A 72,089-nucleotide genomic window follows, 5' to 3' on the forward strand; every position below is an offset into this window, starting at 1 on the left:
CTCTCTCCTTTCTTTCTCTTTCTCTTCTTCTTTCTCATTCTTTCTCCTTTCTCTTTCACTCTCATGTAAGCTCCCTCCCTCATCCATATATATATAAACCTTTATGCATGTGCTATTTGATTTTTCAAGTCATAATTGCCTTCATTAATTAAGAGATAATGTTTATCTCTTCTTATCTTTTTTTTTTCTTCTTTCTTATCTTTTCTTCTTATCTTCTTATCCCTACTTCTCCTTTTACTTTTTTTTTCTATATATTTTTATCTCTTTTAGAAAATTCATATATATATATATATATATATATATATATATATATATATATATTTTACACACACCTATTTAATTAAAATATTTTTACCTAATATATATATATATATATATATAATATTTGTTTTGTTTTATTCTTATTGTTATTTTCAATAAGTAAAATTACATCATGATAAAATATATTTTTAATGTTTAAAATGCATTTAGATAAAATATGAAACATTAGTAAAAATATAAGATTTTCTAATTGCTTTATTTAAAATAAATAATATAGTTTATTAAAAATAGGGATGTAACATACTCTCCCCTGCAGCCATATTTATTGGGGTTTCTAAAGTTGTTTCAAACATCCCAAACCACACCCTCATGCTTGTTGGGGTTGTGAATCTTTGTTGCGAGCTTCCCCCATGATCTCAGCCCATGTTTGAGGTGGAGATTCGGGGTTCGTTGATCAAATATTTGGGATTTGGAGTCTATTTCGAAGATGGGAAACTTGTTTTCCGTGGAAGTAGTTGGAAAGTTAAAGAAAGTAGAGAAAAAATGGTCAATTGTTAATTCTCCTTAACCTTACCCAACTTTATAACCTCTGCCAGGATCGTCTCTATCACCACTAGAAAGAGATCAGTTGTAGTGAGGAGAGAGAGTTACAAGGAAGAGACGAAGAATCTAACACAATTAGTTGTGGTTGACGATGACGCTTTACATTTTTGTTTTTATAAAGTTGAAGGACGAAACGAAATGCAATTTCAATAAATAGTTTGAGGACGAAAAAAATATATTTTTAATTAAAACATATTAACTTTATTTTCATCAAACAAATTATTCATTTTTTAAATGTTTTAAAATTAAATTATGTTCAGATTTATATTTTAAGATGGTATTAATATTTATTTCAATATTTTTTTTATTTTAAAATTGTGATAGTACTTGGCTATTTTTTTTTTTTGCTTCTTCTGAAATGAAGAAATTGTACTAAACATCTATGGACTCAACACTTAGAAAATTACATAGCATAGTATTATAAAAGAAAAAAAAAGGAAATGAGATTATTAAAAGCTAAAACATCAATCCTTCTTGGATATATATATATATATATATATATATATATATATATATATATATATATATATATATATATATATATATATATATATATATATATACATTTTATTCCCATTTATTTTGACCTATCATGACTACTTACTACACCTATTAGCAATTAAGACTACTAACACAATAAAACATCCTTTTGTTAAAATAATAACCGATAAATCTTGGGGCATTTCCTACACTTTGTCTTCATATATCCAAATCAAATGAATACTAGCTATAACCAAATAATTCACATGAATTTGACTAAAACAATATTGTGTTCAGAGATGTGGAGTAATGCTAATCAGAGATTATGAATTGAATTGAGTTGGAAAGAAAAATAAAGAAGTGTTTAAAGTAAAAAAAAAAATACATATATATTTGAAATTCACTTCCAACTCAAGCTCTTTGTCCATTTCGTTTCTTCCTTGTGTTCCCAACTAGAGGTTATTCTAGTGAACTCGTTTTGAACTTGTGTCACTGCTTTTCAACTCTCGAAGCTGCTTTTTGAGCTACTGTTCTTCACGGTTCGAGTGTCGAAGCCTTAGCTAACACTTTCCAAGTAAGGGAAGCTAGGGCTTATTATTGTATTTCGTTTTCCTGTCGGTTCTACTATTGTTCTGTGATTTTTTATGGCTGATATGTTATTGTGAAAGCATGAAATGTCTTGGTATGTTGTGTGGATTCGTGGGTGTGACTGTTGCAGGGAAACAGTGACGAGAAGCGCGTGTTCTCGTCCAAGCGGGCCTGTCTCGCCCAGGCGAGACTTGCAGAAATAGGCCAGATTCACACTCGAGCTCTCGCTCAGGCGGAGAGCTCTCGTTTAGCGAGGAGACAACTCGCTCAGGCGAGAGGGGCTCGCCTAAGCGAGAATGCGTGAGGACTTTGGCTCGTCATTACAGTTTTCAGCCCAGGCGAGGGACTTTGCCTTTGGGCGAGGGGTGGCCTCGCTCAGGCGAGGAGGGGCTCGCCTAAGCGAGAATTCGCATTACAGCAACCTTCATTGTTGGCAGTCTCGCCTAAGCGAGGGCCTGTCGCTTAAGCGAAAGAACCCTTTCGCACGAGTGAGGCTGACACATGGGTTAGTGTGATGTTTGTTGTATCTCATGTATTGACTGGCGATCTACTGTATAATTTCATTATCTTGTTAAAAGCATGAATGAGTTAAGTGTGCAAGAACTGTGTGACCTTTGGATTGAAATTGATAGGTTTGGTATGATTTTGGTTGTGATATAATTGAGATGGTTGGTATCAAAGTGGCATGGTATTGGTATGAGATGAAGTTCTATATTCATGGTTTGAGAATAACGGGTTGGTATGAATTCACTAGGAATATGAAAGAGGTGGATTATGAGGAGCTGGTATGTGATATATATATATATATATATATATATATATATATATATATATATATATATATATATATATATATATATATATATATGCATGTCAAAATCTTTATTGATTGATTGAGTATGATTGGTCTGTATTAGTGTGTAATTCCTTGGAATCTCTAGGTGAGATTTTAAGGGTCGCGCTTTAGTGGTCGGGACGTAATTCCATGACCCTTGTTAGTGGGTGTGCATGGTGGTGCCCCATCTGTATAATTTAGTAAGTATTCAAGGTAAGGTTGCATCCTGACACTCTAAGGAGTCAATTAGTCTCACTTAGAGCAGACTGACTCTTGTGGTGAGAGTAGCAGGAGGCCTGAAACTCATTAGGGCTAACCTTGTGTGTGGGGGGATTGGAAACATCATAACACTTGTAACACATAGCTCGGGGGTGAGTGATAATGTTAATTTTTTTCATTATCCAAGCTATATTTCATTAGCAAAATCATCTCTTCCCAAGCTTTTAACCTACTTAATCCTCAATTTTACCTTACTTTTGTAAATAAATACATTTTGGGTTACATTGATCTAAATATACCACTAATCCCCATTTTTTGTGTCTTTTTTGTAGATGGGAAGCTTTGTTCCAAAAATCCAAACTAATGAATGGCCCGAAATAGCAAGGAGAAGAAGAAAAATGTCAACAGGAAGCGCCTGGCGACACAAAGCCACTGCCAGGTGAAACAGACCACCAGCCAAGCGCAAGCCAAGCGTCAACCAAGTGCCACTGTTACTCACCGCTTGGCGGGACCTGGACACTGCTGGGCGGTAGCTGGTAATTTTGCCCACTGTTTGTTCGCTAGCGCCTAGCGGTGAGACCATTCTGCCAGCCGCCAGTTTTCGTTGATGTGGCAAGTTGGCTCTTTTTCTTCTATTTTCGAGAGGGGAAACACATCTTGGACATTTTGGAGTTCGAGCAACACGTTTTGGAGCACTTGGAGGTCTGCTAGGGCTAGTGAGAACTACTCTTTCTTCCTCTTTGTAACTCTTCCCTCTTCCATTTCCATTTTGTAAGCTTGAGCTCTCCATGACAATGGAGAGCTAAACCCATTTTTGTTGGGGTTAGATGTAGCCACTGAACTTTCATGTATTTTTGAATGGTTTGAATATATATATATATATATATATATATATATATATATATATATATATATATATATATATATATATATATATATATATATATATATGCTTCTTCCATTGATTGCTAGTATCTTCGTTTATTTGCTTAAAGCTTGCTTTGTTTTAACCATTCACTACATGATTTGGGTCATTAGATATTGGAAGATATCTCTTGAAACCTAGAATTGGATCAAGATGCCTAATGGAACTTGTATCTAGGAATGGAACTTGACCTATTAGTTGTCTTAAACCCTAATTTGTAAAGCGGGTTTGTTTATTTAGGGATTCAAGGAATTGACTCTAAATAAGGAAACCTAGGCTCATTCAACTAAGGGATTAGAGTTTGAGTAGACTTGTGGGTTGACATTAGTAATTAATGGAGAAGAGTTTTATTATTTAATATACATGAGAGTGAAGTAGGTGAAGTCTAACTCCAACAATATCAATCCATTGCATTTCTAGTCTTTACCATTTTCTAGAGTATTCAAATATCCAAGTTCAATTTTACTTGTTTATGAAATATTTACTTTCTTGCATAAAAAACCCAAATTATGAATTAATTCATTAGTTTAAATTAGTCACTAATTACACAATTATTTAGTATACACGAGTCTCTTAGGAAACGATATCCCGATCTTTATTGTTACTACTTGCGCGACTTGGTTCACTTGCCAAGTCTTAACAGTGAGCAGCTCGGGGGTGAGCAGAGATATCCACCACAAGTGCAAACATCTACTAAATCTGACCAGATTATATGTATCTGGATGAGTCGAGTCGAGTCGTAGTGTATTGATTGGAAGTTCATAACATGCTTGAATGATGTATGAGTAGTTGACTGTAAAAATATACCTAATTACATGATAAAATCATTTTTGGCTCTAGCTTACCCTTTTGTGGTTTGTTGTGTGTTTTGTATGTGTGGTTCTCTCTTTTGCGATGATCATCAACTTGTTGATGTGAGCAGATGCGAGGAACACCCGTGGTCAATAGGGAGGTGATGGTTCCACTACTTAGCCATCTAGGCTGGATTTTACTACTTTGGGCTTTCTTTTTTTGGGGCTATGACCCATGTACTAGCTTACCTTTTTATTTCCTATTTTGTTTCTGTTACACTTTGTATCGGTCCAGTTTTGACATCGTGGTGTGTCTTGAAATATCGTAAGGAGTTAAGTTTAAACTTCGAGACTGCGTTGTTATATTATATTAGTGTGACGCTTCCGTTAATTATGCTTATTAATTAAATGGGGTGTTACATGTAATATTATAATGCCAATTGTATTTTATATCAAAATTTCAAAATAATAAACTTAATTATTGCCTAGAATCATAGAAAATAAGATTATTTTTCAACATGCTGCAATATATAAAATTAAAATTTCTATATGAGAAATATGGTAAATAAGCATGAAAATGTTCAAATCTCTTATAATATATCGCAGTAAATAAAAAATATATAATATACTCGGTAACAATTTTAGGATAAAAATAATATATACATAAAATTTATATATTTCATTATTGTAACTAAATTCAATAAAAAAAATATAATTTAATATTGAAATCTTCTTGATGTTTTTTTTTTTTTCTAAACAATTAAAAATTTTGAAATTGTGTTTGATATGAATTTCATCTTCACATTTCACTCTTGGATCATATGTGAGAACCTTTTAGACTCCATTCCAAATAATTAATTTGAAACTTTTCACCTATTAATTTTTGAATGTGAGAAAAAGAGAACTCTTCTAATTGAATATTAATATCATATTTCAAAATAGATAAAGAAATTAAATTTGTATTATTTTCATATACACATATAAAAATGTTGTATTATAAAAGTAATATTTTACTATCAAATCAGATAAATTTTATTTGGGTTAAATATGTTTTTGGTCCCTTAACTTTCGGTGAATTTTGAAATTAGTCCATTTTGAAACTTTGGACTAATTTAGTCCTTCATCTTTCAGAATACATGGATTTAGTCCTTTTAATCAAATTTTGTTAGGTTTATTTGATATTTCGTACGCATTTTAGGATTGTATTTGAGTTGTTTATATTGTTTGACACATTTTTGCTTTAATGTTAAGTCAAATACTATTGTGAAACGCGCTTGAAATGTCAAATAAATTTAACAAAATTTGATTAAAAGAACTAAATCCACGTATTTCAAAAGATGAAGGACTAAATTGGTTCAAAGTTTCAAAGTGGACTAATTCCAAAATTTACTGAAAGTTAAGGGACCAAAAACATATTTAACCCATTTTATTTTTTAAAAAATGTACCATAACAAATGAGAAAATAAAAAATGAAAGCAGAATAATAAATTTGTATTTGGTTTCTTTTCTTTTTTTAGAATAAAATGAGAAGATATGAGAGGTTGAAAAAGAAAACCGATCCTAAGTAACTTAAAAGACAAAAAAGTGAGAATATAAAAAAAATATCTTAATAATTTCATTCTTTATTATATTTAATTTTAATTTTACTATTTATTAACATTAAACCATATTCATTATAAATATAAAAGTTCACCTAATTTAATTCTCAGAAATTTGCATTATACTATAGAGAATTTGAAAGGTCTGGGATCTCAAGATCCGCCCCAGAGTATACTCAACGTCAAATACTGGACCAAAATCACCCATTTGAATTCAATGAATTAAAAATTGCTTTCATCTCAATTCAATATAATGAACATGACAAAATTACGGGTGATATCCCTTAATTAATTACTTTTACTGAAAAGCACGCTTCTAATTAGGAAAACGCGTTAGAACTTATCAATTTCTGGTTGTTTCTCGTAAACGTAAAAGTGGACTACCTTCATGCGCTGCTATGAAAATAGAGCCAATAAACGGGACTGTAGGAATCATTTTATGAAAGGCACTCCTTTTTTTTTTCATCCCAAAATTCAAATAATGGCCAACAACATTTTTAACCTACAGTATAAAAATTAGATACTTGGCCAAGGATTTTAATTAAAAAAATCAATAAAATATACATTTTATTGAAAATTGAATGATATTGCATCAGAAATCACAATGGGATATATTTTAGTAATTTGTTTTTCATTTCTTAATCATTGTGCCACAAGGTCACATTTTCCTAAGAATACTTCTCTCCATGTGTTTAGAAAAATATTTATTCTTTTTATAAAATTATTTTATTATTGTTATTTTTAGAATGGTCTCAATTAATCATAAATTTTACAATAAAAAACAATAAATGCTGGAAACTAAAAGGATTTTCATAGTTATTAAGAATAGAGAAGATAAATACTGAAAACGTTAGATAGAAACACTAGACGATCATCCCACCTTTTCCTGGTACAAGTTTGTGTTCTTCTTTTTGCTGATTGGTATCTATAGACTCCATGGCTGGAACTCAAACTGACGAGCATGTGTCACTGAAACTTGTAGTGAACGCAGAGACAAACAAAGTGTATTTCGCTGAAGCTGGAAAGGACTTCGTGGATGTCCTATTTAGCTTCATGACACTGCCTTTAGGAACCATTGCTAGACTCATAGACAAAGACTCCAAAATGGGACCAATCACACTTGGTTCTCTGAACTCACTCTATCATAGCGTGGCACATCTTGACACACAATACAAAGAAATGTTATTGCAACCAAGTAACTCCGCCGAGGATTTTTGCAACACTCTTAAGCTTAACATTGATGACACCGGACCCAAAAAGTACTTCATGTGTACTCACTGCTGCAGTATTTTGCTCTCTTTCACTACTCTTAGAAAGTGTCGCTGTGCGAATAATTTGACCCAGGAAGTTTTCTTGAAGCATTTCTGCAATGGATTTGTCAAAGATGGAGTTTTTATCATCACCGATGATCTCATTGTCATGCCCAACTCCGTGGACTATGCAACCTTTTCCTTATTCCAGAATTTGGGAATAAGAAATCCAAGTTCAGTGAAGGAAATGACTATAAATGTCACTAAGGAAAAGGTTTATATTTGCTGTTTTGTTCCATAAATGATTCCTTAAGGTTTATCACTTGCTTTTCATATACAACTTTTAATTCGCTTGATCAGTTCGTCTTTTCTACAGGTACTGGATTTGCTGAAGTGTTCACTTCTTTCCAAATCATGTTTGACAGATTTGCTTTTAGAAAAGAAACCAACCTTTCAAAGTTCAACGTTTTTATCATCCCGTATTGAAAACGATAGTGGCATCAAATTTAAATTGAAGCTTGTTATAAGAAAATCAAATGGAAAAATTTTGTATGCTCAGGGGGAAAAAGATTTTGCAGACATGCTTCTAAGTTTTCTGACCTTTCCTATGGGAGGAGTTGTTCGTAAGTTAGGAGGAAACAGTTCAGTTGGCAGCATTGATGGATTATACAAGAGCATAGCTGATATCAATGAAAACGTATACTTCATGTCAAAACCAGCGAAGAACAGGCTTGTTGATCCCTGCTTGCTCCCGCACTTCAAATTAAGCATTCAGATATTGCCAATTCCCCGTCCAAGTATTTTCCGATATTATCGCTATAATGAATTCATTAACGGCACATGTACTATTCGAGTTATGATTTTCAAAGATGGTGAACGTGAGAATAGTGATGGAAAATTACCAGAAATGAAACTATTGAATCCCGAAACACCTATAGCAAATGCAGAAGGTTTTGTCAAAGGCCCCGCAATGTACGTGGCTACGGATAATTTGGTTGTAGCACCTTTTTCTCCAATTTCAGCTTTAAATTTTCTCAACCGTTTGAGTATTCCTTTCAACGATCTGAAGGAAAAGGATGTTACCATTGGTCTCAAGGAGGTAAGAATGAATATTTATATGTAGATTGGTTTTTGCATGAATTTTATCTTGCAGTTTCTGATTTTACGTTGTTATATTGATGCAGTGTCTCAACATACTGAAGGCATCTCTGACAACAACATCAGCGTTGACTAATGGTCTTCGTCACTTGTTAACTGAAGTTAAGGAGGAGAAATGATGGGTGCTAACATTTTGTTGTGTAAAGAAACACAAACGTTACAACATCAGGGTTTTTTTTTTGTTACACTTTCATGTTAACTACTTGCTTTATATTTGCTGAATATAAAATTGTTAGTTGTGACTATTTCTGCATGTATTCATGTTGAACTTGGTGATATTTTTCTCGTGCTCGTGTTTTTGTTCATGATTTTGCCATATGGATGTGGCCTAAATTTATTTATGGCTTTGTACGTTCTTCTGGATAAAATTCTTGATAAAAGTATAAATTCAGATACGATAATGTATACGTTTGAACTGATCTCAGCAAAAGTATGTCATGCAATATTGGTCATGTTAACCTGTAGAACTATAAATTTTAGCTCACTTGTACATAAAAAAGAAAAAAAAATAAATGAAATGTATTTTTGCCTTATTTATAAAAAATATATAGTCACTCTTAATTGTTTGTTATTTTTTATTTTTTAATTTATTATCAATTTAATAATGAAATAACTTTTGGATTTTTATAAAAAATGAATGTTTTATTATTGTGCCTTTTATAAAAACGTTGTTTTTTTTATTCTCAAGATAAGGTTGTTTATTGCTTTTTAGTTATATCTTACTTTTAATCTAACTAGTTTGAATAAATATAATTATGCTCAAATATTATATTAAATTATTCAATATAATTTGCATTGAAAATTAATATATTAATTATTATATTCAAATAAATAATTTATTCATATAATTATGTTTTAATATTATAAATATATACAGTTATAAATATAATATTTAAATAAAAATTTGATAATATAAAAAAAATAATTAATTCATTTTATTTTAACATATATTAAAAGATTTACTAATAAATAGACCTGTGCATACTAAAATTTATAATAATAATTAAATTGATGTATGTTCATAAAGTTATATAGTATTTTTTTGTAATGTTGAAATAAATGGTTAAATATAATAAGTATTTTTTTAATTAGAAATAATATGTTATCGCACTACAAGAAAATCCTCAATTAGAAATCAATTTTATAAATAAAGAATAGTTAGTCACTGTAATGATCAATTTAGATACTAATTTACAAATTACAAATTATTAGTTACCAAAATAGTCAATATCATAAATAAAAAATTATAATTGGTCATTAAATATTGGTTACTAATTAATTAGATAGTAATTTAGAAGCTAATTCATTTTGGTAGCCAAGATCTAGGTAGCTAATTTGTAATGACAAATTTTATTTGGTAGCTAAAACATGGTACATAATTTTAAAGATCAACCTAATGATCAATTATAATTTTTTATTTATAATAGTGACTATTTTAATAACTAATAACTTTTAGTTTAGTAATTTAAATTGATCACTATAGTTACTAATAATTATCAATCACTAAAATTTGTCACTATTTAAAAGTTTTATTGTAGTGTTGAGATTTGGTAGTTATTATATATGTTGAGTGTAATATTTTTTGGTATGATGGTTATATGATTAAAATTTGCAATTAAAATTTAGTTATATATTATATTAAAATAAAATGTATATATGTAGTTGTTGTTAAAGTAAAAGGTAAACATAAATAATGGATTATAGAAAGTACAACTAATAATATAAATAATATTGATTTTTCATTTTACTAATATGCACATATCAATTCAAAAGTCATCACAAGCTTTTGTTCTCATCTTCACTTCTTTTTTTATCAATTTTAAAAAATAAATTTATTCTTTAATTTTTTTTATCAATATACATGTCTATAAAACAAGTTTAAGACTAAAAAAATAATTTATTATAATTAATCAAAAATTGAAAGACATAATTACTAAAAATAACTATGATAATGAAGTTACACTTAAAAAATCCTCTATAAAAAATCACATAATACATTATTTGCTCTTCTCTTTTCATAAAAAAATGAATATACAAAAGGGTAATGATATAAAAAAAAATAGGGCTAAATATTAAACAAGTATTGCACTACCAAGTGAGACAATAGAAATTTTTTTTCCTTTAAGAATAAGAGAATATATGAAAAAGATGAGGACAAAAATGATAAGTTTCTGTTTAACTTTTTTTTTTAGTAACAAAAGAAATTAGGTAAGAATAAGAAATGAGTATAACACGTGAAAAAACACAAAAAACAATATGAAAAAAATGAAAATTATCTTAACAATTTTTTTTATTATATTTAATTTTATATTGTACTATTTATTAAAATTAAATGATGTACTTTATAAAAAAACCTAATTTGTTTTTTATTAATTTTTAATATATTACTATCTAATTTAAAATGATACAAATAATTTAAAACATTTAAAAACATATAATTTAAAAATTTTTAAATACATAAAACTTAAAAAAAAATTTGGGGGGCCCATGGCCCCCGCCCGCTCCTACGTGGCTCCGCCACTGATACTAATAATAATAAGAGGAAGCATATAAATATTAATAATAATAACAACTATTATAATTAAAAAAATACAAATAATAATAATAATATGATTAAAAAATAATATTTAGATATGAATTTGCTTGTTTAAAATTATAAAATTGACATAATAATTGATCAATGGTGTGTAGTAAAAGAATATTGTTATATCATTAAAATTTACAATTAAAATTTTTAGTTATATATTATATTAAAATTAAATATGTATGTACGAGTTATTGTTAAAGTAAAATATAGGTACACTATGAAATAGTATCTCATTCAAAATAAAAGCACGAAATTTGATGCTAAAATTTGTAGATAGAGACACAAACATATATAGACAACCATAGATATATTGAAATATATTAGCATATGGTATCATATATTATTATTTTTTTAATGGTAATATTAAGATTAAAAAATCACACTTGGATATTAATTTATTTGTGTTAAATTATAAAATTAACATAATTAATATGATTAGTGATGTGTTGTGATATGACTAAAATTTTGAATAAATTTATGATATAAAAATAATTTGTTTATGATAATATGTTATGAATTAAGTATCGTGCATTGATTTGATATGTTACTCAAATGATTAATATGATTGATTTCTAATCATTCTTTATGAGATTTAGGATTTAAATATTTGTATCAACTATTTAGTTTGTCTCCTTTATACCTTACATTTTATATGTATAAATAAAACTCTTCTTATTAGTAATAAGACATACAAAAAAGTTGATTTCCATTATCTTTTCATTTTCTTCTCTCTAATATTATCTTTATTTTATAACATGTTATCAATACAATGTTCCAACCAACTTAGGGCTAGTGAGAGTTTTTTCTCTCTCTAAAAGCAGTGTTTTGAGACTCTTTCTAATCATTTATTCATTTAATTTTATCTTATAATGTTTATGTTTGTGATAAGAATTATTTAGCTTTATCAATTTTCATCTTTGTCTTTGTTCCTGCAGAGGGACAAATAAGATAAGTTAGGCACGAGTGTCACCTTACCATGTAGTCCGCTATCTCTTCAGTTGGCCTCTTCCCATTCGATACATGTCGGCTTGAACCCAGGAGGGGTTACCTGCAGAAGAATCTTCGAAGCTCAAGTAAGTCAAAGCTCTCAGAGAGTCAAATCAGTGATTAATGAATGCGTACCTTTAAATGATGGGGTCCACGTGTATTTATAGAACATTAATGACGTTTGACCATCGCATGGGCTGGGTTTTGACTTGGGTCCCAGTTTGGGCCATGAGTGGGCCAGGGCCCCAAAACAGGCCCTAGAGGCCTATTGAAGGCGGGGCATCGATGTTAGTTAACGTTCTAGGCAAGTAGTCAGCTTCGACCGGCTACCTGCCTAGATGACTTGTGCTGGTGGTGTCCGGGTACTAGATGCTAGGTGGTTTCGATGTGTATACTGTTTACTTGGTTGAGTTCGGCTAGGTACGGTACACCAGTCCCCCAACCTTGTCCGATATGGGTTGTCGGTCAAGGATGACATGTGTTGGTGAGCTAGCAAAACCGGCTAGGTGTGATACACCAGTCCCCCAGCCTTTAAGTGTGATGAACAGTGTTAAGGCTTGGGATTTGCAAGTGTCAGAAGGTAGGTGAGAGGGCGTCAGGTGGTCACATCGTTAAATTTCTGGCACCGTCGTTTTTTAGGTGTCATATCCTTCATAATGATGGTGTCGATTGGTCTGGGGCTTCATTTTGGCGGGAAGAGTTTTAGTCGTTTGGGATCGTGGACTATAAATATGGGTTTGAAAGCAGCTGAGGGTTTACTTGGTTCATTTGCGAGATTTTCGAATCCAGAGATCTTTTGCGCATCATACTGTCCGACTAGTTCCCAAATTCAGCCGACATCTTTCCGTAAAAACGAAAACAGGTATGTCTAGTAGCGATAGCACATCGTTATCTGCGTCTAGTAGTAGTCAAAGTACTGAGTCAGATAGGAGTAGGGATGACCGGCTTGGCGGAGAAGGTATGAGTGTTGGAGTTGGTACAAGCGGAATGCCGATGGAGGTGGTGAGGGAAGTTCGAGAGGATCCTCCTGAGGAACTGGAGGAGAGTAACTGGCCGCCCAAGGGCGGTTATGCATGGGTCGCTGCTGATGTTCGTGACCAGTCATCACTGTTTAGGTGGTCTCGCCTGTCATGTCTAGGGGGGTCAGCGGAGATATTGTTTCGCTGGAAAGGGTGAGTGCCATCGACCGGGTATGCCACGGACAAGAAGGGGCTACCGAGAAGTTCTTTTATATGTATATGTGTCATTTTTCTCAGCTTCACGTACGACTACCCTTCGACGACTTCACTATGGGCTGCTGCGGGCGTTGAATGTGGCGCCTACTCAACTACACCCTAATAGTTGGGCTTACTTACAGGCCTTCCGCATTCTATGCGAGTCGTTGTACTTGGAGCCTTCCCCCTATGCATTCTTGTATTTTTATGATACCAGACCCCGGAGGCCGGCTACTTGGCTTTCTTTAATCAGTCGTCCTAGCATTAGCAGGTTGGATGCGTTCTCCCAATCTTTCAAGCACTTCAAAGACGGGTACTTCAAGGTTGTAGTGAAGGAGGGAGGTGAACCGTATTTTCTTAATGCTGATGGGAGTACCAAGTTCCCTTTTTGTTGGACCAACAATCCTTGTCGTTACAAAGACATGGGTGTGGAGGAGTTGTCGGCTGGAGACAAGGAGGTGGTGGGGATATTGTTGAGATTTGTGGATAAATTGCCCACTAAGGGCCTAGTTAGGGTTTATAATTCGGTGCATCCGATAATAGATATTAAAGGTATCTGTTTATTACTTAAGCTGTGTTAATGATGTTAAGTTGTTTTGATCCGAGTTGTGATATGTTATTGTAGGGCATATGGCACAATCTGGTAAGAAGAACTTGGCGCTCTTTCAATCGCTGAGGAAGGAGATGGCCGTCAAGGCCAAGGAGGCTGGGAAAGCTGGTGTTCCCAATTTGCAGGAATCCGTTGTGGAAGTTCATGTACACGGCGGAACGAAGAGGAGAGCTGAGCTACCGCCTCGACCTGGGAAGGGTAAGGACGTGAAGAAAATAAGGGCAGCTATCCTTGGGTCAGCTAGTGGGGCGGGATTGACTAGCGGGGAGAAGTTGCCGGAGGTCGGGCTGATTGAGTTGCCGGAGATATCCGTGAGGAAGGACATCTCGATAAATCTCCCGGACACTGTTGTGAACTCTATCGATAACATGGAGGTTGATCATATCATGAGGACAATGGTTGAGTTCGGAAGCAAGGCATTAGTCTTGGGTCGACGTGTGGGGTCCCTTTACAGAAGGGAAGTGAAGGAGGTGGGGGAGTTGCAGGGTAAGGTGGACAAGCTTGCGAAGGAGAAGGCAGCGCTAGAGAAGGAGAAGGAAGGGTGGGAAGCTGAGAGGAAGAGGTTGGCGTCACGGAAAGTGCGTTGTTTAGATTTTGAGGAGAAGCTGAACAAGCGTATAGGGGAGCTGGAAGAAGACTATGAGGATTTGAAGGACAAGTATGACGGGGCTGTTGGGGAGTTGGATGACTTGAAGAACAGCGTTATCCAGGAGCATATAAATGGTTTCGAGAAGGGGTTGCGGCAGGCGGCTTTCTTCTATAAGGATGTGGATGCCCTGGATTCAAGGTTCGATGTCGATAAAGAAATGGTTGGCGGAAAGTTGGTAGGGGAGGATGAAGAGGGTGGGGAAGAGGTTGGGAATGAGGCGGCCGAGGAAGAGAAGGATGCGGACGTGACCGTGGAGGCTGATAACAACAACGCGGCATAGGACCTTTAATGTTTATAATTTGAAAACTGGAATCATGTCTGTAATAATTCGTACACTATGTCTGTAATACCTCGTACATTGTTTGTTTTTAACATGATGAATGTTTTGTGTATGCTGTGTTTTATTGGATGCCGATAACCTGTGTGATAGCGGTGCATTATTATTTAGGGTGACGTATGTGATGTTTTGTAAATTCGGTTTTGTAAATTGGGGGTGTTCGACCCAGGCCGCTTACTTGTGGTAAGGGTGGGGAACTTAAACGAATGAACCACGTAAAGGGTGTTCGACCCAGGCTGCTTACTTGTGGTAAGGGTGGGGAACTTAAACGAATGAACCACGTAAAGGGTGTTCGACCCAGGCCGCTTACTTGTGGTAAGGGTGGGGAACTTAAACGAATGAACCACGTAAAGGGTGTTCGACCCAGGCCGCTTACTTGTGGTAAGGGTGGGGAACTTAAACGAATGAACCACGTAAAAGGTGTTCGACCCAGGCCGCTTACTTGTGGTAAGGGTGGAGAACTTAAATGAATGAACCACGTAAAGGGTGTTCGACCCAGGCCGCTTACTTGTGGTAAGGGTGGGGAACTTAAACGAATGAACCACGTAAAGGGTGTTCGACCCAGGCCGCTTACTTGTGGTAAGGGTGGGGAACTTAAACGAATGAACCACGTAAAGGGTGTTCGACCCAGGCCGCTTACTTGTGGTAAGGGTGGGGAACTTAAACGAATGAACCACGTAAAGGGTGTTCGACCCAGGCCGCTTACTTGTGGTAAGGGTGGGGAACTTAAACGAATGAACCACGTAAAAGGTGTTCGACCCAGGCCGCTTACTTGTGGTAAGGGTGGGGAACTTAAACGAATGAACCACGTAAAAGGTGTTCGACCCAGGCCGAGTAAAGTAGTATAGAGTCATAAAGTAGGGAACCACTCATTTTATTTATTCAAATAGGGGTGCCTCGTTAAAACCTCCTTGGCCAAAACCCTCCTTAGGGAAAAAAGACCAAGTGAGGAAAAAGAGTACACCCGTGGTTACAAGTATTGATCCGCTTATGATACATGTTCAACTGAAGTAGAACTTGAGGTGGGATACATTCCACGTGTTGGGGATTTCTTCCCCAGATAGTTGCTCTAAGCGATAAGCCCCACCTCTTGCGTCTTCTCATATGCGGTATTGGCCATCCCAATTGGCGGAGAACTTGCCATCCTTCTTTCTAGCACTGCTGGCCATTCTCCATACTAGGTCTCCTATGACAAACGATCGTGGGTGCAGGTTTGCGTTATATTTCCTGGCAGCTCGTTGTTTGGCGGCGAGATTGCGTATTTGGGCTTTTTCTCTGAGTTCGGGAAGGAGGTTGAGATGTAAGGCCATGCTCTAGTGGATGTGAGTTAGGTCGTACAGTTCTCGGCGCAGGGATGGTTCGCCAATTTCTACTGGTATCATGGCGTCTGTGCCGTAGACTAGGCTAAAAGGGGATTCATTTGTTGACGATTGAGAGGTGCATCTGTAGGCCTATAGCACTTCAATTAATTCTTCCGGCCATCGGCCTTTAGCGGTATCCAATCTTTTACACAGCTCCACGAGGATAACTTTGTTTGCCGCTTCTGCTTGCCCATTGGTCTGTGGGTGTTCTACAGAACTTGTGATATGTTTGATGCCTAAACCGGTGTAGAATTTTGCTAACTCCTTGTCAATGAATTGTCGGCCGTTATCTGTTATGATGGTATGCGGTATACCATATCTGCATATGATGTCCTTCCATACAAACTGCTGGACCTGCTGGGCCGTGATGGTGGTCAATGGCTTGGCTTCAATCCATTTGGTGAAGTAGTCAACGGCTAAGATTAGGAATTTAACCTGTCCTTTGCCTGGTGTGAAAGGGCCTAGGATGTCCATTCCCCATTTAGCGAATGGCCAGGGGGACAATATGTGGTGTAGCTATTCTTGTTTTTGATGTATAAGGTTGCCGTGCTTCTGACATGGTTTACATTTCTTGACGTAGTCTTGGCAGTCCGCCTCTATTGTGGGCCAGAAGTACCCGGCTCTGAGAATTCTTGTGGCCATGGTGCGCGCGCCTGAATGATAACCACAGATTTCTTCGTGTAGTTCTTTAATGACGTACTGGGCTTGTTCTGGCGTGACGCATTTAAGTAGGGGTTGGCCGTATCCGCGTTTGTAGAGGTCGTCACCTACCATAGTGTACCTGGCGGCCTTGGCCAGCCAAGTTTTGTCCGCGTCGGCAGGGGGGTTGCCGGTCTTGAGGTACTGAATGTAAGGGGTGGTCCAGTTTGGTGGGGTGTGTGTTAACGCTTGGCAAGTGTGTGTAACGGAGGGTGTGGATAGTGTTTGCTGTAGCAAGGACCGGTTACGGTTTTTGAGTTTGGTGCTGGCTAATTTGGAAAGAGTGTCGGCTCTGACATTGTCGGTTCTGGGTATGTGTTCGACGCGGACTTGTTCAAAGGCGGATTGGATGATTGCGCGTACCAGATGGTAATATTGTTGGAGGATGGGGTCTTTGATTTGGAACTCGTCGTTCAGATGACCTACGGTGAGTTTGGAGTCGGTTTTGCATGTTAACCTTTTGACGCCGACTTCACGGGCTAGAGAGAGCCCGGCGAGGATAGCTTCGTATTCGGCTTGATTATTCGACGTTTTGAAAGCGAAGTGGAGAGATTTTTCGATGAGGATGTCGTTGGGGCCCTCCAGTACGATGCCGGCACCGGCACCCCTTGGGTTCGAGGAGCCATCTACATGAAGCGTCCATTGGTCCTCAGAAGGTGCTTGCTGTAGGTCGTTGACGAAGTCTAAGAGACATTGGGCTTTGATGGGGCCGTGTGGTTCATAGCGGATGTTGAATTCGGAGAGCTCCACGGCCCATGATGACATGCGTCCGGCTAAGTCTGGTTTTTGTAGTATTTTTTGAATTGGGTAATCGGTCTTGACGGTTATGGTGTGGTTTTGAAAATACGAGCGTAAGCGGCGTGCGGCGTGGACCAAGGACAAGGCTAGTTTTTCTACCATTTGGTATCTGGTTTCAGGATCTTGTAGTGTCCTGCTTACAAAGTAAACAGGATGCTGCGTGCCTTCTGCTTCTTGGACAAGGGCAGCACTGACGGTGTGATCGGTGATCGTGATGTATACTAGCAGGGGTTGGCTGATGTGGGGCTTGCGGAGGATGGGGGGTGAGGTTAGGGATGTTTTGAGCTTGAGGAAGATTTGTTCACAATCTTCAGTCCACGTGAACCGGGCGGATTTCTTTAGGATCTGAATTATGGGTTGAGTTTGTTCTGCTAGTTTTGGCAGGAAGCGAGATATAGCCGTGAGGCGGCCAATTAGTCGCTGGACTTCCTTGATGGTGGTGGGGCTACGCATCTCGATGATGGCTTTGCATTTTTTGGGGTTGACCTCTATGCCGCGCTGGGTTAACATGAAACCGAGGAATTTACCCCGGTCGACGCCGAAGACGCACTTATCGGGGTTTAGGCGGAGGTTGTACTGGCGTAGGGCGGAGAAAACTGCCTCTAAATCTTTAGCGTGCTGATGATGGCTTGGGGACTTGACGACCGTGTCATCGACGTAGACTTCGACACAGTGTCCTGTGAGGTGGCTGAAGACTTTGTCCATTAGCCGCTGGTAGGTTGCCCCAGCGTTTTTGAGGCCAAAGGGCATGACTCTATAGAAGTAGTTGGCATCATCTGTGATGAAGGCGGTCTTGTGCATGTCTGCTGTGGCCATGGGTATTTGGTTATAACCCGAGTATGCGTCCAAAAAGCTGAGTACTTTATTTCCTGCCGCGCCGTCGACGAGGCGGTCGATGTTGGGTAGGGGGTAGGCGTCGCGAGGGCACGCCTTGTTCAGGTCTGTGTAGTCCACGCACATCCGCCATTTACCATTGGCTTTCTTCACCAAGACAACGTTAGAAAGCCAGGTGGTGTATTGCGCTTCATCTATAAATCCTGCGCTCAGCAACTTCTCGGCTTCTATCTTGGCTGCCTGTCTGCGTTCTTCCCCAAGTTTGCGTTTTTTCTGGGATCGTTGATGGATTGTATGTGGCGTAGGTGTTTCTTTCTGGCGGAAGAGGTGGAGCCTCCGCTTGCGAAGCCACTAGAGATGGTGTTAATGGTGCCTCGTAAGGGGGGGTCGGCAGGGGTAATGTTGATGGAAGTGGGCTGTGGTTGTTGGTCATCGGGTTGGGTGGGGTGGTTACTGTGGTGGGTACCGCTTGGATGTCGTCTGTGGTCGTGTCGTGGGGGGTGGCGGGTGCGGGAGGAGGAGGCGTGGTCATCCCTGCGGATAAAGCGGCGAAAATGGCCGGCGCGTACCAGTTCTTCGATCTTATCCTGGAGCGCTTTGCACTCTTCTGTAGTATGACCGTGGTTGCGGTGGTAGCGACAATACTTGGTCATGTCGGCGTTAGGAGGGGTAGTTGTCTTTCGCGGTGGGGGGAGGAGGTCAGCCTGGAGGGCCTCGTCGAGGATGCGGGAGCGGGCTACTGTGAGTGGGGCGTATCTGGTGAAACGAGGTTGGCGGGGTTCACATGGGCGGGTGTCAGGGCGGGGGTGAGGCTGTGGGGTGGGATTGGGGGTGGGGTTGGAGATGTTGGCGGCATAGTCGCTACAGAATTTGGTGTGAAGAGTTTGCATTTCTTCCATGCGAACGTAGTCAGCTGCGCGCAGCTTGAGTTCGTGCATGGATGTGGGTGGGTGGAGGTATACATTGTTGGCGAAGGGTCCGGGTTGTAGGGTGAGGGTCATACATTGGAGTATCATTTCTTGATTGAGCTGCGGTGTGCGAAGGGCTGCTTTACTGAAGCGATCGATGAATTTTCTGAGTGGTTCATTGGGCTCCTGTCTGATGCCCAGTAGGGATATGGTGGTGGTTTGGTGTGGGCGGCTGCCGGCGAAATGTGTGGAAAACATGTGGGAAAGGGTGTCGCAATTATCAATTGAGTAGGGTGGGAGGGTGGTAAACCATTTTAGGGCGGGGCCTTTGAGGGTTGTGGGGAAGGCTTTGCAGAAGACTGCGTCTTGGGATGTATATAGGGCAACGTGTGTGATGTACACTTTCAGGTGTTCATCGGGGTCGGTTTCGCCAGTGTAACGATCGAGGTTGAATGGTTCCCACTGGGCTGGGAGAGGGGTGTTAGCGATAAAATCGGTGAATGGGTGGCGGCGTCTGGGTTGGTGAGGGGGGGGGGGAATGTGGGGTGGGGGTGGGTGGGTGATCATAGCGGGAAAGGTGGAGGTGACGTTGTGAGGGGGAATGTGGGTTGTGGGAAGGTATTGTGGGTGGTAGGGTGGGACATGTGTGGTATGGAGGGTGGTGAGTATGTTGTAGGGGATGTGGGTGGTAGGGAGGGTGGGGGCGGGAGTTGGGGGTGCGGTCAGCCCCGGTTGGCCGGATGGAAAGTGGTGAGGATGGGTAGAGGTAACGGGTGTCTGTTGGGTGGTGGTGAAGGTGTGGGGGGTGGGATTATATTCACTTTCTTCTTCTGTAGGCTGGAAGGCCGGAGACTTCACAGCTTCAGAGGTCTCTTTGGCTTTTCCTTTCAGGTTGGCATCTGCCTCGATCCTCCTTCTGAGGCGGGAGTTCTCTTGTTTAAGCGCTTCCATTTCTTCAGCGTTGCGCTTCTTCAGGTCTGCGAGCTCCTGTTGCATCTTCACCTGGCCGTCTAAGATGGCGGCCAAGTCAGGGGTGATGCCGGAAGGTCCAGAGGGACCAGCGTCCACTTGCTTGCTAGCTCCAGCTTTGCTACGGGTAGAAACCATCTTCAGAGAAAAACGGGTACTAAAGGTGTTCGTCTCGTGCCCCACGGTGGGCGCCAATTGTTCCTGCAGAGGGACAAATAAGATAAGTTAGGCACGAGTGTCACCTTACCATGTAGTCCGCTATCTCTTCAGTTGGCCTCTTCCCATTCGATACATGTCGGCTTGAACCCAGGAGGGGTTACCTGCAGAAGAATCTTCGAAGCTCAAGTAAGTCAAAGCTCTCAGAGAGTCAAATCAGTGATTAATGAATGCGTACCTTTAAATGATGGGGTCCACGTGTATTTATAGAACATTAATGACGTTTGACCATCGCATGGGCTGGGTTTTGACTTGGGTCCCAGTTTGGGCCATGAGTGGGCCAGGGCCCCAAAACAGGCCCTAGAGGCCTATTGAAGGCGGGGCATCGATGTTAGTTAACGTTCTAGGCAAGTAGTCGGCTTCGACCGGCTACCTGCCTAGATGACTTGTGCTGGTGGTGTCCGGGTACTAGATGCTAGGTGGTTTCGATGTGTATACTGTTTACTTGGTTGAGTTCGGCTAGGTACGGTACAGTCTTGTTGTTGTTATTGTTGTTGTTGTAATTATTATTATTGTAACTTCAATATTAGATCCACTGATGAGTGATTGTCTAATGGAGGAGGAAGAGGTGAAGAATCCCTATCCAATGACCACATCCTGTTTCTTGCAAATCCATGTTGTTCAAGTGAACCAAGATCACCAAACTGAAACAAAAATAGCATTGAAAATGTTGGATTTCACAGCAACACAAGCCAAGTATATTTTTAGGGCAAATCACCCTCAAAGATATTTCAGTATACTTAGGTTTATTTCTTTTCTGAACATTCTAGTGATGCCACTGATGTTTTACCCACACAAACCTTGAACCGAACCTGATTTATTAGTTCAATTAGAAAAAAAATACAAGAAACAAACAAATGTGACCATACCAAAGGCAAATCAACATGGTTTTAAGAGTCCAAGACAAAAATGGGATTTAATTAGTAGTAATGCATGATTGGAACCAAGCACAAAACTGAATAAACTCCAAAGAAAGAGGGAAAATGGTTAGTTAGGTAGTACCTTGGAGCTGGAACAAGTAACACTCTCTCTTGCTTTTCTTCTTCAGTTCCGCTTCATATATTTCTCCTATATCAACCTACACCTATCATTCAATAAATAAAAAAGAAATCGATAATTAACCCAACAATGAACACAATTCAACAAACACGAGGACCCATGACAAGAGGAAAACATCAATTAGGAAAAGATAGTGAAGAATCGTGGAGGCGGTGTCAGAGAACCCTCCTTCTCCACGCATTGTTTTGTATGACTTCATAGGAAAGAGGAGTTTCATTTCAGATTGAAGATTGGAAAAAAGAGAATTTTGCCAACGATATTGTAATTGATTATGTAAAGGTGAAGGAGACTCACCTGGCAACCCACAACCACAACACAGAGTGGAAGTCCTTCCTCTACTGCGAATGTAGGGTGGGAGTCCTCTGTTGCAAATGTGCGTGAGGGATATGAAGTGGCTCTAATAGCGGCATTGTTCTTTTTGGCCAAATGGCGAATGAGGGGAGTAAAAAGGGGAAAACCTAAGGGAAAAGTGGAAAACATATGAATGTAACGGGAAGCAAGGTGAATAAAAAATCTAATTATCATGTTGGTCATGGGGTTGCAGGTGGGTCTGCTGGTGGGTCGTGGCTACTGGTCAGGGAAGGTGATGAAGGGGAAGTCAACGATGAAGGTCCTCTGGATGAACTCCCACTTAGACTAGGGTTCCACAATGTATATCTCAAAAGGTGGGAAAATAAGAAGGATAAAATCTCAAAGGCGGGAGAATAAAATTCAGAGGAAACTGGTTTAGACTAAGTTGGAAAATGATAGATGGAAAAGCAATATTAAGATTTATTAAAATAATTAAAATAATGATGCTTACAATTGCCATATTTTACATGTAATATATGGCAGTTTAAAGATTGATAGTTAAAATCGTCATAGAATATGACAATTCTTAAATTGTCGTATTATGTTGTAAAAAGCGACGGTTTTAAACAACTGTCATATTAAAATTGTCGCAATTTACTTTATTTTTTGTAGTGTATGTGTTTCTTCTAAACATATCAAACTTTGCAAAATTTGAATTTGTGGCACTTGATATTACAAGGAAGAATTACTTATATTGGATATTAAATGTTGAAATGCATTTAGATGCAATGGGTCTTCGTGATGTCATTAAGAAAGAAATAAACAATCTGAGTAACTAATTTGCTTTCGCAACAATAATATCATGAAAAAAGGATTTCACAAATATTTTGAATTAATTTCATGTCTTCTTATGACACAACAAAACAATGAGTTTTTGACAAAAAATCATGGGATCCACCCAATTGGTCCATTCCGATAAGTGAATGCAGCAATATTTTTTTTTTTATATTTTCATACTCGTGATAATGATCATGGACATGGTCATGAAAGAAATTTTAAACAGACATTTTTCCACCAAAAGTGGCATAATAATGTGAAAAATGAAAAAGAAAAGGGTGAAAATTTATGAAAAATAAAATGAAAGTATATGTTATCATTACGGTGGTAAAGACCATTGGAGTCGTACTTGTCGTACACTAAAATATCTTTAAAAAAATAAGGAAAAAATATAGTTAAGTGCTCACTTCCCAGATTATCTAATTAAGAAAATTCGTCTTGATAATATTGGTGAATTTACATCTCATGTTTTTTATGATTATTGTATATCAATTGGAGCTGAAGTTGAACATGCAATAGCATATGTTAATGCTCAAAATGGACATGCAAAATTATTAATAAACATCTAAAACTGGTTGTAAGATCATTACTCATGAGAGCTAATCTTCCAATGGCTACTTGGGGATATGTAATTTTGCATGCTGCAATATTGATTTGCATCATGCCAACAAGTTATCGCAAATACTCTATTATGTAGTTGGGTTTTGGTAAGTAACCTAATATTTCTCAATAAAAAATTTTAGTTGTGGTGTATATGTTCCATTTTCCCCATAAAATGGACTATGGTGGGTCCTTAGAGACGATTAAGAATATATGTTGGATATGATTCTCCACCAATAATAAAATATCTTGAACTATAATAGGAGACTTATTTGCAATTTGATTTGTTGATTGTCATTTTGATAAATAAGTTTTTCCAACATTAGGGGGAGAAAGTAAACAATTGGAAAAATATATTAGTTAGAATGAATTATCATTATCTCGTCTTGATCGTTGTACAAAAGAATGTGAACTGGAAGTTCAAAGAATAATTCATTTACAAAATTAGTAAATCAATTACTAAATGCTTTTACTAACAAAAAAAAGGGTAACTAAATCATATATACTAGCTGCTAATGCTTCGAGTAGAATTGATATTAATTCATAACAGCCTGAAGTGTGGTAAGCCTGTTAGTTCTAAAGACATGCTTGAAGCATGGTAGACCTATTGGTTCCAAAGATAAAAACTCTTGAATGAGAAAATGAGCTAAAATGCAAGATAAACCTAATTGAAAATTTGGAAATCTTAAAATATTCATTTGACATAATTAATGATCTGATTTCAAAAAAACCTCAAGTACCTAAAAATGTTAAAAATGATGAGATCTCAATAAATTATGTCATGAATAAGATAATATGGAACCAAAATAAATTCAGCATTGACAAAACTTTTGCATATAATATAGCGATGAATGTTATGAGTGACAATGAGGATCAATGACCAATGATTATTGAAGATTTTCGACAAAGAAATGATTGGCCAAAATGAAAAGATGGAAAGAAGCATAATTATATTTTTTTGCTAAAGGAAAGGTTTTTAGACTTGTAGTTTGCACACCTAAGTGTATGAAACCCATTGGGTACATACAAATTTTTGCGCAAAAGTAGAATAAGAATGATGAAATTGCTAAATATAAAGCAAGTTTGTTGCTCAAGTTTTTTCATAAAAACATGATATTGATTTGTGAAGAGACATATTCACTCGTATTGGATTCAACAACATTTTGATATTTGATTATCCTAGTTACAAAAGGTCTCATTCGATATTTGATTATCGTAGTTGCACAAGAAGATTTGCATTAACATCTAATAGAAGATGGAATAACCTATTTGTACAACTCTCTTGAGAATGATATTTATATCGAAATTCCTAAAGGATTTAATTTTCCCAACAAAAAAAATTCCAAAGTGGATTATTCAATAAAATTGAACAAGTCCCTTTATTGATTAAAGCAATAAGGACGTATGTGGTATAATTGTCTTAGTGAGTACTTGTTAAAAGAAGGGTGAAAATGATCCTATTTGTCCTTGTATTTATATGAAAATATTAGAAAAAGAATTTGCCATAATTGTTGTTTATGTAAATGAAATAAGCATCATTGGAACTCCTAATGAGCTCACAAAGGCAATTGTTCATCAAGAGACTTATATAATGAGGTGCTTAAAAGTTTATAAATGGACAAGTTACATCCATCATGCACTCCAATGGTTATAAGGTCGTTAGATGTTGATAAAGATTCTTTTAGTTCTCAAGAAAATGATATGGAACTTCTTGATCTAGATGTACCATATCTTAGTGTTATAAAATCACTAATGTATCTTGCTAATTATACTTGACCTAATTGTAAGTTTTGAAATGGTTGAAATGCCAAGAAGGGAGAGGTGTTGAATTGACTAGTTAAAAAATATGGTGACTTTTGAAAGCCTAAAATAATTTTTAATTGAATCAATTTAATCACCAAGTATGGATGCACACACTCTTGAACTAGACACTTTCAATCGATCAAACACAGAGTTAGCCGCTTGATTTCATTAAACATATGCAATACTGATATAATCAATTGATTAAATCAAAAAAACAGTTGACTAAAATACTAGAAAAAATACAGAAATGCGAATTTGTGATTTAAAGCAATAACAATATGAAAGATCAGTCAAGATAGATTTAAATGAGTTATACCAAAATGAACAATGCCACAAATAATGTCAGATCACACAAGAATGTCAAAAAGATGGTTCAACTCAAGATTCTTTAAACTTTAAAGTGTAAAACAAGAGATATTAGAGGAAAGAGCCATGAACAAGATTTTTATACTAGTTCACTTAAACATGAGCTACATCCAGTTTGTCAAGGAACCCGAGCCTGAATTTGCACTATTTCAAAAGATTTACAAAGTTTACACCCTTACACTTTCAAAATATGCAAAAAACACACACAAAGACTCTTGAATCACACAATAATCAAACCAGCACAACAAGACACCTCTTGAAGACCTGGAAAACCACCAGGCACAACCAAAAAGCTTGAGAAAGATCAAACCACAGTGGAAGCACAACTCTGCCTACCACAACTACCTTCTCCAAGCTTCAAACACCAAGCAAAATGCTCCAAGAATGATCCAAGATCAATCTTCAGCAGTTGCAATCTGTATGATCACGAAAGAGAGAGAATTCCACAATTTCCAGAATGATTTTGCGCTAAAAAATGGTCTTGCTACCTCTCTTTCAAAAAATACAACTCTTATAGTCAAACTGTTATGAAATTCAATAGGTTGATTTTCAAATCAATTGGTTGATTTCAGTTAACTTAAGTGAAATAAATTGATTACAAAATAAATCAACTGATTGAATAAGTTATAGTTAGGACTATTGCAACTAACCTGTTAATTTGTTAAAAATTCATTCAACAGATTAAAAGACACCATTTAACTTGTTGAAAAACATTTTAACAGATTAAAAGACACAACTAAGACCCTATACATTTTATTATTGCTAAATGGTTTACAAAATGAATTACAATCTTCAAGCTTATTTTCCCCATAATTGATCCAAATAGAGGCATGCCTACAAGGCTTTATCAACACGAGTAACATCAAATCCCCTATCTTCGTCAATGTAAGCATGGTTCCAAGGCCATGACTTCAAGTACCTTCATCAAAGCTTCATCAAATCTTCAAGTACCAAATCATCCATGCTACTTGTGTCAACACTAATATTGCATTTGTTATAAATTTGTTAAGCAAAATATAGTTCTTCACCTACAAGAAGACATTGGATTGGAGTATTTTATCCAAATGGTTCAAAATCATATCTAATGGGTCATCTAGTTGTACGTTATTTATCAGATCCCCACAATGTCACAATGGTTTATCACAAACAAGATATTTGTTCACATGTGGTAGCATAATGATTTTATGGTGATTTGTGAAACAAATCATATATAACAACAACATCGTTAAATCATGCAAAACTTTAGCATCACATGAGGTAAGTCGTGAATGTATTTGGTTGAGATGTATAATTTAACATGTGCAAAAAACTTGTCGTCTATCCTTGACAAAGATGCCATTAACAACCATATATGAAGACAATAGTGCATTGTTCAATTGAAAGGATGATATAAATATCCAAAATATTTGATCATTTAATAAAGGGTTAAATATGTGTTTAGTGCTTCAACTTTTAGTGAAAATTGGAATTAGTCCATCTTGGAAACCTTGAACCAATTTAGTCCCCCATCTTTAAAAATGCGTAAATTTAGTCATTTAAACCTATTTTTTTAAAGTTTATTTGACTTTTCAAACGCGTTTCTCAGCTAACATTGAAGTGAACATGTCTCAAACAATGTAAACAAACTAAATTACTATAATAAAATGTGTTTGAAGCATCAAATAAATTTAATAAAATTTGATTAAAAGGACTAAATACACACATTTACAAAGGTAAGAGACTAAATTGGTTTAAGATTTTCAAGAGGGACTAATTCCAATTTTCACTAAAAGTTGAAGGACCAAAAATATATTTAACCCTTTAATAAAATTAAATTTAGAAAAATATATTTTACTTTATTTCTTAAAACAATATTATTTTAAAAAATAATATATATTTATTAACGATACAAATTGTATATAATACTATATAACAAATTGTCTACCATATGATTTTTTTTTCTTAATCAAATTAAACCATGATAGGCATCTCTAAACATTATTTAAAAAATGAGTTGATTTTTAAAATAAAAAATTACTTCTTTTTAATTTGTGTCCTTAGATACATTTTAGTCATAGTTCAAGTTTTTATCTACTATAATTTTAATATACTTATTATTAAAGAATAACTTATATTCAAAGGTTGACGTATTAAACAATGAAACTTATATTTAAAGTATTAATTTTTTATATATACTATTTTTTTCCTTTTATAATTTCTAATTAGCCATTTAATAAAATTAAATTTTCTTAAGATAATAATATTTAAAAAATAATATATGTTTATTAATAATAAAATATAAAAATAACTATGCTGAAATAATTTTGTCTTAAAAAATTATAGTTATCATTTTCATATTAAATAATAATATAAATATTCTTATTATTGAATATTTTTCTTCTTTTTTTATGTAAAATTGAATTAACTTTATGTATTAAAAATTAACATTGATGATACGTACATAATATTCTGTATAAGGTTTTAAATAATTATATTTATAACTGAATAAATTAAAATATTTTATATATTTAATAATTTATTTCAAAGGTTTAAAGTAAAAATTTGTAATAAAAAAGGTTACATTACTTAATGTTATGATTGTTTTTTTAATTAATAGTTCATTTCAATTTAAAAAATATATCTGTAATAAAAAAAAATCAAACTTCTTAATATTATATTTTTTGTTTACAATCTTTGTAATTAACTTTTTACTACATTCAACTTCAAAATATAACAACTTATAATTTTAGGGGTTGAGTATATGTGCAGCCCTTTAACTTTGATGCAAATAAGGAATTCATCTATGTCTGAAACTTTGATACAGTTTAGTCCTACATTTTAAAAATGAATGAATATAATCATTTTAACTCAATGTGTCAAACAATGTAAACAACTCAAAATGCTAGTATGAAACAAGTTTAATACACCAAAAAAAGTTGACATAATTGGATTAAAAGGACTATATTTATTCATTTTTAAAGTTTGAGGACCAAAGTATATAAAAGTTTTAGACAACAACTAATTCCAAATTCGCAACAAAGTTTAGGGACTAAAAACATATTTAATCCTAATTTTAGTAAGACTGAAACAAAAGGTAAAAGCTACCAAACTAATTGTCTTAGGATATACCAATGATGTATTTATATTGTCATAAACGAGTTTAACAATATGCATTGGATTAAAGGGACTATATTTATTCATTTTTAAAGTTTGAGGACCAAAGTGTATAAAAGTTTCAAACAAGAACTAATTCCAAATTCGCGACAAAGTTTAGGGACTAAAAACATACTTAACCCTAATTTTAATAAGACTAAAACAAAAGGTAAAAGCTAGCAAACTAATTGTCTTAGAATATACCAATGATGTATTTATATTGTCATTAAACGAGTTTAACAGTATACATTGGATAATTCTATCCATACACTAATTAGATGAGTATAGAAATAAAAATTAGGAAAGCTAGAAATATATGTTAGACGAGTCTATCCATATGCTAATTAGATGAGTACAACAAAAAATGTTAGACGAGTGATTCTGTTCATTAATTAAACGAATATAATAACAATTATTAAATTAGTCTTTCAATACACATCAGATCAATTTGTTCGTATATTGATTAGATTAGTATAACTAAAAACATTAGACAAGTCTAGCAATATACATTAGACAAGTCTTTACATATACTAATTAGACAAGTATAACAAAAACTATTAGATGAGTCATTCTATTAATTGATTAAACAAATATAACAAAAATCATTTAATGAGTATATTGATGCATTGATTAAACAAGTCTAACAATACACATTAAACGAGTTTGTCCATACAATCAGTAGACAAGTATAGCAAAAAACATTAAACGAGACATTTCATACATTGATTACACTAGTCTAGGAATACTCGTTAGAGCAATCTGTCCTAATATTGATTAGACGAGTCTACCTACAACATACATTGATAAGATGACCTTATCAATATACATTAGAGAAGTCTTTTTATACATAAATTAGACAAGTCTATTAATACAATACGAGTTTGTTATTCACTTATTGGACAAGTCTTACAATACACTTTAAACGTATGAACAAACACTAATTAGACAACTTTGTCCATTCCCTAATTAAACGAGTTTATAAAAAATCATTAGATGAGTCATTCCATACATTGATTACACGAGTCTAAGAATACTCATTAGACAAGTTTGTCCATACATTGATTAGACGACAAGTTTGTCCATACATTGATTAGACGACAAGTCTGTCCATACATTGATTAGACGAGTCTATCAACAAACACTAGACTAGTTTGTCCATACACTAATAAGATGAGTTTAAAAAAATACATTAGATAAGTCTTTTCATACACAAATTAGATAAGTCTATTAATACACATTAGACAAGTTTATCCACTCACTAATTAGATGAGTAATACACATTAGACAGATCTGAACATATACTAATTAGACGAGTCTAGTAGTATACATTATACAAGTGTGTCCATATACTATGAGACACGTCTAGCAATACATTTTAGAAAAAAGACTTTGTCGATGCATTGAATAGACGAGACTAGAAATACTCATAAGAAAAGTCTTTCCATACACCTAATAGAAGAGTATAACAATAAATATTACATGAGTGTAATTAACAATAAACATTAAACGAGACTGTAGATAAACTAATTAGAATAGTATAACAAAAAGATATTATATGAGTTATTCCATATGTTAATTAGATGAGTTTACAAATATTTTTATTAAATGAGTTGTCGATGGATATTGATCAAACCACTTTAACAATACACTTTAGACAAGTCATTCATATATTGATTAGACGAGTCTAACAATATACATTAGACAAGATTTTTCATACACAGATTAGACGATTTTATTAACACATTAAACAAGTATTTCATTCACTAATTAAATGAATCTTGCAATATACATTAGACGAGTCTGTTCATACACTAATTAGACTAGTTTAACAATACATATTAAACGAGTTTCAACATACATTGATTAGACAAATCTAGTAGTACATATTATATGAGTGTGTCCATATACTTCTGAGACAAGTCTAGCAATACATATCAGAAGAGTTTGTTGATACATTGATTAAACGAGTTTAGAAATACACATTAGATAAGTCTTTACATACACTTTTTAGACGAGTATAGAAAAATATTACACGAGTCTAACAATACACATTAGACAAGATTGTAGATACACTAATTAAAATAGTATAAAAAAAGATATTAAACGAGTTATTTCATAGGTTGGTTAGACCCAAACTCGCGCTCAAGCTCTCACGCAGGCGAAGAGTTTTCGTTTGAGCGAGACACCATCTCGCTCAGGCGAGAGAGGCTCGCCTAAGCGAGGATGGCTCGCCTAAGCGAGGACGCGTGGGGGCTTGAGGTATGTGCTGCATGTGTAGCTCAGGCGAGGAGGCTCTTTTTGGGCGAGGGGTATTCTCACTCAGGCGAGTAGCAGCTCGCTTAAGCAAGAATCCGCGAGTCTCGCAGGGTTCCCTGATGACAGTCTCGCCTAAGCGAGACCCTGTGGCTTAGGCGAGACTGGCACGGGACTTCACTATAGAACTGTTCCTTTCATGTTTGTTTGGCTTAGTATGCTTTACCTTGAGTTCGAATTGTATGAATTGAGTGACCTTGTATGAATAAGATGAAAATTATGATTCATGGGTTTTGGCATGATGTGAGCATAATGTTTGTATGGGATTGGTTCATAGAATTTAACATCATGAGTTGGTTAAGGAGTGGATATGAAATATGGAGGGATTCATGGAAAATGAATGATGTCCCTCGGCATGGTATTGGCATGATGTACGATTCCATTTTTATGGCTGTGGGAAGGATTAGTTGTGGTTGACTAAATATGAGATACGAATGAAGGATGATTACAAATATTGATATGATATTGACATGTGTGGTGAATATTTCATGATTGATTGAATATATATAGTATGTGGTCAGTACGTAAATCCTTGGGACCTTTAGGTGAGATTTCAGGGTAGTGCTTCAGTGGTCGGGACGTAATTCCATGGCCCTTGTTAGTGGGTGTCCATGGTGGTGCCCCATTTTATATAATTTGGTAAGGATTCAAGGTAAGGATTGCATCCTGACACTCTAAGGAGTCAGTTAGTCTCATTTAGAGCGGACTGACTCCTGTGGTGAGAGTAGCAGGAGGCCTGAAATTCATTAAGGGCTAACCTTGTGTGTGAGGGAATTGATTCATTTCAACACTTGTAACACTTGTAACACATAGCTCGGGGGTGAGCAGAGGTATCCACCACAAGTGCGAGCATCCGCTGAATCCGACCAGATTATATGTATCCGGATGAGTCGAGACAAGTCTTAGTGTATTGATTTGAGGAGTCGTAACATGATTGGATGACGTGTGTATAATTGATTGTGGAAGTATATATGTTTGCATGATAAAACCACTTTTGGCTCTAGCTTACCCTTCTGTATTGTTGTGTGTTCTACTATGTGGTACTCTCTTTTGCGATGATCATCAACTTGTTGATGTGAGAAGATGCGAGGAACACTCGTGGTCAACAGGGAGGTGATGGTTCCGCTGCTTGGCTTTTGGATTGACTTCTGCCTTTGGGCTTTTCATTTAGGGCTAAGGCCCATGCATTGCTTTCTCTGGGAATTTGCTTACGTCTTTATCACTCTCTTACTCTACTTTGTACCTGGCATCGTTGTGTGCCTCTTTTATTCATTCTTTAAGTAATTGAGATATCTGAGGGAGCGACATTATACTCTATTATTCTCGCTTCTTATGTTATACTGTGTGACATATCCTTTATTTAGCTTTATTAAATAAATGGGATGTTAAAAAAAATTGAAAAAAAATTAAAATTAATTTTAATTAGTACTTATTAGATCAGTTAGTTTAAATAAAATAAATATACAACTCTTAAAAATACATAAAAATTTAATTATTTAAAAAAATATAATTACATATTATTGTATTTTTTATTATAAAAAAATTATTTATATAATAAACTCATGAAATTAAGTCACTTTTATATTTTCGTTTTTTTTCTAATAGTTATAATTTAATATGTTCATTTTCTCAGTAGTTTTACCATATGATCTTAATTACTTTTGTTTTCTTGAAAAAGTAAAAAAAAAAAAAAAAACAGTAATGGTGATTTGCTACTCGGTAAGAGTAAAAGGTCGTATATCATATATACCTTAATGAATTGCTATGGAAATAGTGCCATTAACGCAGCCATCTATTCTTTAATTTCAACCCACGCCTTTCTTTTTACAACACTTCAACTACTATCTCTATTTCCAACATATTCCTACCTTTTCAAATAATCTTCTAAGAATTTTACTTATTGATTAATATTTTAATAGCCAATATTTCGTTAACACTATGCTTATAAATATGAATACTCAAATCATTTGTCAAAACTAGAGTTACATAAACGCTTTGCTTCGAGTTAATATAGAGTTCCAACTTCTTGTGCGAATTTTCCTTCTTTACCGTTCGCTTGTTCTTGTATGGCTACTACTCAAGAAGATGTGCAAGTGTCATTGAAACTTGTGGTGAACAAAGAGACCAACAAAGTATTATTTGCAGAAGCTGAAAAAGACTTCGTAAATGTCTTGTGTAGCCTCTTAACGCTGCCTTTAGGAACAATTACCAGACTTGTGGAAAATGAGTCCATTGTCGGCCAATTACAATCGGTTCTGATAGTATTTTGAGGTTGTGAAAGGAATAGTTGATGGGATAGAGAAAATTGTGGAGATAGTAGAATGTGAAAGTTGTAGTTGGAAGAAGTATGTAGTTGTAGTAGTGAGTGGTGTGTTAGATGTGGTCTTAGTTTTTGTCATTCATCAAATGATTGAGTACATGGGTATTTATAGACCTATAGAGTATTCTAAAAAGTGTTAGCCACAACTTATGTAAAATGTTCTAGATTTTTGCCTAAGTAGAATGTTCTTGATATTTTCTTCCCATCTTAGACTTTTCTACTTTGTTCTAGAACTTTCATTAAATTTCAATACTTTTATCTTAGGATTTTCTAGATTCTTCTAGAATTTGCATTACACTATAATACTCCTCCTTGATGCAAATTCGGTAACTCCAAGAATAACGCGTAGTAGTTCAAAACTTGGTCTTGGTAGTGCCTTTGTAAAAATATTTGCAATTTGGTCTTCTATTGTGCAGTACTCAAGTTGGATCTCCATATTTGTCTCTGCTTCTCTAATGAAATCATATTTAATTGCTATGTGTTTTTGTTCTACTGTGATGTACTGGGTTCTTCGTCATTGCGATAGCTGATTTATTGTCACAGTTGATTGTAGTAGGTCCACTTTGGTTTTCTCCCATATCTTTGAATATCTTTCGAAGCCATATAGCTTGACTTGTTGCTTCAACAGCAGCCACATATTCTACTTCAGTAGCAACCACGTATTCTGCTTCAGCTGTTGATTGTGCCACGATTGCTTGCTTCTTTGATGCCCAAGAAAATATTCCCGATCCAAGCGAGAAAGCATAGCCTGAGGTGCTCTTCATGTCATCTATTGATCCTGCCCAATCACTATCGGTGTAGCCAATCATCCTTGAGTTAGTCATGGTTTTCTAACATATTCCAAACTCCTTTGTACCTTGTAGATATCTTAAAATTCTTTTCCCTACTCCATAATGAATCTGACTTGGCTTTTGCATGAATCTTGATAGAAGACTTGTAGCATACATAATGTCTGGTCTTGTGGCTGTGAGATAAGAGACTTCCAATCAAACTCTTGTAGCGTGATGCATCTGTTTCTTGTGCTCCATCATCTTTTTGTAGCTTCTCATTTACCACCAATGGAGTAGCGACAAGTTTACAATCATACATCTTGAACTTCTTCAATAGGGCTTCAATATATTTCGTTTGAGAGATAAATATGTTGTCTTCTTGTTGTTTCACCTCTATATCGAGGAAATAGTTCATCAACCCAAGGTCGGTCATCTCAAATGTCTTCATCATGTCTCTTTAAATTCTTTCATCTTCTCTAAATTGTTTCCTGTATAGATAAGATCATTGACATATAAGGAGACAATGAGGTGATACTGACCTTGTGATTTAATATATAGTGTTGGCTCACTTTGGCTCCTCCTGAATCCTTGATCGATGAAGTATTGATCAATCTTGCTATACCATGCTCGAGGATCTTGCTTCAGGCCGTATAAGGCTTTTTTTAGTCTTAGTACTTTGCCTTCATTGCCTTTATTGATGAAGCCTTGAGGTTGTTCAACATAAATCTCTTCTTCGAGCACTCCATTTAGAAAGGCTGATTTGACATCTAGTTGATAGATGTTCCATTCTTTTTGTGCTGCTAGGGCTATTAGAGCTCTTATTGTATCTAGTAGTGCGACTAGAGCAAATGTCTCATTGTAGTTGAATCCTGGTTGTTGTGAGTATCCTTTTGTATAGTTCTATCAGGATTGAGCTTTGTTTTATATACCCATTTCAATCCAATGATGTCTTTTCCTTGAGAACAGTTTACGAGCTCCCAAGTGTTATTCTTCTCAATCATTTTAACCTCTTCTTCCATAGCCTTGACCTATACTTCTTTCTTTGATGCTTCCTCATAGCAGTTAGGCTTAATCATGGCCATGTTGCAGGTTTCGTATATGTCTACCAAAGATCTTACTCGTCTTGGAGTGGATTCTGGTGAAGAATCTTCTAGTGGAGGTGGAGAAGGCGTACCTGAAGCTTCTGCCTCTTCTTGAATTTCTTCTTGATATTGTTGCACTGGGACTAAAATGTTGCTTTTAATGACTTTTTCTTCTTCCCAATTTTAAGAAGCATTTTCATCAATTTCAACATCTCGACTAATGACGAGCTCTTTTGTTTGTAGGTTCTAAACTCGATAGCTTTTTTATTGTGTGCTATATCCCAAGAATATTCCTCGTATAGTCTTGTCTTCAAGCTTGTGCCTCCTTTGATCAGGAACATGTATGTAGCAGATAGATCCAAATACTCGTAGGTGTTTAGCTGATGACTTTCTTCCACTCCAAGCTTCAATAGGAGTCTTGTCTTGGACTGTCTTAGTTGGACATCTGTTTAAAATGTAAACTACAGTGTAGACTGCTTCAGCCCAAAAAGTGTTAGGCATACCTTTCTCTTTTAGCATTGATCTTGCCATCTCCATGATTGTGCGATTTTTTCTTTCTAACACCATTTTGTTGTGGAGTATATGCGACTGTGAGTTGTCTCTCTATGCCTTCATCTTCGCAGAATTTGTCAAACTCGCAAGATGTGTATTCCTTTCCACTATCACTTCTTAGTACTTTTATTTGTTTTCCACTTTGCTTCTCGACAAAGGCCTTGAATTTCTTGAATATTCCAAAGACTTCTGACTTTGCCTTTAAGAAATAGACCCATGTCATTCTAGAGAAGTCATCAATGAAGAGGATGAAATACCTATTGTTGTGATATGAAGACGTCCTCATGGGTCCGCAACATCAGTATGGATAAACTCTAGTAAGTCTTTTGCTCTCCATGCTTTGTCCGTCGAGAATGTTAATCGATGTTGTTTACCAAGGAGACATCCTTCGCATGATTCATTATTCTCTTTCAAGCATGAAAGATCTCTCATCATGTTTTTCTGATATAGAAGCTTTAAGGCATGTGTGTTGAAGTGGCCAAATCTCTTATGCCAAAGCCATGAGTCATCAACTTCTACCTTCATGGCAATATTAGTTTCATGTTTGAAGCTTATGGGAAAACTTCTATTTCTCTTCTCCATTTTTACTTGGCCAATTTCTATCTTTCTACTGTCATAAATTTTGCATGTATCTTTCTCAAAGTGGAGAGAATATCCATTCTCCATCATTTTGCCAATACTTAAAAGATTCTCTTTAAGATTGGGAACCAGTAAAACATCCTTGATGAATTTCATACCTTTCTTTGTCTCCACCATGACAGTTCCTTTGCCTTGAGACTCCACTGTGGCACCGTTTCCTAGTCGAACTTTGACATTGACAGATTTATCAATGTCTTTGAAGATGCTTTGATCTTTGGCCATGTGATTGTTGCATCCACTATCCAAGTACCAACTTTCTCCTCCGCTAGGAGATTCTTGATTGGCATAAAATAAGCGTTGCTCCTGATTATGTTCTTCAGCAAAGTTTGCTTGATGCTTATTTTTATTACAACAATACTTCTCTACGTGGCCAAATTTCTTGCAGTACTAACATTGAGGTTTTCCATGATGCCAACAATATTTTTCCATGTGACTTGTCTTTTTACATATGCCACATGGGGGATATTTTCCTTGACGGGTCATAGGGAAGCTTCTAGAATTTTCTTTATTTCTAGAAATTTCTCATATACTTTTATTTCCTTCATATTCTTTATTCTGAGACCGTAATTTTAGTTTTGATTGAAAGGCATTTTTGATTGAGTCTTATTCATGCCTTTTCAATCTTTGTTCATAAGCTTCAAGAGAGCCCATTAGTTGTGTTACTGACAATGTGGCCAAATCTTTTGTTTGTTCAATCGCGATTGCGATTGCATCATATTTTTGGGAAATAGAAATTAAAATTTTCTCAACGATTTTTTTGTCAAGAATAGTTTCCCTATAGGCTCTCATCTGACTGACTATTTCCTTTATTCTAGAATAGTAGTCTTTAATGGTCTCAGATTATTTCATTCTTATTAATTCAAACTCTCGTCTTAGAGAATGAAGTTTAACATTGCGTACCTCATCACTTCCTTGAAACTCTTCTGTATTGTGTTCCAAGCTTGCTTTGCACTTGTGGCACCTATTATTCTCAGAAAGATTGTGTCATCAATTGCTTGTTGAAGAGAAAATAAAACCCTTGAATCCTTTTATTTGTTTTCCTTCAACTCCTTCTTTTGAGCTGTAGTAAGAGTGGAGTGTCTTCTGGAATAGTGAATCCCTCTTCTATAATGTCCATAAGTCTTGGAGCGAAAGAATGTCTTCATTTTGACACTCAAAAAATCATAATTTTCTCCTGTGAAAATAGGTACTAGAATTGATGATGTTTGATTGGTAATGGCCATGGGTTGAGAAAATATTTTGGAAGTAGTATAAATTGAGTTCTAGTTTTTTTGAAGTAGTTGAAAAATTTATCTACGCCCAGTAGATGACCGAATGTAGCTCTGGTACCACTGATAGTATTTTGAGGTTGTGAAAGGAATAGTTGATGGGATAGAGAAAATTGTGAAGATAGTAAAATGTGGAATTTGTAGTTGGAAGAAGTATGTAGTTGTAGTAGTGAGTGGTGTGTTAGATGTGGTCTTAGTTTTTGTCATTCATCAAATGATTGAGTACATGGGTATTTATAGACCTATAGAGTATTCTAGAAAGTGCTAGCCACAACTTGTGTGAAATGTTCTAGATTTTTGCCTATGTAGAATGTTCTTGATATTTTCTTCCTATCTTAGATTTGTCTACTTTGTTCTAGAACTTTCATTACATTTCAATACTTTTATCTTAGGATTTTCTAGATTCTTCTAGAATTTGCATTACACTTTAATAGGTTCTCTGAATTCACTCTATCATAGTTTGGGAGCCCTTGACGACAATTGTTTATTGGAACATGAATATAAGGAAATGCTATTGCATCCGAGGAACATGGCAGAAGATTTTTGTAACACACTTAAGGTTAATGTTGATGACACTCCGCCCAAAAAATACTTTGTTTGTAGCGACTATCGTTTCTATTGTTGTACTGCTTTGATAAGTTGCACACTAAATTTTAATTGTCGTTGTGGCAAACCTATTAACGGGACAATTTTCTTGGAAAGTTCAGCCAATGGATTCGTCAATGATGATGTGAGTTATATCATCACCGATGATTTGATAGTAATTCCAAATTCTGTGTATTATTCAAGCTTTGCTCACATCCAGAATTCGGGAATAAAAGGTTCGTCTTCGTTGAAGAAAATTACAATGAAATTTACCAAGAAAAAGGTTCTTCATTTACATTTGAGTTTCCTAAATGGATACTTTTTTAGATCACTTACTCTACGTATACCTTATTCTAATTTTACTTTTTGATCTTATGCTTGAGTATCCAAATTTTGTACAGGTGTTGTATTTGCTGAAGTGTTCTCTGCTTTCGAAGTCATGTTTGACAGATTTGTTTCTAGAAAAAAAAAACAATCATTAAGAGGCCAGCCTTTTCCTCATCTAGTGTTGAGAATAATAGAGTAATCAATTTGGCATTGAAGCTAGTTATCAGAAAATCAGATGGCAAAACCTTGTATGCTCAAGGAGAAAAAGAGTTTGTAGAAATACTTTTATGTTTTCTGGCCTTTCCTTTGGGAGGAGTTGTAAGTAAGTTTGGAGGGAATAGTTCATTGGGCAACATTGATGGATTATACAAGAGCATAACTGATTTCAAGGAAAACCTATATTTCGTGTCAGAAGCAGTAAAGAACAAGCTTGTTGATCCTCATTCGATCCCAATTGGAATCAAGCAAGCAGATATTACCTATTGTCTATCTATCGGAATTAAAGTATTTTTTTATGGTCAATATATTAACGGTAAAAGAATATCTCATCTTCTATCTATACAAAGGGGGTGAGAGCATTCCTGTTAATACAATTGGTTCTAGATTTATGACACTAGTTGATTGCGGATCATTTGCAAAAAGTTTGAAAGGTATTGTGAATGGAGCAAGAATGTTAGTTCTTACTGATGATTTGGTGGTAGCATCGTACTGCAGATTTAAATATACGAAAATGATATTTAGACACAAAAAGTGGACTTATTTTTGACACAGGGCCCACGTAGTATTTAATTTTTAATTCAAAGTTTAAAAAACATGGAAAACTGAATCAACGCACATGTGGGTCAAAATTTAAAGAGGGAAAATTGCTCTCCCAAATCCAAAAGGTACACTTGATTCTTCCATCACCACTTCACACTCCTTCTTCGTTTTCTACCCATGGGTTCCTTCCATTGGAGAAAAACGCAGGCTTGATAAAATAACTTCACCGTTTCAGAGAGAGAACGACCACCATCGCCACCAAAACAGTGTTTGTCGAGTGGGTTGCCTTTGCCATGGAATAGAATGAGAAGGTACGAAAAGCGAAAATTTGTGACTAAGAGAAGGTTTCGTGTTAGTAGCCTTAAATATCATTTTGGATTGCAGTAATAACACCTTCTTTGGATGGTGATCATGAAAAAAAGTCTCCTAAGTTACTTATGATGTATGTGGGGAGTTGTGATAGTAAAAGTAGGGAGTTATGTTTGTTATTATGGTCATCAGTTGAAGTACTTAAAAAAACAAAAAAATTAAATGTCACCACTAAATGTTCAGTGTGGAAAAATATAAGACAAAATGATTTATATTGCCATTAAATTCAATAACACCTTCTTTGGATGGTGTTCATGAAAAAAAGTCTGCTAAGTTAATTGTGACCTATGTAGGGAGTTGTGATGGTAAAAGTAGGGAGTTATATTGGATATTTTGGTCATCAATTACGGTACATAAAGAAAAAAAAAATATAATGTCAACACCAAATGTTCAGTGTGGACATAATATAAGACAAAAACATTTCCATTATCACTAAATTCAGTAACACCTACTTTTGATGGTGGTCATGTAAAAAATTCTCCTACGTTACTTATGACCTATGTGTGGAGTTGTGATGGTAAAAGTGAGGAGTTATGTTGGTTATTTTTATCATCAGTTGTAGTACTTAAAAAAAACAAAACAATTAAATGTCACCACTAAATTTTTAGTGTGGACAAAATATAAGACAAAACGATTTCCATTGGTCACATCATAACTCCCCACTTTTATCATCATAACTCCCCACTTAGGAGACTTTTTTTCATGGTCACCATCCAAAGAAGGTGGTGTTATTACTGTAATCGAAAATGATATCTAAGGCTACCAACACGAAACCTTCTCTTAGTCACACATTTCCGCTTTTCGTACCTTGTCGTTCTACTCCATGGCAAAGGCAACCCACTCGACGAACATTGTTTTGGTGGCGATGGTGGTCATTCTCTCTCTGAAATGGTGAAGTTATTTTATCAAGCCTGCGTCTTTCTCCAATGGAAGGAACCCATGGGTAGAAAACGAAGAAGGAGTGTGTCGTGGTGATGGAAGAATAGAGTGTACATTTTGGATTTGGGAGAACAATTTTCCCTCTTTAAATTTTGACCCACACGTGCGTTGATTCAATTTTCGACGTTTTTTAAACTTTGAATTAAAATTAAATACTACATGGGCCCTGTGTCAAAAATGATTCCACTTTTTGTGTCTAAATATCATTTTCGTTAAATATAATCATCCGTTTTTCAATACTTCTTTCCTTGATGTTAAAGAAAAGGTTGTTACTATTGGTCTTATGGAGGTAATTGTACTTGTACCAATTCTTTACATTTTGTTGGAATTTTCATTCCATTTTTATCATTTAATTTCTCGTCGGGCAGTTACTTTGTTGCAGTGTCTTAATATATTGAAGGCATTGTTGACATCAACATATGCTCTCACAACTGCCCTCGGTCATATGATTTCTGAAGTAAAGGGTTCTGAAATTTGTTCCCATTTTAATCACCCCGTTAGATCTTCAATTCAACTCTGATATATATATATATATATATATATATATATATATATATATTTATAACATCTTGAAATGTTATCTACCTCTGAATTTTACAGTGGATTTTTATATGCGGTATTTTATTAAAAGTCCTTTTTTTGTATGCATTGTGTTTTGACACATATACCATGCATTTCAGTTTTCGTTTATTAGTGTTTTAAGTTTTGGAAGCTGGAAGATCAGAACTTTAAACTTGAATGAAATTTAACGTAAGCAACATTTTTGTTATTTTTAGTTTAAATTTATTCTTATCTTATTAAACAAAGAGTTAAATTAAATTGAATTAAAAATGAAATTTATTGGTGTTTGATCGAATTCAAAAATTTATCGGTTTAATATAAAAAGTTTGTATAGACATATTTAATATAAAAAATCTGAATACAAAGCATGACCCACTTACATCCATTACTCGAAACCAACCAAACCAAGAAAAATTAGAAGGGACTTAGCTTAATTAAAATTGTAATCAACTCTCAAGATACTCTTCTCACCACGAATGCAAAATTAATTTCTCATCTTGAATCAAATGTATGGGCAATGGTCAGTTCTAGAGAGAAGTGCAGGAGAAACGATGAGAATAATTTTAGAGAGACGAATAATTTGCTTAAAAATGTACCTTCGTGATTTGGATTTCTTACTTATGCATGGTTTTCCCAAAACAAGTCAAGCACAAAGTTACACGTATTAAGTCCTTTATCCCTCTCATAACCCCCTATTCATTTGTTTTTTAAATCACAGCTCCACCATCAACAAGACACCCTCACAACGCGACAAACATGCAATTTGAAAACTTAGCGTATGGCACAACCCTTCCTACTAACGCTTCCTAATAACGTTCCACCATCATATGCTCTATGTATTTTATATACCTCGTTTGCATTGGGTAAACACACTTACACTTATTGTCTTTCATTTAACACTAGGTCTACAAAAGGATATGACTATGATTATTTTTGGGTTAATTATGTTTTTCTCGTCCCTCAAGTATTGAATGATTTTGGTTTTCGTCCCCCGTTTAAAGGTTGATCTATTTTGGTTCCTAACATTTTGAATTGCTTGGATTTCATTGTACACAAAGGAACGGTAGTTTGAAAATGTTGCAAAGTTGTGCGTCCTCTTCAGAACTAACATCGAAAGTGTGTGGGTATGGGGAAAGATTGTTACTCCTAAAGGCAACTACTATGAAGAACAAAAGCATATTATTTTGGAGATGTAGAAAATGGGCTATAAGTGACGAATTCCATCACTTTTACTCGAGATTGATTTGGTTTCTGTTGTAATGGGTTCCTTTTTTTGCAGTCCAATTCCTAATGTAATTATTTCGAATGGGTTAATGAAAAGGAATCTACATTTGAATGGAAAGAATATGAATTTGAATCTAGCGGAGGAAAAAAAAGTTAAAGAAGATGAAGTTTGTTTGGAAAAGGACAAAATTGTGAAATTTCTGCAAATTTTATTGATTTTGTTGTGGGTGTCAACAATTGTCTTTATCGTTATGGTGTTGTTGAAAGTTAATTATAATTAGTTTTGTACTTCTTACTTGCAGCAATGATTACTTATGTATTAAACTTGAAGGGTTAATGTTGTGTGAGGTAACTTTTGTGGGGAAGTGTTTTGTATTGGTGAGAATATGAGAATATGATATTTGCCATGACCTTTCTGATATTTGCGTTCTAAGGTTACACAGATGAAATCCACTATCAAATTAGCCATTAGTTACAACAATGATTACTTATGTATTAACTTGTGTATAAAATAATTCAGTTTGGAAAATGTTTGGTATTAATGAATTCCATGAAATATGTTCTGATTTAATGTCCTGTTTTTTACCAATTTCATAGTATCATACAGTAATTTTGAACGAAAAAATTTGACTTAAACAATAGTATATCGTGTATTGCATAAGAAATAGAATGAACGTTTTCATTCAAAACACTTTATCAATGAATAAGAGCTGAACCATTAGTAACATCCATCTTCCATTCATAACAAAAAAATATTGAACAGGTTTGCGCAACAAAATTATTGAGCTTCCAACCCCATTATTATAACCTTCCTCATTCATGACATTTGAACAAAGCAAAAGCATTGAACTACACTTATGACAAGAGAAATAGCAAAAGCAACAGTAATTTCAACAAAGAAACTTTGTCACCATTGAATAAAGGAATAACAAAAGCATTTCCTTGAATTGAATACAATGATGCAAAAGTGGTCCACAACAGACAAAAGGTCCATAACTTTAACTAAAATAATGAAGTACAAGTGCTCCAAAACAAAATAGTTGTCCACTATCACTATGCCCAATGTTACAAAAGTCTTAATCTATTACATATGTCTTTAATAAAGCAACAAAAAGTTGGATTCTTCATTGATTTTCACATGGGTTGTGCACAAGTTGTAGTACTACTTGCTTGAGACCCTAATACTTGTACTGCCATGTTATTGGTGCTCTTTCTCCTTGGTTCATGTTGGCTGCAAACATGGGTGTGGATCTCCTTCTACTACTGCAACTTTGGTTTGATGGTCCAACAGCGTTGCTAGCTCTAGTGGCAATTGGAGTTCTTTGTGTGTTACCCTGTCAATTGGGTATGTATTCAACATTCAAAATTGTATTTTGTAAAAAAAATTCATTCAAAACAAAAAAACGCATGATTTGTTACCTTTCTAGTTCTCATCCCCTTTCTACACCTTCTGATATTAAGTCTGAATTGCTTACACCTGCTACACTTCATGATGATATTTTTCTTTGAAAGTTTGGAATGACTAACATGTTCATCGACTTCCCTTCTTATTAGTTTTTTTGGCTTGCCAGGTGGTGTTTTGTAGATGGATGGGAGTAGTTCAGGTTGGTTGCTTTTGGGTCAAAGTTGTTTTCCATTGATTGGGGTAATTTTTGGGCTATAACAAGCCTGATAAGCATATTTTTTATATATCTTGTTGTTAATTGCTACCACAACATGTCTACAAGGAATGCCCACCAAATCCCAAAAATAACAAGTGCAACTATGCTACTTAGATCAACCACAAACTTCTCCATGGTGAACCCTTGCGTGACTTCAAACATAGCACCCCTTGCCTAGACTAAAAGCCAATTCCCACTTTTTCCACTTCCTTATCAAGCCTTTTTTTAGGCTTAGGCATAACAGTACCCGAATATGCATTCAACTTTTCTCTAAGTGTTGCAAATCTACTCATTGTGTATGATCTAATTCATTCTATCATACTAATGATTAGTTTATCTCTAGCCAATAAAATAGTACTATTGAATGACTCAGACATGTTATTCATTTAAACATCACATCTAGGATAAATGTTGAATACATGTTTACACCATGAACTTCTAGGAATGGCAACTAACCAATTATATGCTTCAAGGTTAACATTTCTTAACTAACCCATTTTTTTCCAACCTACGTAGAAAGTAGCCTTTGTTGCCCCCATCATAAGGTCTCTGATGACTACCCCACCACCAAATTTCTTCCTGAAATTACTATACAGGTGCCTTAAATAGAAACGATGTTTTACCCTATCCAAAATTTCATCAAAGACAATCATAAGTCTCTACAAAAAAGTATAGCTCTAAATAAGAAAAAAAACATCAATTAATTATGATTGTCTTAACTTTTGGTTGATGTAATTACTTTACCTTTTGTTGATCTGAGATGAATACCCAACGATGATTTTCAATATCTCCAATATCTTCTAACAAGAATGTTAGAAACCACCTCCACGTCTCTTTGCATTCATTCTCAACCACAGCAAAAGCCAATGGATAATATTGGTCACTAGGGTCCCTGCCCATTACAACCAACAATTGACCACCATAAGTTATTTTCAAGGGGCAACCATCAACACCTATAAAGGGCCTACACCCAGCCAAGAACAAGCCTTACAACCCGCTAAGCACATGTAAAAACAGCCAAATCTGTGGCAGACTAGGTTGAGGTTGATTTATCTTAATCTTGAAATTTTCAGCCTTAACTCTCAGCAATTTAGCAACATAATCATGTAAATGACCACTTTGACGTTGTCCATCCCCCACCAAACCGTCCATTGCAATTTATTTTGTTTTTCTAGCCCTCCAAGGAGTTATGCCTACACTGTATGTCTTCTTGATTTCATCAATAATTTAACTCATTGTCATTACACCCACATTCATAAATCTGTCTACTAACACTTGTGCAATCTAGTCTTTATTAGCAATTTTATTCCTAAAAACTCTTCCATAGTTATGACACCCAACCAATGCCTTAACTTGAAAGGTTTTCCTACCTCTATAGTTATGTCTTTATTACTGGTAAGGTACTTATAGTGTTTTCTAGATAAGCCCATAATCAAACACTAAGGATTGGATTTACCGAGCTTCGTCGAGCTTTTTGAAGAGTAGTTCTGATTTTTGGAATTCTCTTGTGTTATAACATTGTGCTACTCTTGAGGTATTTTTCATGCCATGAGCCTCCTCTCGTACTTCTCATATAAAATTCAACTCCGTCGTATATCTTGGTTTTGAGGTGTTTTTATGCCACAAGCATTTTCCCACACTTCTCATATAAAATTCAACTTCACCACATATCTTGCTTTCGAGGTTATTTTAATGTCAGGGGCCTTTTCCCTTACTTCCCGTATAAAATTCTGCTCCGCCACATATTTTTCTTTTGAGATATTCTTTATGTCATGGGCCTTGTATCGTATTTCTCATATAAAATTCATATTTGCGTCATATCTTGCTTTAGAGGTATTTTTCATGTCACGAGCCTATTCTCGTGCTTCTCATATAAAATTTAGCTTTTTCGTATATCTTGCTTTTATACCATGGGCCTCTTCTCAAATTTCTCATATAAAATTCAGCTCAACCACATATCTTGCTTTTAGGGTATTTTTTATCCCACATGCCTCTTCTTGTATTTCATGTATGAAGTTTAGATCAAGTTAGCGATCCTCCTTATTATGTTCCTTGTCAAAGTGTTGTATTGCCATGTCCTAGAAGCGAGTAATTCCCTTTTCTCTGAGGATGATTTTTAGTGAAACTTTAGGCTTTTAATGAAGGATACTATAAGTTTTTTCTTTCTATTGACAATGTTAGTTGATACTGGTGTAAGTTGATATTGGTACCTGATAAGTGTCTAGTTTTAGTAAAATTATATATCACATAGACACTTATCTTGCAAAAATTCAATGTAAAATTCATTAACATGACCCCCTTTGCATTGAAATACAGAATGAGGAGTGAAAAGGTTATAAAAAGTGGAATTTAACATATTTGAGTTGTTTTTGCAGAAAAAAGAAGGAAATTAAGAAGTTGGTGCTAAGCCACAAAGTTGCAACTCATCCAGAAGAAATAAAATGAGAAAATCCAAAATAAGAGCATGAGGCTGAGTAGTGATATTGATGTTGAGCAACATTTGAGGAAACCCTCATTGCTAAGAAACCACAAGATCTAGAATGGTAGTTGAGCTTCAAGAGAAAAACTCCATGGGAGGGAAAACTCCATTGTTGATAACCAAGTTGACTGTCCAAGCTTGGGAGCAAACCCACTCGTGGAGGAAACCTCCATGGCTGATCAACTTGGATGGGAGCTAGAGTAGGTACTAGGAGATCAAAATTTCATGACCCAAAGAGTGCAAAAAGGATTAGTGAGGGTTCTTGGTGATGAAGGCTAAGGTGGGATCAATTTTGGATCAAGAAGGAGTTTAAAAGTGCTTTTGGAGTGGGGAATCCAGGTAAGCGGAGCTCTACTTATGTGTTTCTTTAATGAATTGTATGTTTTGTGGTGTGTTGAATGCATGAAACCTCTTTTCCCTTTCGCTTTTCGCTGAAAAACCATGTTTTTAGGTTTCTACCCAGAAATTGCGTAGCGGTGTTCTTGGCTCACCAAGCGACGCATGAAGAGGGAGGTCATTTTCTGAGATTTATCCAGAAATAACTTGGGGGTAGTAATGGGCCTGCCAGGCGATGCGAGCGTTGTGGAGTAATTTTCTACGTTTTGTTGGTGCGAAAGCAATGTTGATTTCCTATATATATTTTCTTCGTTCTAATTGAATGATTTCTGATGTGAAATATTGAAATGTTATTGCATATTGATCTTGGGTGAATTGTTGCATGAAAAAGCTTGGGTGAATTGTTGCATGAACAAGCATGAGGGTTAATATTGGGCTTGGGGATAAATTGAAAGCATGATGTTTAGATTAAGATTGTTGTGATTGTGTGTTTGTTTAAGTATAATTGAACATATGTATGAATCTAGAAGCATCCTTGACTGCATATTTCGTGCAATTGAATGAATGGATCATACTTTTGGATGGTTTCAGGATTTCTCGGAGGTGGGGAAAATCTGAATTATAAATGCATTCTAATGCATTGCCTAGCAGTAGGAATGCACCGTTAGGCGACACGTAGAGCATAGTAGTGTGTTTTATTATGTGTGGGTGATGTAGGTTGGACGAGTTGGGACTGTTTGTGAATGTTTAAATGTGATTGCGTATGATGTTGATGGCTTAAGGTTGAATTCCTCTTGTGTGGTAGTTTAGTGCATAATGAGAGTGAGTGTGCAAGTTAAACTTGGGTTGGTTTGAAGGGTTGGATCAAATGGGTTATTGCATGTATTGTTTTGACTAAGTTATAACTATGTATGGGGTATGCACTGTTTTATTTCCTTTGGGTGAATTACACTATGAGTATGAAGGATTATTTAGTATTACATGTGTTGATATGATTTTTAGTGGTGAATGCATAGGATGTATGGCTGTGTGTTTTGGAGTCATGTTATGATAATCATATATGTGCAATTGCATTTTGGATATGTACTTTGAATGATTGGTGTGTTTGGACATTGTTTTGGACCCTTAAACCAGAAGTTTCACGCTACTGGTGTAGCACTTGGCAATCCAGATTGGACCACCAGGCGATAGGTGAACCAGAGAGATCCTTGGAAGGTGTGGCGCCCAACGACGTTGTTCTACCGCCATGCAGTCTGCAACGCGACATCGCCTGGTGGTGCTTAGGCTGTGCAAAGCGATGCTTTAAAGGCAATTTTCATTTTGGTGTGTTTTTCATGCCTCGTGGTGATGGTCCTTGGTCTTGGATATGCTTGAATGGATTACGAGCGGGGAGGTTCATAATGGAGTTGGAAATATGTGATTAATACGGACGTGGAGGTTCGTATTGAATGTACTCTTGTGTGGGAATACGAACGGAAAGGTTTGTATGTTCCGTGCTCACACTTGAGGATGTTATGAGCGGGGAGGTTCATAACAGGATGTGTTCATGCATTTTGGACTATGAGCGGGGAGGTTTGTAGAGGTTGTTCTACGAGCGGGAAGGTTCGTAGAGGTTGGACTACGAGCGTGGATGTTCGTAGAGGTTTGACCAAGAGTCGGCAAGATTGTGGAAGCATATGATATCCCTAAGGCCATGGTCGAGTATGTGCACAATGTGATTGATGTGTTGGTCTCACTTTTAACCAAAGTACAATCTCAATTAAAAGTGAGAACTTATTCATAGTAAATTCAACCAAAGTACAATCTCAATTAAATTTTACTATATCTAATAATGTCTATTCTTTTGTCTCTTCACCAAATAAAAAGCTTAATTAATCAAAGTAAAGTCTTGACTAATTTTAGTTAGAATAAATACCTTTAACCAAAGTAAAGTCCCAATTATTGGTAAAAACTCATTTAATCACATGAAAGTTTCTAAATAAAATCAAAGTAAAGTCTCAATTAGATTTAAAAACCCTTTGACTCATATGATCAACATGCATATAGATTTAAACACTTCACTACTTAGCTAGCATGTAAATCATTACTTTTTACGTGATTCAAAGATAGAAGCTATAGATAAATGAAAACCACAACAGTAATAAAAGGAAAATAAACTTATGTAGTTGGTTCCTAAACTCTGAAGTTTCAAGCTTATCTTTTCTGCTTCCCCATGGTCTCTTTATATAGGACTTGGAATGGGCTATTCTCTTGCTAAAATTTCTCAAATATCTTTAAAATAATAATAAATATCATTTATCTTTATAGTTGTTATGAATATCTAAAAATATTTAGAGAGATATAATCAATTTTAAAACTATTTGACAAATGCAGTTGGTTGATAATTTCTGATATAATTAAATAAGTTCATTACTTAAAGATATTTGATAAATTATCACCAACTAATATTTGCATTAATTTTCCAAATCAGCCCTTTTCAGATCTGTAATCCAAAGTTGTAGATAAATCCAAATATATCAATATTTGCACTTTAACCCCTCTTCTTTGACCATTTGACCAAACTTTGACCCATTTGATGTTCTAATTGTCCAATAAGAGACTTCCACACGGCTCTTCTCTTCCTTTCTTAGGGTTTTGCTGCTGCATTTTCACGTGCTTGTTAAGAATCTTTGCACCTAAACAATTTTATGTGCCTCCTTTCTTAAGAATATTTTCACGTGCTTCCAAATCGCCTTTGTTTAGGCATTTTCACTTAAACAATTTTAACTGCTGAACGAAGACAACAAACAAAAATCTCTTTTAAAAAACTTAAGTGGAAACAAGAAAGATATTTAAACACGGCGATGATGAACATGTGAATGGAGGAAGAAAGCAAGGAAGAGAGAAAATGAGGCTGAGAGAAAAAGAGGAAGAGAAAGAACGAGAGACAAAACTTGTAAACAAAGGTGCATCGACATAAGGCAACAATGTTATACACATATCAAGTAGAACATGTTGAAATTAATCCTATTCAAAGAAGTATAAGTTACTATTCTCTGAAAAAATCATAGCTTATATTTTGACTACCAGAGTATAAACTACAATTTTATTTGAACCGTAGCCTATACCTTGCCAAAAATGGCAAAAATGCCACCACCATTTTATGAGCTACGTGTTTCTTAAATCTGTAGCCTATATGACGTAGTTAAATACAATATTTGCACCAACAACACACTTGTCTACCTACTACAAAGCATCACCTCATTTACTTGATTATTTGCACCCAACATCCACTACCAACTTGTCTACGATACTCTCAGTTGGTAAAACAAAATTATTAGTGAATATACTTGATTAAAAAAATTATTATTTGCAAACTACATGTTACAAATGGTTACTTGGGGAAGAGGGCTTGGACCTAATTGCACTGTGTTAGGACAAACAAACCTAGGTTTTTCAAAACTTGAGAATCAACCTACGACAAGAAATGCAAGTACATTTGCAATGGATGGAACAATGAATATTTTTTCAAACGCTTTGAGGACAAATAAATAGGTCAAACTCACATACCTTTACATAGACATAAGAATCCCCTAAAACAAACTTTCTCATTAATGGCCTCTTCTTAGTTGAATCCCATGAAACCAAACAAAAATGTTAGTATAAGAAAATCACACCATATAAAGTTACAAGGAATAATCAAGCAACCTTTCTCATCGGGTAAAGTAGTGAAGTCCTCAATCGAGCTTGAGCTTCTTCTTACCTCAACTCGCTTTATCACCATGGTACAATGCATATGAAACACTACAAATTTATGTTTAGGGCACACAAAAAATGTTGAAGTTAGCACTTTAAGTGGTTTGCGAAATTGGGAGAGCAGTTTGGCTTGACAATCAAATTAGGGTTACATCAGCTTGAAAATGCTTTCTAACTTTACAAATTACAATATATTTATTTTTCAATTTTAATTTTTTTAATAATTATTTATCCTAACCCATATGTAAAATCTATATGTAAGGAATGTTTTTATTTGATGGGTTAAATATGTTTTTGGTCCCTTAACTTTCAGTGAAAATTGAAATTAGTCCCTTATCGAAACTTTGGTTCAATTTAGTTCCCCAACTTTAAAAGTGTGTGGTTTTAATACTTTTAAATTTTGTTAATTTTTTTTAACGTTTCAAACGCATATCATGTTAACATTTGAGTTGTTTACACTATTTGACACATTTTCGCTTCAATGTTAGCTAAAAAATTATCATGAAACGCGTTTGAAAGTTAAATAAACTTAAAAAAGTTGCTTAAAAGGATTAAATATTCACATAATTTTAAGGTTGGGAAACTAAATTGGGTTAAAGTTTTGAAGAAAAACTAATTCCAATTTTCACTTAAAGATGAATGATGAAAAACATATTTAACCATATTTAATTATAGATAGAATTAACATTACATATGAATTATTTCTTTTGAAAATCATGTTAATATCTTAGTTATTTATACTGTTTGACACATTTTTGCTTCAATATTAGCTAAAAAATTATCATGAGACATGTTTGAAAAAGTTAAATAAACTTAAAAAATAATTGCTTAAAAAGAATTAAATCAACATAGTTTTAAGCTTGGAAAACTAAATTGGGTTAAAGTTTTAAAGAAAATCTAATTCTAATTTTCACTTAAAGATGAAGGACTAAAAACATATTTAACCATATTTAGTTATAGATAAAATTAACATTACATATGAATTATTTCTTTCGAAAATCTTCCTACCCCCACATGCTAAACTTACATATAAATATATTTTAGGAATATCTGTCATTAGTTCCATTTAAATTTATATACGAAAAGAATTAGTATGTATCGTCAATTTACGTAGTAATATAAATCTATATGCAAATTAAAATTTATCTACAAATTCAAATTCATTTGTAAATATCAATCGAAAACTAACCAATTTTCTTAAGTAAACATATTGATAGTTTATCATTATGACAGGTTGATTCCCTTAAATTAAAAAAGAAAGAAAGTAATTTAATGCCTCTCATCTCACAACACATACATATATTTAGAGAAGCCATTTATAGAAAATAAAAAGTTATGTATTTGAAAATTAAAAAGACAAAAAAAAATGCACGCAAAATTTTAAAAATATTAAAAGTAAACTTAAAAAATGCTGAAGAAAACCAAAATCATATTTTATTTAGTTTTACTGAAAGGTATAAATAAAAATAATCTATAATAGAAGTTAGTTTTTATTGAAAAACAAGTCTATAGATTTACCAATATATTTATAATTAATATAACAAAATAACTTTTTAAACTTATTTAGGTCGGATATAAATTTCAAAGAAAAAACTGACGGGAGATAAATCAGTCTCAAATTTCATATTTTTAATAACATTTTATTGAGTTATTTTGTTATTTCCTGTCTCTTATTTCCCCTTGTTATCAAGTTAGGCAAAATTGTTATTCATAAGCAAATTGCAAATTTTTACTTAAAACTAGCACATCAGTAGAATTTTTTTATTAAAATCAATAAATTCGTTACTAATTTATTTTATTAACTCATAACTAATTTGATTGAGATAAACAAGTGTCTATGAATAAGATAATTTACTTCAGTAAGCTTCTAATTTATAATTTATTTTGGTTTATTATTGTCCTTTATAATCTTTAATTTTTTATTTGTTATTATTTATAATTACACATAATAAAATTTATAATAAAAAAATTAAGGTAATACTAGTTTAAATTAATAAATAAAAAAATTAATTTTTTTAAATAACTGAAAATTAATTTTGATCGATAGTCATTGAATAATATAGTAAATAAAACTACTTATAAAAGATTATACAACTTTTAAAAAAATCTAAAAGTAGAATTACAGAATTATAATTTTTATATTTAGTAGTTATATTTTTCTGTAATTTAATAAGTTAATTTCTTCACCTATAGCGAGTACATTTTCAACTTCCAAAGTAGTTTTGCCATATGGCCCTAATTACTTATTGTTTTCTTGGAAAGTTAAAAATCGCATTTTATTTTCTGACTAGTTACATTTAGGCAAAGACCTTAGGAGGTAAGTAATGACGATTTGCTACTCCATAAGTGTAAAGGTCGTATATTATAAATACCTTAACAAATTGCTTTGGAAATAGTGTCAAACCATTGTGTAATTTCCAACAATTCAAATACTATTTCCAACTACTGTCAACAATCATAGCAATTTTACATTTTAATTAATATTTTAAGCTTCCCTATCTTTTCATCAAACAACTCAAATTGTGGTAGTTTCAAGAAATTGGCATTCAATACCCAATGGTTTCAAAATTAATGACTAGAAAAAGGACGATAAAAGGAATTTTCATTAGCACAATGGTGATAAGTATGAGTACTCAAATCGTTTGCTACAAATCTGTTTTCGTTTTTTGACGTTGGCTAGGTGCAAGCATGGCTACTGGTACTCAAGCAGATGTGCAAGTATCATTGAAACTTGTGGTGAACAAAGAGACTAACAAAGTATTATTTGCCGAAGCTGAAAAAGATTTCGTAGATGTGTTATGTAGTTTTTTAACTTTGCCTTTAGGAACCATTGCCAGACTTGTAGAAAATGAGTCCACCATGGGGCCAGTTACAATAGGTTCTCTGAATTCACTCTATCATAGTGTGGCAGCTCTTGATAACAATTTTTTGTATCATAAGCAAATATTATTGCATCCTAGGTACATGGCTGAAGATTTTTGCAACAGTCTCAAACTTAACATTGATGACACTCAGCCCAAAATATATTTTGTCTGTAGCGGCGAGTCTACATATTCTTGTGACTCAATATGTTGCACATCATACTCTTATTGTCGGTGTGGCAAACTTAGAAACCGGAAAGCTTCGTTGAAAAGTTCACCCAAAGGATTTGTCAATGATGTTGCGACATTTGTCATAACCGATGATTTGATTGTAATGCCAAATTCTATGGATTATTCAAGTTTTGCTCATCTCCAGAATTCCGGAATTAAATATCCGTGTTTATTGAAGGAAATTACAGTGAATGTCACCAGGAAAAAGGTTCTTCATCTACGTTACTTGCACTGCGTATAGACCGTATTTTAATTTGAATTTTTGATCTTATGTATGAATCTTAAAATTTTGTACAGGTGCTAGATTTGCTGAAGTGTTCTCTGCTTTCCAAGTCTTGTTTAACAGATTTCCTTTTAGAAAAAAAACCAATCATTCAGGCGCCCACGTTTTTCTCGCGTAGTGCTGAGAACAATAGTAGCATCAAATTCAAGTTGAAGCTTGTTATAAGAAAATCAGATGGAAAATTTTTGTACGCTCAAGGGGATAAAGATTTTGCAGACATGGTTCTAAGTTTTCTGACATTTCCTTTGGGAGGAGTTGTGCGTAAGTTGGGAGGAAATAGCTGTGTGGGCAGCATTGATGGATTATACAAAAGCGTATCTGGTATCGATGAAAACTTATATTTCATGTCAAAAGCAGCAAAGAACAGGCTTGTTGATCCTTGCTTGTTCCCGCAGTTAAAATTAAGCATCCAGATTTTACCCATTCTCGATTCATCGGAATTAAAATATTTAGTGTATCATCGATATATTGATTTTGGAAAGAAATCTTTTGTTCATTATTTAAAAGCGGATGAGAGTGTACCTGCTAATGCAAGTAATTCTAATTTCTTGTCACTTAGTGGTTCTGAATCACCTGGAATAAGTGATAAAGGTATTGTGAAGGGATCAAAAATGTTCTCTGTAACAGATGATTTGGTGGTGGCACCGTCATCTCTTTTTGCAGATTTAAATTTGATCTCGAGTTTGAATACTTCTTTCCTTGATGTGAAAGAAAAGGTTGTTACCATTGGATTGATGGAGGTAATTGTACCTTTATTTCTATCTTTTTGTCATATTTTTGTGTCTGAATTTTTATCCCATTTTTATCATGCAATTTCTAATCGTATTTATTTTGGTGCAGTGTCTTAATATATTGAATGCATCCTTAACATCAACGTCTGCTCTCTCAATTGGCCTCCGTCACTTGATTTCTGAAGTAAAGGTTGAGAAATGAGAGCTTTTTGTGCTGAGTTTAATTTATATGTTCACCACCTCTTACATATAGTGTTGGATGCTGGAAGATCAGAACTTTAAACCCGAAAAAAAAAATAATGACTTTTTAATGTTTGCAACAGTTTTGTTATTTTAGTTTATTTTTATTCATATTTTATTATTGTGTTCAATTAAATACATCACCCTAAAATCTTGATGATTATTTAGGACAGTACTAGAGATAACAATTCGGAGGGTTTTAGTGAGCTGATCTAAAGGCCCGTTAAAAAAAATCTTGATATCCCGCACAGGCCCATCATGCGAGACACATCTAACACATTTTTACGCATATTTTATATTTGTTATTTTTCTTGAATATTACTTTTTTGAATAAATACAAATAGTCCATAACACTTTTAAAGATCAAAATATTTGTAAAAGTAAGTTGTTAAGAGGTCCATCTAAAACAAATTATTTTTATATTATTTAATATAACTGGTTAGGTTTTTTTCAAGTGTAACTTACCAATCGATAATTAATTGTGCTTCGGATCATTACTAAATCGAGTTTTTAAGGTTGTAATATAAGTTGTTGCAAAACACTAATTAGACATGTGCTTACAGATGTATTTACTTTTTTTTTTAGACACGTGCCAACCCAGTTCATCACGGATTCAACTCGGGTGAACTGGGTTCTAAGCAAGTTGGGTAAAAAATTAATATGTACTAAAATTTGTAAAAAAATTTCAACTCAAATCCATGATGGGCCGGGTTAGCTCATAGGTTTCAACCCATTTTGACAACTCTAACAAAGGCCCATAATCTCATTTAATTTGTCTAAATATTAGGTCAATACAAAAAATAAAGAAAACAAATAGGAATCTTCAATTAATTTCACATATTTTATAAATGCAATTATTTTAGCTTATCATTATATAAAAAATATGACTTTTTCAATTATTTCATTATTAAAAGACCGATGATAAATAGGATTTTCTATTAATTTGAGTTTCATTTTATACAAATCATTATCTTAAATATTTTTTCTAAACCTTTTATACCTTCTCTTTATATCTTTGACTTCATCTGTTTGAAGATCAAAGTACGCTATATATAAGACTCTTATCATTAAGGTCTACAATCCCATTTGATAGAGATATCTTTGATATCTTCTCTATTATGATTTTCTTTTAAGTTTTTTATAATGATTTTCTGTTGTTTGTATTTTTCACTTTATATTTAAGTGTATTTTAGTTCTGTAAAATAACTCAGTTCCCATATCTACTATATCTACTATATAACTAAAAAAAGATAAGCCTAATGAAATTACTTCAATACCCCAACTTATTTTGTTGACAAGTGTCCATTTTTGTGGTTTTTTAGTCATTCTACATAATTTTGCACATCCCTTCTCCAATTGACACGTGTCAACTCCTTTATATACTCCATATATTAACTTTATCCTTCTTTCCACCTTCTTCTTCCATATTCATCTTCTTCTTTCAATCCTCAAAGCTTTCCACCTCCTACTTTCATATTCATCTTCTTCCTTCTTGTTTGGAAGTTAGTTTATTCCTTTTCTTGGTTGAATAGTTCCTTTTGTATATGCTTTGATATTCTTTGGTTGAAATTTATTTTTTCTTCAACTTGCTTTAAAGCTTCAACCTTTCTTGATTTTGTTTGGTTGAAAGCTTCAACCTTACATTTGTTGTTGCTTTGATCTTCTTGGTATATATTTATTTTGAACTTGCAAGGTTTCTTATATTTTCTTGGTTTAGAGTTAGTTCCTTCCTTTTATTATAGTATTTTTCTTACATTTCTGAATTTTTTATGGTCCAATGTTATTGCAATCAACGTTTCTTGATTTTTTTTTTGTTGAAAGCTTCAACCATATATTTGTGGTTTCTTTGTTTTTTTTTTGTATATTGTTATTTTGAAGCTTATCAACCTTTATTTATTTTTTTTGGTTCTATGTTGAAGCTTCAACTTTTGATGATTTTTTTTGTTCAAAGTTTGTTCTTTTATTAGTTATATAATGTATCTCATGTCTATATATTGCTTTTGCAGATGGCTAGGGAACTTGATATGATCAAAGATATTGATGGAAATAGAGAAACATTGAAACTAGCCGTCAGAATTATCGATCTCTGGGTTATGGGAAACAAGAATTCTTCTGGATCAAAAGGACACATAAAGATGATTCTTATGGATCAAAAGGTAACTTACTTGGTCAAAGTTAATTTTTTATACCTGGACATAGTATGATAATGATTTTTATGTTTAGGGTGATGTTATACCTACAATGACTAAAAAGGAAGATATTGAAATATGGCAAGACAAGCTCACGGAGGGGAGTACTTATAAAATGCATAATTTCAAGATCTTGAAGAAAAAATCTCAATTTATAGTTTGTGACCACCCGTTTAAGTTATTGTTCATAGGAGTCACCTTTGTACGACCTTAACCCATTGCAAATGTACCTATGAAGGTTTTCAAGTTCAAAAGTATTAAAGAAATTATTGAAGGGAATTACTCTACTGATTTGTTGATTGGTATATATATTAACTTGCCTTTTTAACTTGCTACATCTATTTCTATTTTAAATATTTGTTTTGTCTTTGTGAAGCTGTGATTTCTAAATTTTTAGATTAGTGGATTTGTTTTGACTTTGTGAAGATGTTATTTGTAAATTTTGTAGATGTAATTGGTGTTACGAACAATGTGCAGATTAAGGTGCAGAATAATGATGTCACTTTTTGAAACATCCCGGTTGGATATTACTAATTTTGAAACCTCATTTATTATACTGTCTTTTCCCAAAATGCAGGAAAATTAAAAACCTTTGTTATCGTAATAATTCAAAATCCACAAAAACATAAATATCAAATACAATGTTCAAGTTTGACAACATATGTGTTTACAAAGTCTTTAAAATCTGTAAAGTAATACAACTCTATAAAAAGAAGACTCCCCAAGATAGCCCCGCTCCGGGTCTATGCCTCACCAGCACCACCTGCAACATCATCTGCTCCTGTGTAACGCATTACACGATCATCACCAAACACAAGTAGATAGGGTGAGCTAATAGATAAACATATACCAATTCAAATAGATATATGCATGCACTTATCAAAGGAACTCTATCCTTTGATTCCATACCACATGGCCACCACCATGTTATCCATGCTCTACATCTTTGGATGGTAACCTCAAGATCCCCTTTGTTGCCATACCTATAAGCCACAACTTTTAGAACACGTGCGGGAAACCTGCTACAGACCACACTCTGTAACACTGGGTGGAGTTCCCAATACAAACCATAGTTTGTATATGTCCCTAGACTACCAAACCCTCCGACCAATGCTGAAGAGGGCAATCTTTTTGGACCCATCCCTACGAGCCACAACTCGCACACTCACACCGGCAACACTTGCCAATCTGAGCCACAACTCAAGGAATGCTCGTGTTCATCCACCATCCCGAGCCACAACTCAAGAGATGTCATTCTGAGCCACAACTTAAGGAATGCCACGTGTTTACCCTTTATCCCGAGGCACAACTCAAGAAACGCTCCAGCAAGTCGATCTGTAAGGTATCACCCAAAGCCCTGTAGACCATCCACATCCAAAGCATACATACGTTTTGCCTTTACAGGTATCGCTTGGTGCTGCTCTCAAAGTTGCCAGGCGAAATTCCATTCCAGACCGCCTGGCGGAAATTCTCGGCCGCCAAGCACTATGCGCACCCTAAAGCCCAGATCCTACATTTGTCGCCTGGCTAAACCACCCTCACTGCCAAGTGCCACACATTCCATTAATTTTTCCTGATTTGTTGCTATCGCCTAGCGGTTCGCCCTCACTGCAAGGCGCTACACCAATAATGCGAATTTACTGGTTTTTAGCACAATAGAGCATATTACTTCCTTAATCCAAACATAGAAACATACTATAACTTTCACCAAGTTACAGACATCATATCCTCTGGTCTTTATTCCCACACTTCTTAATTTATTACCAACATTCCTATTTCCATACAGATTCACCAACCCAAGTATCCCAACCATTTGATTTGTTAAGATCATTATTGTTATTCATAGTAAGCCACTGTCAACTTCATACTACTTATACCCCATCATTGACCCCAAAGATTTTCCTCAATCTCCATCCAAATTCATGTAACGTAACACTTATACCTTAACCTATATTTACACCACATTTTCAACTTAGGTAAATCCACACCATCAAACAAAGCTCTAGTTTAATTAACTGGAAAGGTACTATCATGGCATCCAAATCTGTTAAAACCCAAATCTTAATTTAACATTCTCACATAGTTCCCCCCATGGCTTATTTATCCTTTTAACCCCGTATCACCCAAAAATTTCGTTCTCTCTCTCTTACACGAATGGATGCTTGAAATACTCTTCTTATAGTGCACACAATTCTGTAGTGGTTCACTCTCCCAATTATTCTCTCTCCTATACTTACTAACCCAATTTAGTTAAATTTAATTAAAAAACAAAAATCTAATTAAAAGTGTCTTCATGGTACTTCAATTTCCATTACTAAGTGGTTCTCTAGCCTCTCATTCTACTCCTCAAGACGGCTAGGGTTTCTACTCCTTCACATTCATGCAAAAAAAAAAAAGAAAATTGGCAAAAAGGAACTCATTTCACCTAAGCTAAGACTTGAACACACAATCATTCAATTTCAAGACAAGCGTACAACCAATTCAACCAATTCATGTTTCATGATAATTCCTATAAATATAAGATTATATTATCAATTATCATGATCAAGCATATTATTATTAAAATAATAACCAATTGAAAATACAGGACTCGAACCAAAGTCCTTTTATAATAATCAAGTACTCTCAACCACTTAAGCTAATACTTTTCCACATCATAAAGACTAGCATTAATTGTGATAGATGCTCCCACATCCTACATTTATTAATTATTTATTTATTTAATTAAATTTCTCAGTCTTATACCTTTCATCTGAAGGACTTGAGATTTTTGAATTGTTTCATTTGTGTTTTTTAAGTCTTTATTTAAGTTTGTAAAATGACTAATATTTTTCTTTTAACTAATCATCATGTAGTGATTCAATTATTTCCATCACTGTGTAGGATTCCTATTATCAAAAATTTGTTAATCATTGGAAGGGAAATGATGAAAAAGATTATTGTGCTATAATTCTGATTCAGGCTAGGATCAAGCCTGCATTAGGTGTTATTCTTTTTAACTTTTATTCATCACTACGTTTTGTTGATGACTAATGTATTTTCTTTGTATTAGCACCATGGCCAGTGTCATTGTCTAACTTGTGGAATGGTTCCAAACTGTTAATAGGTGTTGATGCACCTAGGGATAAAAAAATTCGTACCCGTGGGTATCTGCGGATAAAACCCGCAATGGATAGGAAACAAATATTAAAAATGGATACATGCTACCTGCGGGTACATGTATTTTTGATACCCGCATGCTAATGGGGTGGGTATGGGTATCATAGTATCCGTATCCGTGGACCCGTACCCGCTAAATTTTAATTCAGAAAAATATCCTCATATATATATATATATATATATATATATATATATATATATATATATATATTAGTAAAAAAAATTGAGTCTTCATTCAATAATGGTAGTCAGATTCTTACCCCACATCGGAGTAGATTACTTCCAGATACTGTGGAGGCATTGATGTGTCTCCAAGACTGGTTATAGACCAACATGAAAGGTAATGAAATTAACACTTTTAATTAGATATTTTAATTAAGTATTGTTAGAAATTTTTAATGAACTTCTTATGTTTTCAAACTCTTTTAGATTAAAATTGGACAACATGAAACTTTATACAATTATAAAAGTATATTCATTTGTGTTGACATGAGAAGCCAAGGTGGTTTGCTTCTTGAAGATTTGATGAAGATTGAATGAAGCTCTTTTGAACTATCTAAAAGCCATAAACATTGGGAATGAAGCCTACATTGATGAATGAAAGGAGATTTTATGATATTCATGGTGATCAAGGCTGAAACATGTGCTCTCCATGTAGTTACATCATTAAGAAAGTGTACTTGTAGTTTGTAATTCATGTTGTAGACCTTAAAGCATTAATTAGATGTAGTTTGGTCTTTGGTGTGTTTTTAATCTGTTGAATGGTTTTTCAACAGGTTAAAATGTCTCTTTTAATCTGTTGAATGGCTTTTTAACAGGTTAAAAGGTTGGCTGCAGTAGTCTTAAACTGCAACAAATTCAATCAGTTGATTTAGTTTTTAATCGACTGATTTCACTTAAGTCAAGTAAAATCAACCGATTGATTTGAAAATCAACCTGTTGAATTTCGTAACAGTTTGACTATAAAAGTTGTGATTTTCGAAAGAGAGGTTTGTTGATCATTTTAGAGGCCGATTTGGTTCTGGAAACTTGTGGAAACTCTCTCCTTCGTGATCATAGGTGTTGCAGCTGTTGAAGATTGATCTTGGATCAATTCTTGAAGCTTTTGACTTGGTTTGAAGCTTGGAGAAAGTGATTTGTGGTAGGCAAGGTTGTGCTACCACTGAGGTTTGATTTTTCTCAAGCTTTGTGTGTGTGCCTGGTGGTTTTCCAGGTCTGCAAGAGGGTTCTTGTTGTGCTGGTGTGATTCTTGTGTGATTCAAGAGTCTTTTGTGATGTTTTTGCATATTTTGGAAGTGTAAGGGTGGATACTTTCTAAAACTTTTGAAATAGTGCAAAGTCAAGCTAAGGTTGCCTTGACAAACTGGATGTAGCTTAGGTTTGAGTGAACCAGTATAAAAATTTGTGGTGTCCTCTCTTTTCTAACCTTTCTCTCTTGCATTTTCACTTTAAAGTTTCAAGAACTTGTGCTTTAATCATCTTTTTCATGTTCTTGCATGTTTTTACAGCATCTGAAGCATTGAGCATGTTTGTATAATCATTTGGAACTGATCTTGATCATTCTTGAGCATTGTTTCTAGTTTAAAATTCAAATTCACATTTCTGCATTTTTCCTAGTATTTTAGTCAACTATTTTTCAGTTTCAATCGATTGATTATACCAGAACAGAATCTGTTTAGTAAAATTAATTTGTTAACTCTATTTTTTGATCGATTGAAAGTGTATAGTTCAGTCCTGTTTGCATCCTAACTTGGTGATCTATTTGATTCAATTAAAGGTGGTTTTTAGCTTGCAAAGATAGCCTAAATTTTTAACTAGCCAATTCAACCCCCTTCTTGGCTTTTCAACCATTTCAAAACTAAAATTTTGATCATCCACTACAGCATTTTTGACTTTAGGCAACACAAAATTTATCCACAAACAAAAAAGTGTTGCTTATACATGAAAAAGGCAATACTTTTATAGGTGTGGCTTAGAGAGTACCTAAGGCAACAATTTTCAAAATGTTGATAACTTATACTACGTTTTATTCAAATGTTGCCTTAAAAAGTGTGGCCTAATATATTAAAGGTATAAATACACATTTGGTACCCAAACTTTTTCGGAAAGTTCAATGTGGTACCCAAACTTTAGGAATGTTCAATTTGGTACTCCAATTTTCTAAAGAGGTTCAATTTGGTCCTCTCTGTTAAGTTGGAGTTAACACCGTGTCCGTACAGGACACGTGTCAAGCCATGAAATTTTTATTTTTTTTTTAATTTATTTTCAAAAAATTAATTTTTTTTTTCAAAAAATTTAAAAAACTGTCACGTGTTAGTTTATCATCATGCCACGTGGCAGCTTACAAGCATGACACGTGGCAGTGTAATAATTGTTTTCAATTTAGTACCCCAATTTAAATTTTTGGTTCAATTTAGTACCCAAATTTTTTAAAATGATCCAATTTCGTCCTTTCCTATTTGAGACCAAATTAGTAAATAAGCTTAATTATAATTTATATAAACATGTTAAAATAATTGTTTTGAATTTATACATCAAATCACTACACCTAAATATTCAAATTATTTTATTTTTTACAAGTGTAAAAAATTTCATGTATAAAAAATTACAAAGGTTAAAATAAAAAAATAAAATAATTTAAGTATTTAGGTGAAATGATTTGATGTATATATATTATAAAAAGTTATTTTAACATGTATATATAGGTTGTAATTAAGCTTATTTACTAATTTGGTCTCAAATGGAAGATGACGAAATTGAATGATTTTAAAAAATTGGGATACTAAATTGAACCAAAAATTTAAATTGGGGTACTAAATTGAAAACAAGTATTACACTGCCACGTGTCATGCTTGTAAGCTGCCACGTGGCACGATGATAAACTGTCACGTGGCATTTTTTAAAACTTTTTGAAAAAAATTAAAAAAAAATAAAAATTTCATGGCTTGACATGTGTCCTGTACGGACACGGTGTTAACTCCAACTTAACGGAGAGACCAAATTGAACCTCTTTAGAAAATTGGGGTACCAAATTGAACATTCTTAAAATTCGAGTACCACATTGAACTTTCCGAAAAAATTTGGATACCAAATATATATTTATACCTATATTAAAAGATGACCTAAAATAAATTAAAAAAGTTCAATTTTAACTAAAAATTCCTAGATTGTGAAAATTTCCAAAACTAAAATTTCCCTCCAATTGAAAATTAAACATTGCGCCAAAACTAAAGAGACACCGCTAAACCTAAACACACAATCAAAGACACTAAAGTCATCTTCTTCGTCAACCTGAGCCGCATGTCGGGGCCCGCCGCTCTCGCCTCCAAGCTCATCGCCGTCTGGCATGCCACTGGCCGCAAAATCGCCCGCCACTGCGGCACTGACGCTGCGCAGTTCCTTCTCATCGAGGGCGGCAGCTGCGCCCTCCTCTCTCTCGCTGTGCTCGCTGTCACCGTCCTCCTCCCGCTCAACATCTCCGGTGGCACCGCCGTCATCGACGATGGCTTCTCCAGAACCACGATCACGAACATAGAGAAGGGGTCCTCTCTTCTCTGGATTCACTTCCTTTTCGCCGTTGTCATGGTGTTTTTGGTTCACTTCGGGATTTCGGCCACCGAGGAGCGTTTGAGGATTACGAGGTTCAGGGAGGGATACGGTAATTTGAGTGATCCTACCTCGAATTCCACTGCAATATTCACTATTATGGTTCAGGGTTTGCCGAAAATCATAGCCGTTGATTGTAAAGAAGGGCGTACGCCTGGTGCTGTTGTTGCATTTGTTATGTTTAGGGATGTGTATACTGCTAATAAGGCTGTTCAGGATTTTCAGAATGAGAAGAGGAGGAGAATTGGAAAGTTCTTTTCTGTTATGGAATTGCGGTTGCAGCGGAACCAGTGGAAGGTTGAGAGGGCACCCTTGGCCACTGACATTTACTGGAAGAACATGGGGACGCCGAGGTTGTCGCTGAAGTCGCTCAATAAGGAGGTATGATATGCTATTTCCTTTTTACCCTTTGGAGAGATGTAAGTTAGGTGGATCTTTACTCCGTAAATTTCAAAGGAATTTTGGTTTTTGTTTCCTAGTAGTGTTTTGGTTGAAATTTTTTTCCTTGCATTTTGTTAGCTTCCACAATTTTAATTACTGTCAAGTTCTGTTTTAATATGCCATTTTAATAAGTTAGTTCTATTTTAATTCATGTAGATTGCGTGAATATATATGGCCAAATGATTGATGATGCTGAGGGGTTAGAGAAAATTGAGAACCTACAGAGTCATGATAACACTGAGATTTATGAAAAGGCAGTGAAGATTCTTGAGACATACTGGACGGAGGAAGATGATGAAACTGTGCCTCCACGGGATGCTTCTCAGTCAGGGTTCAACTTTGGTGGCCACGAATTTCCTTCGGTGCCTTCTGGTGGTTTCAACTTTAATTAGAAGGTATTCTTGCTTTACTATAACAACATTATGTTTTGTTTTGTATGCAAATTTTTTTTATTTGAATTAGTAATGTTCGGAACGTTTGCTTTTGTGTGTTGTCCTTCATCGTATGTGGCATTATTATTCCATTTCATTTTGGCTTTCTACTTGCATGTAAATATATTTTCACTATTGTTTTATATACATCTTTCTACATATATGTCTTGACATACAATTTCTCTATTATTGAGAAATAATTCTTCAAAATTATATATTTAACATGTTCATGTGAGTTAGAGAGAGATATGTTAGCAACTACTATCTTGTAATATTAATTCTTAGAGCTAATAATTTTATATTTTACAAGCATGCAATTATTATTTGAAAAATTTATTGAACTTTTCTTCTTTTTTTTTGGCGGCATGAGGGTGAAGATCAAGATGAAGAAGAGTCATAAAAAATTTAAATGGTACATGTGTGAAGATCAAGATGAAAGAGGAATGAAACTGTAGAGAAGATAAATTGTACATTTTTTATTTTTAATTAGTTGTAATTAGTTTTATTTTTATTTAGTTGTAATTACTTTTTTTATTTAGTTGTAATTACTTTTATTTTTATTTAGTTGTAATTACTTTACTTGGAAATGTAGACAATATTACAATATAATTTTGCAATATATGGAAAAATTTTAATTTCGTTATATATTATAAGTGTTTTAATTAATGTAGTCTAAATTTTATTTTTATTTTATTTCTACTACTTTAATAAAATATATTTATTTTAAATAATAATTTTAAATGTGACAAAAAGAATAAAGAACACAAAAATAATTGTTGCATTAAGTCGATAAGAAAACCGTTCCCTATTGCAACATCTTAGACAGTAATTTTTAATTAATGTATATTAGGCAACAAATTTTAAAATTCGCGGCCTAAAGGAAAAAAATTATTGTTTATAGTATAGGTCAGAGTCACTTACACAACGACTACAAATTCGTTGTCAATTCCTTACCTAAAGATTAGGCCACGATTTTTTGACATTAGGCCAAAGTTTTTTCTGTATTGTCTAAAGTCAATTTTGTTATAGTGATATTTAAAGTTGTTAAAATTATTTTTAGAATGAAACATATCCTATTTTAAAACTAAAATCTTTTCTTGTTATCTCTATCTTAAAATGAATGTACAGCTCATAATCGTTAAAAATAACTTTAAAAAAGACATAATATTATATATATATATATATATATATATATATATATATATATATATATATATATATATATATATATATATATATATATATATATATATATAAAATACAAATGTAATATAGCAAGACAAACAACATAATATATTAAAATAACATAGGCTCAAATATGCCATAGTCTAAAGCCATCAAAATATTACATATCCAAAATTAAACCATAGAAACATGTCTACTGAAATTAAAAAATAAAAGGACAATTTCTTCATAACATTAAAGTCTACATTTTGACAATCTTAATCAAGTTGGGTTCATCTTCGTTCATTGTCAATTTAATAACATATCTCGCAGCAAACCGAATTTCTCTACAAAAAGGCATCTATCCACGAGTAAAATAACACTCATATCTGCTTCTGTGAACCCATCTAATTCTACAAGGCCAGTGGACCGAATCTTTAGTTGATATGAAGTACTTCTTCTTGTCCCCTCAATAGACATTTGGTAGCAAAATGAGAATCCAAGTACTACGTTTAAATATATAATTATTACTACTGATATGCAAAAAAAAAAATATACAGAAAAAAGAATACCAAAACATTAGAAATGACCATGATCTAACATAAAAAGCACTTAATGTTTTCACCAGGAAATTTTCAGATATATCCAACTTAGGCTCACTACAATTAACACCATCCATCAAAACGTGGCAAGAAGTAGATGACAATCGATCATAAGTCAGTTCAAGTCCTTCACTAGAAAACAACTTATACATAAATGTATTCTCTCCAACGTAGTTCAAATGCATGTTATATGGATCTAACAACCCATAGTAATTAACAAGAGCATCCAAACCAAACAAAGCAATACTATCATCAACTGTTAGGTCCGTAGTCAGCTCAAAATTCTTTGAAAGTGGATCAATGAGCAATGCTAATTTATCAAACACAAGATTCTGCTCTCAAAACCACTTAAAGACGTCGTTCAACACTATGTACCATTGTTCAAAAAGATAAAAGTCAAACAAATTAAACAACGTATAACTGTAAATTGTAAACCAACAATAATAAATGAGCATACCTTTAATGGGCATAAACGGACTACGAAAGATGTAAAAAAGCTTGATGAACAAAAAGGCTTCATGGGCAAAATAGAAACTGTTGGAACAGGATTCTCAATTTCACGCCAGTCCATACTAAAAATTTGCAGGTTAAAATTCCTACCACCATAGAACACGGTACATGCATAATATATTTCCTTCAAATTACAAAAGTTTAATATTTGATTGGAAACACGAAATATCTGATAGTAAATCAATGACTCTTCAAACTCGATGTTTAGTACATTACCTTTGGGATCAGAGAAGAAGTTCCTCCCCATAAGTAATGAATTCCTTCGTTCAATAAAAAACCCTTCTTCAAAATTGTTGGGTATTGGGCTCTTTTCCTATGCGGAGAAAATGTCCAAAACTTGAGAAGTCCATGTCTCACTTAACCTAGTGGAGAGGGCGCTGCAAAATAAATAGAGAGGAAAAATAATAGAGTCAGAACACACTAAAAACTTAGCACATAGAGGGAGAGGTAGAGGGAAAAGTTCGTTCAAGTTTTTCACAAAATTGTCACTATAAACTCGGCACTGCGGATTCGTTTACCGTTGGATCGGGCTGAAACTCTTACAGTAGGTTCGGAATAGATTTTTCTTCATTCTGACCGTCGGATTGTTGATACGAGGTCTAAGTTGGGAGATATTAATTTCGCACTACAGTAGTGATTTTATAGGTTTTTCTTCTCTTATTTTTCTCTATTTGAAAGCTTTGTTGCTTTGCTATTTGGTTGGGTGTTGGCACTAATTTGTGCTATTGATTGAGACTCTTTTGTACTCTTGTTGATCATAGTGGAGCTATTTCTTTGGTCTGGACGACTCATGGTTTTTTACTCTTGTTGATCATAGTGGAGCTATTTCTTTGGTGCCTTTATTTGTGATTGTGGTAATTTATTATTGCTGCTCTTTGATTGTTGCTCATCATAGATTCTTGCAAGTTAGGGGAAATTATATCCGCTGCATTTTCTGGTATATTGTTTGTGTTGTTTTTTCCCAATCAGAGTGTCATCAGAGCTCTTGGTTGGGCTATATTTACTTGCTTGAATGATGGAGGCAAATGCAAAGATGGTTGCATTGAATGGTTCAAATTATCATTTGTGGAAGGGTAAGATGAAAGACTTGTTGTTTGTGAAGAAGTTGCATCTTCTCGTATTTGCTACACAGAAGCCAGATTCTATGTCTAATGAAGAATGGGACTTTGAGGTCCAAAAGGTATGTGGTTTTCTTCGGCAATATGTTGAAGATAATGTTTATTATCACATTGCTAATGAGACACATGGTAGAACTTTGAGGGAGAAGATTGAGTCTTTGTATGCTTCTAAGTCGGACAATAATAAACTGTATTTGTTGAATTGCTTGATGAATTTGAGGTACATGGAGAATTCTTCTATTTCTGATCATTTAAATGAGTTTCAATGGCTCCTAGATCAACTATCAGGAATGGGTATAAACTTTAATGATGAAGTCTTGGGACTATGACTATTGAATACTCTACCAGAGTCTTGGTAGATATTTTGGGTTTCAATTACAAACTTTGCCCTGAATGATATTGTTTCTTTACAGATGGCAAAGAGTAGTGCTCTTAATGAAGATATGAGAAGGAAGGCACATGGTTCTTCATCTCAATATCATATGCTTGTTATAGAAATTAGGGGGAGAAGTCAGAAAAAGGAACCGAAAGGTGGTAGAGAGAAAAGTAGGAGCAAGTCCAAGTCAAGATACAAGAATATAGAGTGCCATTATTGTAATAAAATAAAGCACATTCAGAAATATTGTTTTAAGTGGAAGAAGGACAATGCAAACAAGAAAGGCAAGCAGAAAGAGAATGATCGTGGTGATGATCGTGTCACTACTACTACTACAAGTGGTGATCTTGCTCTTCTTCGTGTCTTTGAGTCTGTTAATCTTGTATCTGATGAGAGCATGTCCATTATTGATAGTGGTGCTACACTGCATGTTACACCTAGGAAGTAGTTCTTCACATCTTACACTTCTTGTGATTTTGGAGTGTTGAAGATGGGTAATGATGGTGAGTCTAAAGTGATTGGTGTTGGTGATGTTTGCATGCAAACCAACATGGGAGTGTAGTTGTTGCTTAAAGGAGTCAAACATGCTCCAGATGTTCGTTTTAATTTAATCTCTGTGCAGATGCTTGATGATGGTGGTTATGATTGTCACTTTGAAATACTTGCAAACCAAAATTTTAATCTTAAGTGAAATCATCTATTCTACATTTTTATAAAACTACACCAAATAAAAATGGAATATTAAGATGTAAAAATAGTCAAATTCAATTTAGAATAAACTTCATACTTCAAAAAACAATGAACTACAAAAGTCTAGCCGAATCCAATTCTAAAAACATATTTGATTCAAAGATTCAAAAATCATTTTTTTCAAAGATAGCAATGATCATGTGTAATCAAAGTGAAAAGACAACTTAATGAAAAGATATTCACATCACGTGATAAAAAATCATGACTAATATTCAAGTGTCCAATCCATTAAATCAGTAGCCATTCATGTACTAATTTCCTATAATTCTATCATTTATTAAAGTAATTCCATTGTAGAGAAACATAATCCAAATCTTGATAATTGGTTATTGATTTAACAACACAAAATACAATTGATGTGTATGAAAGTCTCCTCATTTAGTGTATTTTTATACTCAAATTTAATCAACCAACACCATAAAAAATATTTGTTAAAAATAATTTAGAAAAAATAATAATAATATTTTTAAGAGGTCATCTCCATTTAGATAGAAATTAAATATTTTGGAATATATTATTTTCAATATATGAAAATAGTATTGTCGTTAACAATGACAATTTAGTGGTAGAGTAAATATTTATATAATGCTTACACTTTCAATCTTTCAATCTTTCAATCTTTTTCTATTATATAATTTCCTACCCTGTATTATCAACAACTTTTACTCTATTATTTAATTTTGAAAATGTATTAAATATTATATTATCTTTTCAAATTAATATCAACTCTACCCCAATATGCAATTTTGTAGTTTTACATCGTCTTATAGGTCCTGGTTATTGTGGAACTGAAACCTTTAAGGACACAGTGGTATTTTTGCTATTTTTTTGAACTTTTTTGTCTCAGGTCAAAAGGCAACTGAAGCCTATAGGGACTTTTCTACTTCAGTCAAAAGGCAACCAAAGTCTATAAGGCATTAGAGTTCCTAAAAATTTCAAAAATGTCATTGGCAACAGATGTAACAACCCCACCGGATATTACTAATTTAAATAATAAAATAAATAATTAATTAATAAACCTCATTTATTAAAATGTCATTTCCCAAAAAACAAGGGAAACTTAAAACATTTATTACCACAACAATAAACCAAAATCCATAATTATAAACATTATTATAATTATCCAAAAGTCCAGTAATATCAATTATTACAATTTATTTGAAATTATAAAAAACAATATAAAAACAGTGATAAAAATCTCCTAAGACTAGCCCCGCTCTAGCTCTACGCCTCACCAGATCCACCTGCAACATCATCTGCTCACGTATACTGCATATATGATCATTGCCAAACACAAGTAGATAGGGTGAACTAACAGAATAAATCATAAATATATATAATACATATATATATATATATATATATATATATATATATATATATATATATATATATATATATATATATATCACACAATCACACCAAAGGAATTTCATCCTTTGATTCCATGCCACATGGCCACAACCATGTTAACCGTGTTCTATGTGAGTACCTCAGGGTATCTTGCTGCCATACCTATAGGCCACAACCGATAGAGCACGTGCGGGAAACCATGCTACGGATCACACACCGTAACGCCAGGTGGAGTTTCCAATACGAACATAGTTCGTAACGTCCTAAGACTACCAAACTCGTTAGCTAATTACTGTGGAGGGCAATCTATCTAGACCCATCCGTACTGGCCACAACCAGCACACTCACTCTGGCAACACTCGCTAACCTAAGCCTCAACTCAAAAGATGTTATTTTGAACCACAACTCAAGGAATACAACGTGCTTAACCCCTATCCCGAGCCACAACTCAAGGGATAAGTTCTGAGCCATAACTCAAGGAACACCAGCAAGCCAACCTTTAAGGTATCATAGGAGCCTTGTAGACCACGCACCTCAAAGCAAGCACTAAACAACTCTACTACAGCAAAAACCGTTTGGCGCTGCTCACGAGGCGCCAGGCACTACCCGTTTCCAGACCGCTTGGCAGGGGACATGTACTGCCAAGCGCCACGCGCCTTAGTGCCCACTAACCTGCAGCTATCGCCTGGCGGGACCTCCCTCACCGCCAGGCGCCACTCGCACCAATACCCACTATTATTATAATTATCGCTTGGCGGGACCTCCCTCACTGCCAGGCGCCACATCAGTACTCGCACAGTACTGATTTTTAAATTGTCCAAACGTGAATGTTCCTATACCACTCACATTTATCCTTAGTCCAAAGCGTCACAATACGTTTAATCATGTGCAGACTTGAGGTTACTCCACACTCACCTCACCTCATTTTCTTATTACTAGATTTACACCCAATCCTTCCTTGTCAATGCCAAAATCTGAATTGATACAGCCTACACCCAATACCTATGCAAACACCTTCATTATTTTTTTGTACTAGTCCTTAATGTACTCCCTATTCTCCATCCATGTGCCATCACAATGCTTTATTCCTTAGTATGCCACTTACTCATTCATGTACATCTACAATCCCATATCCTTTACAAAATTCATACTAAGAATAC

General features: G+C 34.4%; 3 protein-coding genes and 1 pseudogene across 4 annotated transcripts; all 4 read left to right on the forward strand.

The window, feature by feature from the left end:
• Positions 1 to 7,236: 7,236 nt before the first annotated feature.
• On the forward strand, positions 7,237 to 8,827 carry LOC114163606 (uncharacterized). The gene is made up of 3 exons (XM_028047911.2): positions 7,237 to 7,824; positions 7,927 to 8,649; positions 8,735 to 8,827. Exons 1-3 carry the CDS (start codon positions 7,237 to 7,239, stop codon positions 8,825 to 8,827), a joined length of 1,404 nt encoding a protein of 467 aa, XP_027903712.2.
• A 24,517-nt stretch (positions 8,828 to 33,344) lies between these two features.
• Positions 33,345 to 39,468, forward strand: LOC146883864 (uncharacterized; annotated as a pseudogene).
• Positions 39,469 to 53,572: 14,104 nt separating this feature from the next.
• Positions 53,573 to 55,192, forward strand: LOC114163607 (uncharacterized). The gene is made up of 3 exons (XM_085666747.1): positions 53,573 to 54,184; positions 54,274 to 54,999; positions 55,100 to 55,192. The coding sequence occupies exons 1-3, from the start codon at positions 53,573 to 53,575 to the stop codon at positions 55,190 to 55,192; spliced, it is 1,431 nt and encodes a 476-aa protein (XP_085522873.1).
• An 8,605-nt stretch (positions 55,193 to 63,797) lies between these two features.
• LOC146883865 (hyperosmolality-gated Ca2+ permeable channel 4.1-like) lies at positions 63,798 to 65,699 on the forward strand. 2 transcript variants are annotated; one of them, XM_085666471.1, is made up of 3 exons: positions 63,798 to 64,565; positions 64,782 to 65,020; positions 65,427 to 65,699. In XM_085666471.1, exons 1-2 carry the CDS (start codon positions 63,879 to 63,881, stop codon positions 64,788 to 64,790), a joined length of 696 nt encoding a protein of 231 aa, XP_085522597.1. In that variant the 5' UTR covers positions 63,798 to 63,878; the 3' UTR covers positions 64,791 to 65,020; positions 65,427 to 65,699. The 2 variants fall into 2 exon arrangements, with proteins under 2 accessions (XP_085522597.1, XP_085522598.1); XM_085666472.1 differs by having other exon boundaries at positions 65,434 to 65,699.
• Positions 65,700 to 72,089: the final 6,390 nt, after the last annotated feature.

This window comes from Vigna unguiculata, chromosome 9 (genome assembly GCF_037176805.1).
Source record: "Vigna unguiculata cultivar grain cowpea cultivar isolate G323 ecotype 2 chromosome 9, ASM3717680v1, whole genome shotgun sequence".
Lineage (NCBI taxonomy): Eukaryota > Viridiplantae > Streptophyta > Magnoliopsida > Fabales > Fabaceae > Vigna > Vigna unguiculata.

What these genes read in the sequence shown, in the direction of transcription:
- LOC114163606 (XM_028047911.2), top strand. Translation starts at nt 7,237, where the DNA reads ATGGCTGGAACTCAAACTGACGAGCATGTGTCACTGAAACTTGTAGTG. An exon ending in TAAATGTCACTAAGGAAAAG is followed by an intron (nt 7,825 to 7,926) that starts GTTTATATTTGC and finishes TCTTTTCTACAG; the next exon opens with GTACTGGATTTGCTGAAGTG. An exon ending in TTACCATTGGTCTCAAGGAG is followed by an intron (nt 8,650 to 8,734) that starts GTAAGAATGAAT and finishes ATATTGATGCAG; the next exon opens with TGTCTCAACATACTGAAGGC.
- LOC114163607 (XM_085666747.1), top strand. Translation starts at nt 53,573, where the DNA reads ATGGCTACTGGTACTCAAGCAGATGTGCAAGTATCATTGAAACTTGTG. An exon ending in TGAATGTCACCAGGAAAAAG is followed by an intron (nt 54,185 to 54,273) that starts GTTCTTCATCTA and finishes AATTTTGTACAG; the next exon opens with GTGCTAGATTTGCTGAAGTG. An exon ending in TTACCATTGGATTGATGGAG is followed by an intron (nt 55,000 to 55,099) that starts GTAATTGTACCT and finishes ATTTTGGTGCAG; the next exon opens with TGTCTTAATATATTGAATGC.
- LOC146883865 (XM_085666471.1), top strand. Translation starts at nt 63,879, where the DNA reads ATGTCGGGGCCCGCCGCTCTCGCCTCCAAGCTCATCGCCGTCTGGCAT.